Here is a 72,089-nt window from a genome sequence, read left to right on the forward strand (position 1 = left end):
GACATACTCCTGGAGTTTATAAAACGATTGCTATAGTTCGGCCATTCAGAGAATGCGTTCCTGACACGTCGCGATTGAACTGACGACGTAACTACATTCATTGATTATTGATATAATAATGTTGTTTTAATGCTCCTCAATTGTTAAAACGGTAAACAACCAGCAAAAATATTTTTATCGTAACTGCAACGCCATTGCAAAGTTACGTCGTCAGTTCAATCGCGACGTGTCAGGAACGCATTCTCTGAATGGCCGAACTATAATAGCTCGCTGCACTATATTTCTGTCTTGATTTATACTCGTTCGACGTGGACGACCAAATGAAACATGGTTTTGCAATGCACCATCACTTTGCCATCTCTCTAGCCAACGGTATACGGTGTTTCTCTAAATAAAAGAAAGAAAAAAAACTGAAGAGATGCGAATAATTCAATTCGATTCGATATAACTCATCTAAAGCGATACTTACGGATATTCCCAATTCATTTGAAATATCTGTTACGGAAACACCTTCCTCTCTCAAATATATAATTCGGTGTTTTGTGGTCTCACTAATGCGATAAGTAGCCATATTTAAGCATGAAAAACTTATTTCTAGCTTGCTTTAGTAGTGAACTTGACATTGATATGACTGATAGATAATATAATGACATGCAAACAATACTAGATTGCCTAAAGAGGTTTTCTTGTTTGGGAAACCGTTTACTTCTAAAAGGGCGGCCGCACACTTCAGATTTTTGCGTCGGGTTCCCGATGCGGTTATCAAATCAAGGTACCCGAAGCCGTCAATTCCATAGAAAATATTCTTAAGCCGCACACGCACGATTCTGCCCGAATGATTAAAAAATCTAACGTCCGACCAGGATGCACGAGCAGTGCATCGGATCGACTCGACGACCGTTCAAGTAACCGAATCGGGTACCTGAAGGCGCACTCGCAGTACAATTTCTATGTAGCGGTGCACACATTCGGTTCGTTCGTACGGGTTTGTCTCCAGATGTCCAGGTCGCCTTGGCCATCGTGCGGTGCGGACGTACGTGGTGCTAATTAACTGTCAAAAAGTATCCCGTATGTTTATGGAACATACGTCATGACGACTTAAACGATAGAATTAATCTCTGTGTATTCCCAATAGCATCGCTTTCTTTTCTTTCATTCTTACATTCTTTTGACATTAGTTGCTAATAGAAATTCGTAATCTCCATTTTTAGTTAAAAAAAAAAAAAAAAAAATTATAAGCGTTCTTTGATACAATCGCCAATACAATCAATCGCCTGTATGTGGGACTCCTCCGATCGGGTTTCCAATTGGAGAATCAAATCAGGTACCTGACATGTGCGGCCGTCCTTACATGCTAGTTTATTTTTCTAATGTGTTCCATATTTTTGAACATTTATAATGCTTGGATACCATTGGCGGGATGACTGTAACCATATTTATGGCGGTTTGACCGATCTATATGACATTTTAAACGTTTCGACCTTTTGAGCGAATATATTGTTGACAACAATATGGAAACTTTGTTTGTACCGATATTATTGACTTTTTGGTTGCGTCTATTTATTTGAATACCCTGAGTGTCACTAACTATTTGACGCTGACCACGGCCAAAAAGCATGCTCATTACACAAATGTCAATCGAACCGGGAATCGAACCATGGAGGTCCTCATTATAAGTATAGGCTTACTTAACGTTTTTCCGCGATTGTACACTCATCCAGTGGGAACTACTACCCGTACCGGGATAAAATATCACCTATACTACTCTGGAAGACAAACAAAAAAAATCCTCTTTATTTTATTAGTGTAATTTTTCTTGCTCATATGGACTTCATTTTACACTACACTTATTAGTCCCAAAGTAGAAACAAGTGCATGTTGTTTTTCCAATTAGCACCTGTATATCTGATTAGCAAATTGTTAAAGGCAAATCTCTGTGCGGCATTTCTATGCTAATGCATCGCGATGTACAGGGGAACTGATGACTCTACTCCAGTAATTGTGTTAAGGCGACGTTTCTGCCTTTGTGACATTATTATTTTTTTTAATTTTAATGTACTGTATTTTTTGTGAATGTGCTGTTTTGTTACATTCAATGCAAATAAATAAAAAAGACATAGATGCTTTTGTGTAAATGTAATGTTTTAAATTGTTTCTGACTATTCGACACATATTGTTGAACGGTTTTATAATTATTTTATTTCTGCTATTGCCCTAGTTCAATTGTCAGCTGTAGGGTTAGGCAGTACAAAGTATATAATTTTGTCAACTTTGAAAAAAAAAAACAACTTTGACATTAACGAAATATAAATTACTTATTAATTACTAATTAGTTTTATATTGTAATTATATTTAATTAACACTATTAACATTATTACATTATTGTAACAATAGCAATCAAAATATCTTTCTTGATATTTAACAAATTGCATGCATTTTAACCACTAAACATCTGAAAGCTACATTAGTATCTACAACTGAAATGAAACTAGATATATATTTAGAAATAGTTTCGTGTGACAAGTCTTCTGCATTAGTGAGATCAGAACCAGTCGTTATTAAAGTTCTGCATTTAGAAACTGCCTGATTTAAATGGTCACACAAAATTCTAACATTTGACTTATTAAAATGTATTCAAGTTTGAAAGTTAATCCTTTATTTTTAGAAAGTAAAGTAAAAATATTTTGCTTTTTAAATTGTAAGCAATATTTTTTTTTTTTTTTCTGTGAAAATTAAAATGGAGCTCAATTATACTTGGATATGATATGATTTGAATTTTTGATGAATGCTGTACATATTATAACTGCCTAAAATTCTCTAATATACATACATATATGATGAAATGTTTGACGATAATTTCTGAACCATTAAGCAATAATTTAACGGTTACAATTAACTTCCTTTATTATTTTCTTAATTAAGGTTTAAGGCAAAAAATAAAAATTCCACTCTAAAACAAAAATTAAAACCACGTTGGCCCCAAGTGTACTTTTAAATGCAGGTACAGGCGCGCACAAAACGCTTCTCTCAACATTTTCTCACATAATTATTTTTTACTTCACAAGACTACATCTGCTAAATTAAAATAAACTCTCCTTCATATTACGGTATGCTAGAATTTTTTTGTTAAAGTATTTTTTAAATTTTTCGACTGTGCCGTGCACCCTTAAAAAGGACTCAGATGTATGATTTGCTAGAAGTGACAATTCAATTTTGTTCCCGGAGCTGGTGGAAAAATCTCGACTCGGTAGAAAATTAATCAAGACATGTTTGAGATGTCGAGGTGTAGGGAGTGAAAGCCTTGCTGTAAATGTGCATATACTGAAGTACTAAGACACCAACTTAGCATAGTTGATGGAGTTCATTGTTTGCGCTCTGTAATCTACTTTTACTTGGCTATGGTAAACATTTACCCGCTCACGCTATGTAAGGAGTAGTCCCCATGCAGTTAAGATCGGTGAAATAAATTAGTAGGATCGCACGACTAGATTACGAACAAAGATTTAGTGTGGTATTATTTACCTACGGCATAATATGTCCTGATGGTAATGTAAATAAGTTGTATTACATTGAAGAGCAACAAATTTTCAAAATGACTTAAGAAGGAGATTCTTAATTCTAATTTTAACCCTGAAAAGCTTTGACAGAAATTAATTACATACTCCTTCAGCCAAAATATTGTTTTATCAATTTGACTTTAATTTAATGAATCTATCGTATGAAGCCACTTCTAGTCATCACGCACCATTGTGCACAACTAATTCCCTGTGTACAGAGTGTCGGAAATTAAATTAGAATAAACATAATTAAACAGTTGGCCCCATTCGCTTCGACTTTCAAAATTACCGTATTTAGGGGATTAAATGCCGCCCCCAGTGTTAATAATACTGGATTTTGGGGGCCCAAAAAGTGTATTGTGCTTTTTGTATGCCATTGGTGATTACATTAATTATATCACTTGCATAAAATTATATTTCTTCTGCTGCTCATAGGGGTCGTTTGTGTCGTGTTCTTAAATCAAAATTAAATATTTTTGGTAGGTAAATGAAAAAAAAGTAACCGCTAACATTTTATATTTACAAATTAGGATTTACATAATTAAGGCGCTCTCGGTTTACCTATCCTAATGTAATGAGCATTTAAGTATTATTATTTTAAATTCAACAGTATAAAAATGCGATCACCAATTACCCTTTATGGCTTTACAAACCCCTAATGGGACACCGAAGCATGGTAACCCTTTTAGATACTTCAAAATTTCCAAAGTTTAATTAAACCGCCAATTTATAAGTAACACCTATATACACCACCAAAGTTTGTAAGCCCACCACGTCGATACAACATATTTTTGGAATATTTATCTTTCTTCCGTTTGAACATAATATTTTGTACGCCACACAATAAGAAATATATGAAAGAACATTCCTCCCAATAGCACAAACGGACGCTGACAAAGAAAATCTTTTGACTCAAAATTCACGTCGAATATTGCTAAACAAGGCGAAAAATTATTTTTCCAAATGTCATAATCTTCATGTGAATATTCGAAGTGTCGTATACATTGCAGTGTTTGTTTGAGTGTACGAAGTTTCAGTTGTTAGCCGTGCGGCAATGTTTAACTAGTGAGGCGGTTTGCACAAGTTCGCTTTGCGCATGTATAGAACATAGTGCAACAGATAATTTTCACGAGAGCCTCAAATTCAGTAGACTCTGTGCCGCCGTGGGGGTAGTACGCGCCTCGTTGTGGCTCTATGTGAAGTTTCCTTCGCTTATCGGTGTTACGAAATTTGAAAATCGAACGCTTTTGTTTTTAAGTGGCAGTTTGTTTATGGACGAATTATTTTGGGTTGTTTTTGAGGTGAGTGATTTTGAAATCTTTTTATTTACCTACTTCAAAGGAGTTTTTATTTGTGTCATAAATAAAATTGCGTAACAGATTAAGCTATAGTCGTTTAGAAAGTGCAATTTTAAACTAGTGCCGTAATTGCAGCCTTTATGATTTTGGACTACATGGTTTTTAAACATAGCTACGAATATGATATACATATAATTAGAGGTATAAGTATTATTAGTTTATATAGTATCCACGAATAGATACTTTTAAATCTATCAGTCTCCTGGAAAAAAGTGCACATTTTTGATTTTTTAAAATAACGGTCTCAACATTTTAGCTATAATTTACAAAAAAAAAAATAACAATATCCATTCACCATCTTCTTTTAAACCACAAAAAAAAACGATCTTTAATTCAAACTCGAAAACCTGAAACAGTCGATTTAACCTGAAAACGGAATCGTATCGGTAATCCGCGGCTTAAGCCTTAGAGACATTAAGAGCCCTGGATTTATTATATAAGTAATTCCACGGGGTCGTTTCGGTCGACGCTTGATCTTAGCTCGGTTCCCGGAAAGGGGAGAATGGTGCTAAATGGAGAAGACTACGTAGTAAGTCTATTGTGTAAGATGCTAGGCAGTATTATCACGCACTGGGATTGCTAATGCAGCTATTGGCATATAGCTATATTTGTTAACATATAGGGCCAGTTTCTACATGTTCTAATTGCACGTTTAAGGAGTTTCAAAATCATCATCATCATCTGCCTAGACTTTTCCCATCTATGTTGGGGTTGACTTCCAGTCTAACCGAATGCAGCTGTGCACCAGTGTTTTAGAAGGATCGACTGCTTTTCAACCCGGGCAATCCAGGCAAACGAAGGGGCTACAAAATGAAGTGGGAATTTATATTTTGATGTGTAATCAATGATCGAGTATTCTTTTCATCTTGATTGATGTCGTATAGTTAAGTCCATTGTTAGTAAGGTGATGATAAAAGACAGTTGTCATAGTTTCTGAACAATGCAGTAATGGTTTACATGTTATCACTTACGAAGGTTGACAATATAAGAGATCGATATGTTGGAGTTCTTGTAGTTACTAGAATAGAAAGACAGACCGAACATATGATTATTTAGGAGATCATGACATATCATCGTCTCCCGAGCCTTTTTCCAACTATATTTGGGTCGGCTTAAAGTCCAACCTGATGTAGCCAGACGAACTCAACCAGTTACCCCAATACCTTGGGAGATCACGATAGGTGGACCATATAAAAGTAGGAATAAGAGATTTGACCGAAGAGAAGAGATAAAGGGAAAATTTGCGTTGGCCACATCGTAGCATAATGCTGTGACCCTATTATGAGGCAGAGTCCCGGCGCTGATTTATATCTTAAGTGAAATCATTAAGGTTGGTCCATCCTTAGATATACAGACGCAATAGGTTGATGTGCGGTATATTGTTATTTCATTTTTATACAATGGAAGGGAGAGCCAATATAGGTTTCCCGGGAATCTGGGTTGTGAAAATCAAGCAGTTGCTCAACATTACACTTGGCATCATTAGTTAGACTAAAAGCGGATCTCAACATTTGTTGGGAATAAGCTAAGCAGATAGTGTAAAAGAAAATGTGTTCTGTAGAAAATTATGTAGCTTGGCTATGACTATACATATATGAGACTTCATGCTCGCGTTACGGTATCGTAGACAAATGATCACTACATAGTATATTTGTCATTGTAATCGAATCTACGTGCGTACAAACACAATCGTGAGTGATACAATCAAAACAATAAGACAAAACAAAGAATGATGTTACCTTATTCTTCACACTTATTATGTAATATTTAAATGATGCCTTTGTTTGAAGTCTTTATTATATGAATGCTATGTTTCATTTACTTGAAGTATTATGTCGGTATTGTCGTGAACAAAAGTTACATCGTCATTCATCATCAGCCCTTGCATTGTTATACTGCAGGATACAGGTCTTTTCTCATACAGAGATGGATTAAGTGTTAATCTCAACGCTTGCTCAAGGCGGATTGGTGATTTTAGACTTTGAGACCAGGTTCACTCAAAAAGCTATATTAGAAAGTACATATTACTTAAAAATAAAAAAAAGCTACATTAGTACTTACTTGATTTGGAATCAAACCCACATACTTGTACTTGAGATTTGAGACTGATGTTTTCAGAACGAGGGTATCAAACATAATGGTTATCTTTGTATTAATTAAGAGTATCTAACATTTCATGAAAGCAAAATTATGATTAATTTGCTTGTCAATTATAACAGATATTCAGCAAATACCAGAATATTAATTCAAAAAAATATATGTATAATAAAAAATGTCCTTACCTCTGTCAGAATGTAAATAATGAAGGTGGGCACAGGATGCGAGCGACAATTTGTTTTAGTTCAATCTCCGCCTACTTACGGCTTATCAAGATGAACTGATGCTCTTGTTAGTCATCGGTGCTAACGCCCGTGTGATGTTCGTTCTTTTATACATAGTTTATGTTCTCATAAATTATAGTGAAGGTGTCGGAAATAATGGTGATAATGTATTTGGTTTTTACATGCAGTACCTAAACTATAGTTACGGGCTGTCATTTGAGCATTTTTGGCAGTTGTTACGGCTAGTCAGAAGCCAGTAAGTCTGGCAACCAGTTTTACCAGGGGGTTGCTACGCCTGGAAGGAATAAGCAGTCGCTCCTTGTAAAATACTGGTCCTCAGCTGTATTCAGTTAGATTGCAAGCCGACCCCAACATAGTTGGGAAAGGACTAGGCTGATGACGAAACAGTGTTGGTGTCAGTAATAACTGTGACTATGTACAGTCATGGACACATAATTAAAGACACCCCCGACTCGAAGTGAAATAAATAGTTATGGTACTGAGATGAGCTTAAGCACGGTATAAAATGTAATGTAATTATTATTAAAACAAATATTACATTGTGTTCTTTAAATTAAGGACAAAAAATATTTACTGTCTTTAATACTTTAGATAAAACGCTTTATGGGAACTGAACACTAACTTTTGTAGCGGATACTTGGCTGGTCAGCTAATTAAAGACAGTAAATGCTTAGTTAAGAAAAAAAAATGGAAGATATAGAAATAGTCGCCATACCTTTTTTTAAGTGAGTAAAATATTTATGAGAACTCAAATTAGGTAATAATTTAGGTTCCCTTCATTAACATTTTTCATTTAAGTCCAATCAATACGACTAAAACAAAATTTCTGGTAAGTAAAATGTTTTAGGCTTTTTTAAATAAAGTTTTATCATGCGGATTCATTCATACCACTTGAACTGTTATAAGAACATGGTAATAAAATTATTATTAAAGATGCCTTGTTAATGCACTAAAAAAGTCGAGGTTTGAGAACAACTGAAAACCGCCGTCAAGGAAAACTTATCCGCATTATAGTTCGGCCATTCAGAGAATGCGTTCCTGACACGTCGCGATTGAACTGACGACGTAATAACATTCATTGATTATTGATATAATAATGTTGTTTTAATGCTCCTCAATTGTTAAAACGGTAAACAACCAGCAAAAATATTTTTATCGTAACTGCAACGCCATTGCAAAGTTACGTCGTCAGTTCAATCGCGACGTGTCAGGAACGCATTCTCTGAATGGCCGAACTATAACAGACTTCACGGTGGTGTTATAACGAAAATAGAGAACCATTAATATTATTCGGTACTGTTTTTTCGGAGTCATTTGATGCTAAAAGGACGAAAATTGTGTCTGCAGAACTTTAGGATAACACTCGGGCCGGGAAAACCTGTAATGCAAAGTGTTTCGGAAGATGTTACTTTTGGAAAAGCACCGCACGTCCATACTGTAGTTGGCGTTTTTTAGCAAAGATGAAAGTTGCTCTGAACAAGTATTGAAAAATGACTTTTTTATTTGATAAAACAAAGGGATTTGAAGAATTCTAAAAAAAATAATTGATTTTAGTCACTTCCAAAACATGTGATGTAACCAAGGTACACCAAGAAAGTTTTCAAACGTAGGAGGCGAAAATGTTATAGTGTGGGGCTAGTCACCACTGTTTAGTGAAACACCCTTCAGAGAGGTATTATTAAAAATAGGCGAATTCAAATACTATAATATTTCATAAACGAGCATATCGTTATAAGCTAAGCATAATTTACCGGTCATTAGGCCTTTCCAAATTAGAAAAGCTCTGAAAAACACTGCAAGGGTAGTAAAAATGACTGTTTAATCGGGCAACTTAAGGGCGGCTTTGGTTTGGCCTATTGCAAATCCAATGAAATAAAAACTGTTTATAGGCGAAAAATACTATGGCAATAAGTTGTACATGGAACATCGATCAATTTTACACAGATTTTAATTAAGCATGGAAGAAAATTCCCTCAGCGACTTCTACAAAACGGACCGCTTGCTCGTTCAGGGATGTCGTACTGTTACTGAGGTAAAATGAAATAAACTAAATTATAATACTTATTGAAATGTTTAATTATAGTGTAGGGAATGTTGTTGTAGAAAGGTAACTCCTATTTCTCGTACTCCTAACTATTTCTTCCTCTGAGCAAATGAAGTGTCTTTAATTAGATGGCCAGGCTTCGTTATGGATCATACCGCCCGGGATTCGGATAAAGCGAAAAAAAAACTAGGGGCGGGGGATTATTAAATATAGTCATTAGTTTTAACATTTCACAATGCCTTCTTAAATATTTTAAAATAGAAAAGAAAGTTCCCACGGCAATGTAAAAAAAGAAATACAGATGAAATGCCCCGGTAAGTTAAGATTCCAACAGTGTCTTTAATTACGTGTCCATGACTGTATTTATTTTTTGAAGACGAGAACTTGTGTCAACAGTTTGCGGGTTAGATATCTGGATATGAGAGCAATTGTCTTGAGAACTTGTTTGCAAGTGTTTTGTTAAAATTCCAGAAGTACTACATTATTACCTATTTAACCAATAAGATCAATAATAATTTAAAATGTTTGAGATCATGTTGACGCTAATGACATACAATATATATTAACATCGGCCCTTTTTTGTTACATTAGCTTTTGTTCATAACTTTCGTAACGACTTCAAGGATATTTTAGTACTCTAGGTTCAACGTGTTCATAGATTGGTTATTTTATAAAACTAAAGCTATATCCAGTACTAGAAAATAATCCCAGATAATAGCCTCTTATTTCCCAAGATCAAATGCTAGAAATGACCGAATACTCGTACAATCGGCATCAAATACAAAAATATGATATCAAAGGCTTATAACCTAAATGTCATCGTCCTATTCTTAACCCAATTTATTTATATCTTATTATTCCACACAACACTATAAGCTTAGCTTAGTATTTATTCCCTTTCGGGGCTAATCCTCTTTCATACAGTCTACCCACCGTTTTCTTAGTGGCTCTCTATTGTTGTACGAACATTTGTACTCAAAACCTTTTCGGTGGCATGTCCTTCATTCCTTCGCCTTACATACCATGACAAACAATTTCTATAGAAATGTTGTCACTGACACCATTTTCAAACTGCTACTTACGTGTATACTTGTTTATAATTTTTGATTTTGTTAATTATTTTCAACTTCTGAATCATCATGGGAACTCTCATGAGGAAGTACACGTGCAGGTAGTAAAGTCATTCTTTGGCATTATAGCAAAACAAAAGTGTTTACAATCCTATATTATTATTTTTTTACCTCTATCTTCTGCGCTTGTAGTGTAACAGAATCCGAACAAATGTTTGAACGAGCATATCAGTATGCATACCGCGAGCATGGACGGTAGACATTTGTGTTATGGCGTCCAAAACATGACGCGCAAAGGGATGTGTTTCAAGCAATTATAGAATTTAAACGCTCCCGTACGAAATGTTTCGGATAATCAAAACCGCATCAGCACAAGCTGTGAGAATTTTGTTTTAATTACGGGTTGCTTGTTTCGAAATAACACGGAATAATGATGCAGCATTTACTAAATAACATTGGCAAAGGAATGCTGAAATAAATGCAGTTCATTTGTTTGATGGAATTTTATTGATATTCGTACTAGTGAGTATCGGTATTCGAGCAATATGTTCACATATTTGTGCAAATATTAATTGGTTATTTATCGTGAGGAAGCTCTTTCACATTCTGATATGAGACAAATCTGTTACCTTGCCTGTCTTTATGAACCCTTACCTTGAAAGGGTCTCAACAAAACTAAATTCTGATAAATAATGTTCACCTAAAGAGACTTAGCAACATCAAAGAGAGACTTAGCATCCAAACCCTACATTTGATCCTTCCATCAAATCCTTAGGTCTTCTATTACTATTTTACCAATACTATCTCAGTCGCCCAATTCTCTCCCAATCATACGACGATTAACTTCAAGAGACACAACTAATACTTCATAAAAAGGACTACTGGTATCGTATACACCTCATAGGATCCTCGTTCATTCACTCGAGTGAACGTAAGTACTATCTTCACCGTAACTTAATGAAGATGGACCGTGGTCCACAAGCCAACGGTTTGGAAAAACTTGGGTAAAAAAGAGGGAATTTATACATATCTAACATACGCTTTTCTAGGATTTATTTGTGATTCCCTTTCAAATAAATTAAAGGAAAAATATTTTGAGATTTATGGTAAAGATGATCCAATGGATGTTTTCTGAGCACCTATTTTTATGGGCAGCTTATAGCATTTTTTACATTTCAAGAAGCTCATTCCCTTTTATGAATCAAAGAAAGTTACATCTATGATGAGCTGAAATCGTAATCAAACTCTTCTTTTCCTGCTGTATTTCGTTGTATGTATTTTACAATCAAGATCGCAACACCTGATCAATCCCTCCTTTCAATATCTGCAGTACCAAAGGCATAGACGAAGCAATGGCAGTTTCAAAACAAAGCTGAAATACTCCATGTATCTGTGATTAAACCAACAGATATACCCTTGCTATACCTAGGTACCCGATGATAGAAGTACCCAATATCCAGCCAAGATTGATACTTGTTGGTGTTGGTACATAGAATTTTGTTAAAAGAATCGTATTTAGAATGAGTGATACTTGTACTAAGTTTAAATCCTATCAATGCAGTGAAATTAAGTGTATATAATGACCAGCTACTGATCGATTTAAGGATCCTTTATCTCAAACTGCAACTAAAGTTTACTTGTACAAGTTAATATCGATTATTGTCGATTTGTTGACGATTAAGTACTTTATTACTGCATTATTACTTTATTTAGCAGGCTGCGCATCCGCCCTCCGGATGCAGAAGCCAGGGAAGCAGAGCTGTACGAGGGTTACAGAGCTGCGAAGACCGCCCTCCAATTGGCCATCGTCCAGGCCAAGGAGGTGGCCAATGCGGAGCTGCTGGGGTCTCTGGACAGGGACCCGTGGGGGCGCCCGTACAAAATGGTGCGGGGCAAGCTCCGCCCATGGGCCCCCCCGCTGACCCAGAGTCTTCGGCCTCAGCTGGTGGAGGAGGTGGTGAGCGCTCTGTTCCCTTCGCGCGGGGAACACTCTCCCCCGCCCATGTCTCTGCAACCCGCGGTGTCAAGTACGGACCACACTTCCGACGACGACGATGTCCCCGAGGTGACTGGGGTGGACCTGAGAGTGGCGGTGGCTAGGCTGAAAGCCAAAAACACCGCCCCAGGGCCTGATGGCCTGCCTGGCAAGGCCTGGGTCCTGGCCCTTGAGGCTCTCGGGCCTCGACTTAGGGGGCTTCTCAGCGCATGTTTGGAGAGGGGCCAGTTCCCACTTCGTTGGAAGACAGGGAAACTGGTCCTCATACGGAAGCCGGGGCGCCCTGCGGACTCTCCGTCCGCATACCGGCCTATCGTGTTGCTCGACGAGGTGGGCAAGCTCTTTGAGCGAGTTGTCGCACACCGCCTCGTCGCGCACCTTGGGGGGATAGGGCCGGACCTTGCGGACCACCAGTTCGGTTTCCGCAAGGGGCGCTCAACGGTGGACGCCATCATGCGCGTGAGAGCTCTCACGACGGGGGATGCTGTGTCCCGGGGGGGGGTCGTCTTGGCGGTGTCTCTTGACATCGCCAACGCCTTCAACACCCTTCCCTGGAGTTGCATCAGGGAGGCACTCCGGTATCACCGGGTGCCGACCTACCTTCGTCGCGTGGTCGAGGCCTATCTGTCGGATAGGTCCATCATTTACCCTGGTCACAACGGGGAATGGAACCGGCGAGAGATGTCGTGCGGTGTTCCGCAGGGGTCGGTACTGGGGCCGCTCTTGTGGAACATCGGCTACGACTGGGTGCTGCGCGCCGACCTCCCTAGCGGCGTCAGCGTGGTCTGCTACGCTGACGACACGCTGGTTCTGGCACAAGGGAGGTCGCACCAGGAGGCGGCCGACATAATGACGCGCGGGGTTGCGATAGTCATCGAGAGGATCCAGCTGCTGGGACTGGAGGTGGCCTTGCACAAATCCGAGGCCATGTGCTTTCATGGGCTTCGGAACGCGCCACCTTCAGGCTCCCAAGTCACGGTGGGGGGGGCTACCATCGGCGTCGAGAGGGCGATGAAGTACCTGGGACTCGTCCTCGACGGCCGGTGGAGCTTCGTCGAGCACTTCCGACGTTTGGGCCCCAAACTGGAGAAGGCAGGTGCTGCATTCAAGCGGCTCCTGCCCAACCTGGGAGGCCCAAACGCCCCCTGCCGTAAACTCTACGCGGGGGTCATGCGGTCCATGGCCCTTTACGGGGCCCCGGTATGGGCACGTTCGGCACGGCCGCGGGCTGTGCACTACCTGAACGTGCCCCAAAGGGTGATAGCCATTAGGCTAATCCGGGGGTACCGGACGATCTCCCGCGAAGCAGCTGGCCTACTCGCTGGACTGCCACCGTGGGATCTGGAGGCGAGGGTCTTCTTGCGCCTGTACGACTGGCGCGAGGAGGCTCAGCGCCGGGGAGAAACCCCGTTGCCGCGGCAAGTTGTCGCGCAGCGGGCGGAGCTCCGGCGCGATCTCACGGTGGCCTGGAGGGAGCGACTATCGCAACCCAGTGCAGGGCACGCCACCATCGTGGCGGTAAGTCCCCTCTTTGAGGAGTGGCTCGGGAGGAGTCACGGCGCCCTCACGTACCGCATGACGCAGGTCCTCACCGGACACGGTTGTTTCGGGAGGTACCTGCACCGCATCGGTCGTGAGGAGGCGCCCGGGTGTCACCATTGTGCGGACAGCCCCGAGGACACGGTGGACCACACAGTCCAGGTGTGCCCCGCATGGGAAGGGCACCGCCGGGTCCTCGTCGAGGCTTTGGGCGGCGGCGACCTCTCGCGTCCGGCCCTGGTTCAGGCCATGGTCCGGGGCGAGAGGGAATGGGATGCCGTCGCCTCCTTCTGCGAAGCGGTCATGCTCGAGAAGGAGGAGGCGGAACGCCAGAGAGTTCGCACCTCTCATCCCGGCCGCCGCGCTGGACCAGGTAGACACCATGGGCGCCGGGTGTCGCGAGATGACTCCCGGCCACCGTAGGCGTGGGTCTGTGGGCGGTGAGTTCGGGTGGCTCATCGTCCCTCTGTCTTCCTAGACGACAGACCCGTGTCGACGGCGCGCGTTGTTCCACGCGCTCCTCAAAGAGACGTCAGCAACCCCAGCGGGGCCCAGCAGGGCCAAGGCCTGCCGGGGCTGCGGGTTGTTCGAAAGAGATACCGCGGCCCTGGTACATAAAAGGCCTATGACGGAACACGACGATTTTAGTCAGTAAGAGTCTGACACTCCCTCACCGCTGCTAACCCACAGCGGGAGGGGTCATTTGATGATTTTACGTCGATAAAAAAAAAAAAAAAAGTACTTTATTTAATACTTGTAGCAATAAACAAATGTTTTCGATTAGACATTGATGGATTCGATGCCTGGATTCACGTATCTAAAATTATAATTGAAAGTTAAATTTTGAAGCAAAACTTAATACCTAATATTAGTATAGTCCCTTTTACGTCCACTGGTCAGTTGGTACACAAAAGCTCCATTAAATTTGTTACCAATCCATCAATGGACAGCGTGTGCCTTTGTGCAAAATCTATTCATAAAATATATTACGTTGTCCATAACGTACTTTAAAATATTAGACCTAATGTGGTCATGTATAAACTAAATACCTTTTTGACTTCACCACTTTAAATGTTGAAAATTATGATGAGATTTTTTTAGTAATCTGCATATAAAAAAGTGTTTTTCGTCTGGGTTTTTTGCTTTTATAATCTGGCATGTGGGAAAATGTGTTGGCTCCTATAATGGCTAGGTATTATAGAATCAAAATTTTGCATTACGAACGCTTTTCATTTCTTTTTTTAACCATTTGTCAGCCTCATTAAATATTATCACTCTGAAAGTATTAAGCTATTGCATAGCTTCTAACGCAGGCCTTGAGCGCGGGGACCAAATCCAGAAATTCCGTAACGAAAAAACCTCACGCTCCCCACTCCGACGGGCACGGAGGTGTGGCTTGAAGGCCGTGCATCGTCTAACGTCGTGTCAGTTCGGCAGTCTTCGACACGGCGCTGTGTGTCGTGCGATTAGACGTATTGTACGACTTTACGGAACTCGCCCGAATCGAGACGAGCTGCTCCGAAATCGGACGAATACATAATCAGCTGTTTGTGAAAAATAAATAATTTTAATTGCATAAGTTGATACAGAATGCTATGCAATAGCTTTACCGCGGCAGTCCCCGAGTGTCACACGTATTTTTATGTATCTACATTCACATATCTATTTTTGGTTTCCATTATATCTCCAGTCATCTTATTTTTTTTTTAATCTATGGTAGACTACAAACAGTCACGAGGAGTGCCTACGTTATTTATGTATATAAGAAGGCATCTTCATACTTATAAAAAGCCACAAGGATATTATGACATCAGAGATTATGAAATTAAATCTAAAAATATCAAAGGCCTCGTGTACGTAGGCCTAATATTATAACTACGTGCTTATGTATATAAATCTGTCAAAATACTTTGTTTATTACAAGCGTTCACATATCATCTTTTAGAATTTTAATTCATAGGGCATTAGAGTACCCTACAGGCCGGAAATTTAATTTCCTTTACGGTGACTTACATAAAGATACACATATTTATATTATGCTCAAACCAATATATTAATTTGGTCAGGTATCTAAGGGAATTTCTAATTTTCTAGTGGGCTAGAATGGCTATCTTTTCAATTAAAGGGTTGGTCTAGTCTCGAGGAATACGTAATTTTGGTGCTTAAATGAAATTATTGGTTCAATGTGTTCGATGGTGCATAAAATTAAATATGTAGGTACGTTATTTTAAGGAGGAATGAAATAGTGATAATTTGTTATTAAAAGTCAGGTATGGAGTTTTATATAGGTATGAAAAATTTACAGTATTTATTATGTTTCTATATGTCGGTATGTGTGTTGCCTTTTTTTATAAATATTACATAAAATAAAAAACAAAAAGCAAGAGTAGATATCAAAATGTTCGTATGCGTCAACAATACAAAATACTACTGTATCGTGTGTTACAGTTTATAAATTATTGTTTTCGAACTCCGCTTTTAATATTTCCACATTTTCTGTGTTATTTGAACTTTTGTTTTGCATATTACACATGACTCGTAGCTCGTAGTTACGTCATCATAACCCTGTAGTGACCGCTTTGTATTGCTTCGCATGCAAAGCACTCCTTATTTTATTTTTGCTTTTCCCAATTTTAAACAACCAAAGGCCAGTGTTTGCAAAGAAGTCCCCAATTTCACCAACAGTATAAAGAGAACGCTGTGTTACCAAACGAAGAAAAAAATGTTCCAAATAGCTTTACTATCAAAAACGTGCCAAGTTAGTCATCTCTTTTCAACCCTTGCCAAGAGAGAGATAGCTTTTTATGTGCAGACAACCACAAGCCTTAGTGGGAGGGTTGAAATAAATAATTCTGTACAATTTGCCTCACAACCGACCCCTGGTCCAAATCATTAACTCCAAAGGGTCCCGAATCTTAAAGACGTCTTTAGTACCACTGATTTGAATATTCCTTGTTATTCATTATGTCCTTGGTTTGGATATTTACAAGACGCATCAGTCGTTAGGAGTGGGTGAGCTTGAAGGGTGCTTATAATTCTTGACGCCTCAAGATTACCCTCAATTTCGTAAACAAATCCTGGGGTGCAAGTATGTCTTTAATGAGCACCATTTATATTGAGAATCTGATGATAAGATTCTGTTATTTTGTTAAATGATTTTATGTGTTATAGTTATTTTATGCACGAAACCTAGAATGAAGTACCTAAGCTATCTATTTCACAGTTAACAGTTTACCTCACCAGAAGAAAGATTATCATCATCAACTTTTTATCATTGCTATGTTGGGTACAAGCCTCCTCGCACATATACATAGAAGGACCACACAATGTGGGTTGATCAGAAAGCAAGATTACAAAGAGTTAAAGAGTATCAATGCCGACATGTTTTTAAACCCAATCTCAACAGTTTTTCTTAATATCTATTTTCACCAAAACATTCCGAACAAGGAACAGTGTTATAACACTTCGAATCGAGAAATATATACACAGAGTTCTTAAAACAAAACCCAAGCTAGCGGAACGTAAATCTGGGGTGTCCTAAGCATAAAATTTGTTGTATCCTTAATCATTAATCTTGTAGGCAATTGTGTCTAATTCTCGGAGCTTCCTTTAATGTAATAAATCAACTTAGTAAGTACGACTGGTGTTGTGGGTAGGGCTGTTCGTTTCAGTTTCGTTAACAACGGCTTATATTTAGTGTAGATGTTGCAAGAAATTTTGTTCTCATGGATTTAGGTACTGTATTTGTGTGTGAGTACAAGTTTTCGTACTGAGAATCTAAGAATAGGTATTTTTGAGTAACGAATTGTGCAAGAACCGTTTTTGGCCTTTTTTATTTCAATAATTTTATTTATATTTTATTGATGCTAGGCAAGCTTTTCACCAGTATCTCCCCTGATGGCAATCGAAACTGATTGAAAATGGATCACATTTGTTTTTATTTTTATCTTACATACACACATACGTTTTTTTTGCAATATAGAGGTCACACAATATATATAGGCACATTTGAATAAAACTTTTATGTAAACGCGACCTTTATTAAATAGCAACGTAACATGAATCGATATATTTTTTTAGATTACTAGGTAGGTAATATTTTATATTCGTTTATCGAGATCAGCGGGCTTAGTTCATAAAAAATATAATAACGTGTAGAACGTTGAAAATAATGAATTTCAGCTGAACAAGAAGAAAGCGTGATAAAGAGAAAGTAGCTTTAACATTTATTTTCTAGCTTATGCCTGTGATTTCGCCTGCGTCCTGAGGGACTTATGAATAAAAATTAGCCGTTTTGATATATAACCTATATTACTGCTAAGTATTATCTAAATCCATCCATGTGTTTTAAAGTGAAAGAGGTACAAACATCAAAAAAGACAAAATTTCGCGTAAACAATATAAATGACTAAGGATAATCTATGTAGCTACCAGGCTAGCATAGAAACCGAAGAGGTCTACCAGCAACGTTATTCTCACAAATAACTTGACCTCCCCTTTGTTTGCGTTCCTATACAAAGCAGGGGTCATGATAGATTGGAAGGTACACAATGTGGTTTTCCGAATTTCGCCCATTATAGTTGATAATTGATTGTATGATAATTGGCTGGTGACAGGTGATTGGCGAAGTGTTGATTGATTTTCACACAGGTGAAGTCACGGGCATAGTTTGTGTGCTGTGAATGAACTGCCAGTAAAGTGCTTGAGGTGCTGTAGTGTTCTATAGTGGGTAGCGGAGCTAGTGGTCTGATATTGTGCTATTAGTCTGATGTTGGGTTAATAGTCTAACATAATGTGAGAAGTTTGACGTTTCTCTATGAAAAAATGTTTTTAATACGGTCTGATTCGATTGATGTCAATTCGTACAACATCAATTTGTAGTTTATGTTGCTGGCGTGAAGCCATTACAAAAGACTACATTTATTTTGAACGTGTTGATTTCTTAAAATGTCTAACATAAACTTCGTTGTTTTTTCTTTTAATAATGCGATCTCATTTAACATTACTCTGGCAAATTGCATTAATAAAGAGTCTTAAATGAATTAGGCACTTAAATTAATGGCAGCGATCAATTAAACTTTAATTGCAACTAAAAGCTTTATACTTGGTAAATATAAAAGCTAAGTAACATCAATAGTTATTCAGCGAGATTATTTACGCACTGTTACCCCTTAGCGAAAATACCTTTTGACGAATTAATATTCGTATTCGCGTATACATAATATATGAGTAACATCTCTATGGACCTATAGTCCCCAGCTCTGTCGGACTACAAAAGGATTTGTCAAAACAATTGTTTAAACTTCGTATTATGTTTTCGGCGTAAACATGACGCATCGTGCGTAATGGTCCTAATCCCTAAATAATAGTAATGTATAGCACTAAATTAAACGGGCTTTTAACTACTATTATACATTTATTATGCCATTGTGAGTGTAGTAACGATAATGTATTGATGTAGCTTAAGATGAACTATCACTCGCGAAAATAGCGCCATTTTACGGTTAATGGCGGCGCTCCGCTCGGATCATTTAACTAAAATCTTTTGAAGAAATATGTATACGCTGAAAGTGCTTAACTTTCCTTATGTTTTCTTAATATTATTTCTGTAAGCAGAAGTAATTTTCAACTCGATTAACTTGCTTCTTAAGAGCTAAATTAATGCTCAAATACTTCAAACATGGCTTGTATTTATTGCTGTATAACAATATTCAGCCATATTCTTGGAACTATTTCTGATGTTGTTTTGTTTCCTGTGATTTATTTCTGTTGTTGTGGTTAACATCGAAAGGAGGTCACAAACAATATTGCCTCATTTCTGTGTCAGTTAATTGAGTGAAATATCTGTATAAATCATTTGTGGGGGCGTTGGAAAAACAATTGAATCAGCTGCTTACTTCCCACGCCTCGGAATAATATTAAAGGGTATAATAACGTAATATTTCTTGAAGGTACCTACAGTCGGGAGCAATGAAATCGGGTCTTGTTACAAAAATCTTGGAAACCATGAATCTTAGCTTTCTGAGGAGAATGGAAGTATTGGAGTACGATGTAACATTTTTTAATAAACGTACATAGGTGCTAGTGATTGAGAACGTTTAAGTAAATAATGTATTCTTGGTAAGGGTTTCAATTCTTTTGCTAAAGCAAACTAAAGCTTGATTGATGGCCTCCGAGTGTAACAGCGTAATAAAGCGTATTATTATTAAATTGGATCATACGTTTGAGTTACTATATACGATCTTCTTTTAGGTATTGAATACTTATACATACATAGTTTGATAACCGATTTTTCTGTGATTTTAGATTACCGTTATAATTTGTGTGATAAACTATACAAGCGCTTTTTTTTTCGAATTAGATACTTGAACACTAAAGCTTTCCAACTAAGTTCCATTAGAATCACATTAAATCTTTAGAATCACATTAAAAATTATATTGAAATGACACTTACGAGTAAGTAATTTTTCTTTAATTTTAATATCAAGACGTAAAATCTCAAATTAAGTCTCTTTCGCTACGGCCAGATTTCTTCCCAAATAAAACGCAGCCCGTGTCTACAATGCCGTACAATTTCCCTTCGTTATGAAAATCTAAGGGTCGAACATTATAACATAATGATTATAAGAGGCAAACAGAAAATGGCTTACAACAGTAAATTGGAATGACGGCCATAAAACTGTTTATAGCCTTGTTAGCTTAGTTTATTATTACTTAGTACATTGTGCATGTTGTCCTGTAAGGTAATTTACTTAGACTAGATACATGACTACAGTTTCCTTGGAGATAATAATTAAGTCAAATGGTCTTCTAGTTTTGTTGGAGTTCTATAAAATTACTTGTTTTTATTTAAATAAATCTTTCGCGTAATCTGTCTTTGCTATTAGGCACTGAAAAAAATCATCTTTACGATGAACGTCAAGTTGGATCTGAAATATATCCATGTAAAATCAGTGCCGATAGTTTATTTTTCAGTCAATAACATTCACGCCAAAAAGTTTGCAAAACCAAGACAAGTAACTAGTTCGTAAAAGTAAATAGAGTAGATAGTACCACTAACATCAACGTCAGAAAATTTTAATTTACAATATACAACTTTAATAAAAATAAAGGTCAGAACATACAATAAAATTCATAAACAACACAAGACAAACAATGGACATTTCACAAAGGCGAGCGCACACTACATGATAACTTGATCCTCAGCGTAAAAGCTAGAGTAAGAACACATACATTTTCTATCCTGTCACTTTAAGCTCGTGACGTCACCGCTTCCTTATGACCACGGAGAAAGGAAAGATAACGGAGATGCCCTGAGGAAGGTAGGTCAAGTACATTCCTGTAGGTCAAGTGGGCGTGATTATTAACAGAACTATAGTTCGGCCATTCAGAGAATGCGTTCCTGACACGTCGCGATTGAACTGACGACGTAACTTTGCAATGGCGTTGCAGTTACGATAAAAATATTTTTGCTGGTTGTTTACCGTTTTAACAATTGAGGAGCATTAAAACAACATTATTATATCAATAATCAATGAATGTTATTACGTCGTCAGTTCAATCGCGACGTGTCAGGAACGCATTCTCTGAATGGCCGAACTATAACGCTCGATTGATTTGGGGTTTTTTTTTGAAAGTAAATCAGGATTCCTTCCACTCGAAGGAGGAGGAAGGCGTGCAAGGACAGAGCAAGTAAGGTTAGGGACATCTCCGTTATTCGTTTTGTTCTCCATGCTTACGACCATTTAACCTGACCTCGGCTGTATAACTAGCCATAAAAGTAGTAATAGCCCATTGTGGTTACTTCAAGGGCCTTTTATTGTAATTGCAGGCTAGCTTAGCAAGTTAGTAAGTAGAGCTTTAACTACCGCCTCGAATGTCTGCGTACCTAGTACTCGTGATTTGCTAGGTAGTGGGAAAAGTTTGTTAATATATAGAAAGAAACAAAATCTGCTGCATTATTTTCGATAAGTTTACATAAATTGCGTTGGTATATACCACACGCACAAAAATGAAAGGAGCCGAGTAAAGCTCTTTTTGCAAAGTATTTAAAGTAAACATTTATAAGTCACAAACAAAGTCACAAATCTCAAAAATAAAATAATAATACCACTCAAACTCAGGACACATTTAAAGAAAATCATAAACATCATAAAGTATCATAGAAATAAAAAATAAGCCATCCAGGATCCATCTAGAAGTGGCACCATTTGCTCTGAACCACGAGTGAAAGATTAACTAGAAGAATTTATAGCTTCGTCGTAACTGGAAGCGGTACGTCCGACAGGACACCCCAGAGACACACTCGCTGTTAATGACGTCCTTCATACAATTTAGTGCGTAACACCAACTCAAGGGTGACGTGAATTACAGATTAAATGGACAGGTATATTGGCCGGTTAGATTTCTTTTGGTAATCTTTATTATTTGCGAAAGTATGCTGGTGTCAATTTGAGTGAGATTTTTGAACAGTAAGCAGTTGTTGAAAGTAGCTGTCAGAAACGCAGGGCAGATTATTCAATAAAGCTTAAATTGAGATTGCTGTGCACTTACGCTTAGATTCGATGTAAACTAGATAGAGCTTGATAATGTATGATACATATTTATGTAAGCTGTTGCCCCTCCATTAATGTAACAGCCTGTAGATTCATAACAACCTAAGCTACTTTAAAAAAAAGGATATCTTTGTAGCACTTACTAACAGAGGTTTTATAGTTATCCAAAATAGCGAGTTCCATTATACAATAGTTCCGAATAAAAGGAAAATAAATCTCATTCCCACTGAACTGCTGATAATCTAAAAGACAATTTGTGACCAAATTATGGTATAATTGAAATAAATATACCAAAGCATTAACAGAATAAACATTTTCGAGCGGAAAATCGACAAATAAACGACAAACAATACATCAACTTCAGGCCATAATTACTGAAGCGCAACTTTGGTAAATTATGGACATTAGCTATCGAAATGCTGAGCAATGCCCATGGCGGTTCGTGTCGTGTGTACCTACCAACCGTAATATGTAAAGTAGACCCTGCCATTAAATATTTAACGCACACTGTGAGAGGACGTCTTAAGAATTTACACAGGCCACACGAGAGGCTTAAGTTTTTACGTAGCGTCTGCAAGACTAGTGCGTAACTCGGAACGTTGTATTTTATCTTGATTTGTCGGTTATGAAAGGAATATAAAGTAATATATAGCCGGAGAAAATGACGCTCCGCATTTTCTTTTCAAAAAAGTTAATGCTTTTGACGTATACAATTTTTGGTTACTAAAATAGGTATCATTTATCAAACCATGACCTAAAATAATCACGAACTGAATATAGAAATAATAATCTACAGGTGTAACAAAAACCAACAAAAATCATTGTATGTGTGTATAATTAATATTTTAATATTGTCACCACGATATTAGTTTACGATCAAATCATTTGATAACAGATATTGGTACGACACGTAACTCGAATAATTTAAATCCAATTAGTGTTCGATACATTGAATAATTTAATAGAATTACTATAATGTTTGTTTTGTTAGAGATAGGTATTAAACCTCAAGGTTCATAATACTAATCTTGCATTTACCTTCAAAGGTTTACTTTTAATTTCATTCTAACGCATTAGAGTCCGTTTTAAACCATTAAACTAAGTAATTGTTTCAGCGAGCAATTTCAGTTAAAAGCAACATTTGAAAAAGTAACGTAGAATTTGCTTTATCATGGATATTGCAGATTTAGCTTTTAAATACATATTTTATACTCTTTAATAAATTACCCCAATTCCACCACAAACTGGCCGTTTTTATATATTGGTATTTGAAAAAAGAACACGAATTTATTTTTGCATGTGAAAGTGACTGTGACCTCGTGTTCGTTTTATTTTTAATCTTAGAACAATGCTTTGTTTATTCAAAAAATTGTAATCTGGGTTGTCAAAACTTTTTTATTTATATAGCCATGGCACATTTTTAATTAGCCCAAAAAAAACAAGGGTCGGAGCGGCTGTGTGTAAAGTCACGTAGAATATCGTCAACAGCTGTCAAGAATAGAGTTTATAATAAACGGAGTATGGCTTAGGGTCGCCATGCCTTATTTTAATTAAGTTCTCAAGTAATGTAATATAATTAAAGCAGTAAACAAACAAGTACAGTTCACGAACAATATATGAGTAGTTTGGATATAAACATAAGGAGGCTATGTTACCTTCATCCCTCGCGAAACTTTCATTCAATTTTGGCTAAACCGCGCGATGACAGAATACAGATTTGCAAAAACAGTTTTTGTTCTTTACATTTAATCAATCTGTCTGCCTAAATAAATATTTATGCGGACGACGATATGGTTTATGAAGATTTATTATGAATTTAACGGAAAATAATCGTCTTTTTAAAGCAGCTTTTTATTTTGTGCCGGTTGGCTTACGTTCTTGGCCTACATAAAGTCAGCTAGAGTAAATATTTCGCACGAAATTAATATTTTACTCATTCTGATTTGTCCAAACACAAATATTATGAAATTACTTTTTAGTAGAGAGATGAAACTACATAAGTGACGTTGATATAAATACGAGAGCTATTCAGATTAACTTGAATGTAAATATTTTTTAATTACGTTAAAGCTGCGAATTTTTCATGAAAATTTTTAATGAAATTCATGTCCTACATTTTTGACAAATATTTTATTTTAGCGAGCTTTTGTATGCCAGTAGAATACAATGCATATTATTTTTTATGTTTGATTAGTTGAATAATAATTGTTGAAATAACCACAATTATGTTTTATTGTGCTAACTAATATCAAATTACCAGTACCTACGCATATTTATGAAAACATTATTTGTGTACATACGAGAGTACTTTTATCGATAAAAATATTTGAAACATACTTTAACATGTTACGGTATAGATTGATTCGCTTATCTTTGCGTGCAGCCTGTGTGTGAAGGCATGTCAATATCCAATTTTCCTTTACGGGACATGCTTCTTCCCCTTACACATACACATGTAGTATCAATAAAAATACATTGGCATTTTTATACTGAATATTTTGATACTAACATACCAATATCCAGAATATTATTTTGGACGTACTTATTCGATTTAGATACTGAAATGCCATGATGTCTATTTCTTTGTGATATAGTCGTTCGCATTACAAACGCTTTGACATAAGGTTCGAAATTCAAATGTACCATAAAACTCAAAGCAGGTTTAGAGGAAAGTTTTACTGGCCATAAACAGAAGGCTGGCAACCCGACAAAGTATTCGTTATTTAAAATAAAATGTCGCACTCATGTGCATTAGCTGAGTGGTGGCCAGTGTTTATTTATGCACTGTTGCTAATTTGGTGTTGAAGGAGTATTTAGCTAAAATATCTGGCTTTCCATGGTCCACACTATACAGTTTGCGTTCATAAAAACAGGATTGGTTAAAAATGTTATAAGGCTTTCATAACGTGTGTGTATGACGTTTCTACTCACAAAGTTCAATAAAATAATTTGACGTAAGTCTTACATTTTGCTTTCCGATGATATGTCTGTTCTCAAAAGATAAATAATAAATAGCACTAGATATGATTGCTAGAAGATCGATCTAACCTATATAAAAATTCAGGTCACGGGGGAAATTGATTTCTTGGGAAAACCCTTTCGATATTCCAAGAACGCATCGACTAATTTAATAAATTGTATTGTTTTGATTTCAATCTTGTTTTTGTTTTCGCACGACTTCATAAAACGAGTGAATTATGAATGGGGCGAGTTTGAAAATAATTTCGTTTTACGAAAACATTCGCAAACAAACGCATTGTTTTTCAAGTCGACAAAAACTACACAAAACTTAATTAAAGACACCGACTTTCGAAACAATGTATACGAGCTTTTTAGGGAATGTTGAGGATAAAAATATTTTTCATTTTGTGTGTCACAATTTTTTCGAGATACAATTTTCATCCTATATAAATTATGCTTTTGTTTTCTTTGTACCAGCCTAAGTTTAAGATCCTTTCAAAACCTAGTAAACGAGGTAACATTTTATACAAAAAAAGTCTCAAGGGAGCCTTAAAGGGAAAGATCATCCTCCTAAACCTAGTTATCCTTGAGATAAGCGAAGAAATCTTGGGAGTTAGTAAATAAAACAGCGTGATAAGTTATATAGAGGATAAGGTGCTAATAATGTTGGCGGGAGGGCTCAGCGTCCGGGGCTGCGGGTTGTTCGAAAGAGATACCGCGGCCCTGGTACATAAAAGGCCTATGACGGAACACGACGATTTTAGTCAGTAAGAGTCTGACACTCCCTCACCGCTGCTAACCCACAGCGGGAGGGGACATTTGATGATTTTACGTCGATAAAAAAAAAAAGGGCTCAGCGTGACGTCATCAGGCTTTATCTCCAGGGATAGCACTCGGCAGATGCCGACTGGCTACACGTTGCAGAAATGTGGCCTGCGGGCTGCAGAGTGAACGAATAGCGGATTGGGACTCACAACTATTGGATAGTTTTATTACTAAAGATGAGTTTCTAGAAGAGAATTCCGTAGAACTTTATTGTTATTATTACCATATTAAAGCAATTCTAGAAGTTCTGCAATGTATTTTATAATTTACTTGTTAGATTCAACGCGGTTCCGTCTTTGTAAGATTTCGTTAAAAAGCTGAAGACGAATAGCTAGTTCAGTTAGATATTCTGAGAACATTTTAATGCTGTTGTTTCAACAGAGTTAGAGTTATTTTAAAGTTCCAACTGAAGTCAAAATACAAGTCATGAAATCGGCAGCAAGTTTCCAATCCAACTTGTTTCAAACTCCTGGTAGGTACTACAAACGTCAACTGCATATGACACGACTCAGGATGCCCCATGAATTTTTAATGACCAATCAAACTTTCTCATAGTATTGATTGAGCCAACTTTTGAGCCAATGTTTGACCAAACTTCCCCTTTCCGTTCACAACTTGTACCGTGGTCCATCATGTCTGTTCTCAGTGCGGACCGTTTATTCATTATTCACTTCGTCGACGTTCCGTTAAACGCGTTACTCGTTTGCGACGCTGCCGTTTGGCCGCCACTGCTAAATAGGTTAGACAGAAGGCCTATTAGTGAACACATCGTTTTGGGCACAGCACTTCGTTTCTTACATTTGGTCAACATAGCATTTGAGCTCAATTTTAACACTCAGTGTGTCCATGCACTTACAAAAAGTTGCTTAATGACTACAGAAGACTTAATAATACGTCCACGGCCGATTTCGGCCACGGCGGCTATTCTCATATAAGGGGATCAGCCAGCTGCGCAGGACATATTATAATGCACAGACATTCGTCCAGACACAGGTGCACTCTCTATTCCTTCACTCTCATAGCAAAACAGAAGATTACTGAATACATGTTTAAAGCTTGTTTATCAATGTTTTTGGGATATGGATTCTGAATTAGAAAATTAGTCAGTATTTATGAAAATGTCAAAACTTTCTCAACATCAGCCTCAGATCATGAAACTTCTAGACTAACCGCTTTAGTAACACGTCCCGTGTCACGGTGGCAACTTATTGCTCTGCGACGTCAGATGTCATTGAGAAAAATGGCGGCAGCTGGGCAAGATATTGCGGATGCAAGTGACACCGGGCTTGCATGCAAATGAGCATAGTTTGTCTAGTCACTCTTCTGAGTAAGTACTAAGTTGCTTCTTTGTGGTGTTTGTAACAAAGTATACTAAAAGAACTTTTTATAATAAAATAACATTATAAAAAATGAACATTTCATACGTTAACTAAAACAGGTGGCAAACTAACAGGTAGGTATAAAGCTCGTTAATTACCTACCCCTATGACGTTGCTAGTATTTGCCCTTCCTTAGTTATTTTTTAAAGTTACTTTGTTATTACTTTATGCTATGTTGCAACCAAAACATTTCCAAAAATGTCAAATCATTAAAAGCCGTAGTCTATGAAGTACCTAAAAGAACTGTCTTTGTTAATACATCTTTGGCCAGCAATAAAAAAATATGCTCAAGCTGTTAAACATATCCACCATCAAAACCTCTCGAAATGAGTAAAGTAACACTTGACATAATCACCATTCAAAAATAAATTCTGCAAAAGTTCTATTTTCAAATTGATAAATACAGCTCTCTACACACAGTTCTATATATATACTTCCCTGCCGATTTCGGCTATGGTGACTGCTTTCAGTTATCATTGAGAGAAGAACTAGGATGATCAGCTCTTCTATGCGCCCTTTGATGGCTGCAGTACCCTATTTTATGTGTAAACGTGCGCGAGCATTGGCTGCACGTTAGGATACCGTCCACGTAGTTATAATGAATGGCTACTGGTGTTTTAGCCTTAAGAGCATCACGCTTCGCATCCAGTGCGGATATCCTTTGCTCTTCGAAATCTTTGATCGCATTTTTAAGTAGGCCTCTCCATTCAGGGCGGCAAATGGCTTTTGTCTCCCAGTTCTGAGGATCAATGTTGCACCTTTTCATGTGTCTTTTCTGAACATCCTTGAAGCGTAAGAACTGGCCACCTTGTTCACACACACACACACAGTTCTATTGTTACTCAATCTACAGTGTTTTACTGAAGCGAGAACGACGACATCGGCAATCTAGTGTGAATTGAGCCTAATTGAAATACAATACTCTGTTACTAGGAACAGATTCTAGCAACGTATGTACTTAGACATTTGCACGGAGGAAGGAAATATAGTGGAGATGGCATAAGGAAGGAAGGGTTGGCGCATTCTTGTAGGTCAAGCAACGTATGGCAGGCCAGATCTGTGGTGTGATTCTGTAAGACTTCATTCTTAACTTCGCATCTGAATCCGCCGTGAGTTTCGTTGGCATTCTCAAACTACACTAGCACTACTCTTACGAGCGTGTTTGCGAGTTGAACTAAATTAAACTCGAGATTTTGACAGATAAAGTATGAGATGACTTTTAGAACGTTTTGAACCGAATGCGAAGTGAGAGTGAATAGCGAAGTGAAATGCGAGTTGTTGTCTGAATTTTATAGAATCGACGTACAGTTACAAGAACAAACGAGGCGTTCGTGTTCCTTTTCTAATCAAAACCAATCTGTCAAAGTTTGGTCTTGCTTGATTGGTTCCATAGAAAATGCAGGTGTTCGATAGACGAGGAACGTTAATTTCCTCGTCTATCGAACACCTGCATTTTGACGCGCTACTTTCTTAGGAGATTTTGCGTTAAGACACCTCCGCTTATCATTTTGTTCTCCATGGACATTTGTATGTACTACAAAGTAACGTAGAACTCGCAAGGGACTCGCCCTGAAATCTCGAAGAGAAAAGTGAGTTATCGAGACTGACATTGATAACTAATTCAGTCTGTCTTTCTTTCTTGCGGAGTGAAATTATGTGGTCGTGTGAATAGGATTTATTGTAGTACGTATTGTATTGAGAAATCTCTCTAGAGTACCTTCGTATATTAACTAAGGATACCTTTTTCAAAGAAGTTCTGCACGTTGTGATAATACTGCCGTGCTTGTTTAATGGTCCTATAAAAAGTACACAAGAGTATTTTAGTTGGATGAAAAGACAATATCTTGCTCTCAAAGATATCCCTAAGTTATTCTTTTATCTAAAAAAAAATATGAGACCCCATTCTGTTCTGTCAAAGACGTCGATCAAAAATTCCAATTTCTATCTTGTTATTGTCATTTATTACCCCTAAAACATGGACATTTCTATCACCACATTGACGCTAGACTTTAAGAGAAAATTCCGCTCCAATATTTTTCTTTATTATCAAAATAAAAAGCAAAACAATCCATAACTTCAAAACAGAATGATGGATCGTTCTCTTTATAACCTCAAAGTTTAGATAGTCGCCCTCGGACGCAGTAAAGGCCCCGGAGGAAATTTCATTTCAATTTTTGCGAACATTCCCTATTCCTACACAATTTAATAACCAATGAGGGCGTAGTTCGGAGATGACGTCACAATACATGCTCTTAACTAACAAGGTTTGGTCTGAAAGCAAAGACAAGCGCGGCACCCCCCAAGCGAAATAAGTTATCGATAACTCGCTCTGTGAGCGGGCGTAATATCGATACATTATCGATGGAACAGGTTCGCGTACTTTGCATTAATTTGTTAATATTTGGCAATGGCTGTAATTAGTTTCTTGCTCTCGATATTCGGGTATCGACTGCAAATGTAGGTTAATTAATTGCGTTTGTTTCTAATTACTTTACGGTGTGTTTTTAACAGAGAGTTGTTAATTAAGTCAAATATATATATAATATAATATATTATTAAGGGTTACATGATTTTGTGTATACCTTACTGTACATATACTTAAATAGTATAACAGAACTCCGACACTGTAGACTCCAAATCGATGGTTACATCATCGATAAACTCAACTGCACCGCACATCGGAGACAATTTCGAGTAGATTGGCAAATCGGTCACGTTCACAATATAATAGCTTTTAATGCATGACAAGGAGTAATGAAGCGTTGAAGCAATCTCTAGCTCGTACAGCATCTTCTATTGATCATTATCCCCTTTACAAGATGGATTTACTCGAACGAAGTATGCTAATGCTGTGATAAATAATCGCTTGCTTAGAATTGGAAAACGCTTTAAGTACTTTGAGCCTCTAAGACGATTTCGATAAATCGAGTTCGATTAATCGAATGGAAAATCGAATAAATAAATTCGAGTGATAATTATGTTGGTTGGATGAATTGTAATTAACGTTCCAAGTAAATAAGGTGACTTCTTTGACAGCAATTTTTAAGGTTTAAATAAGATTGAAGACGAAGTTTGAGATTATCCTAGGATTTAGTAGAAAGCTTTTTGATTGAATTCTATCTAAACATTTTATTTGAATATCAAAAGACATTAAATAAATCTAAAATATACAGTGCTTAGTTACATCTAAAAGAAAGAAGCCTTTCATAAAAACAATGTATTTTAAGCGAACATGACAGAATGTCTGATACTGCTATTTATTTTCTGATTTATTCTGTCCTAGGTCATGTTGATATTGAATAAGTTGTTTGACATAAATTCTTGTTGAGCGTTTCACCGAAAAAATATTAATAAGAAAAAAATACGATGCCCAAAAAAGTTGTCAGATACCTATATGAAATATATGAAGAAAGTTTGTGATACCGAACAGAAATTTATAGCGGGCGCCTTAAAAACTCCGAAGTGATAAATTGAGAAAATATTGCTTTTCATATACAAATAAGTGAGGGGACCTTAGCTTGGGTTCACTTAACGAGATTCTTGTACCTGAATATTTATAAAATGAAATGTATGTCGAGCGAGTTTATTGGGAAATTTTGTCCTTGTAGAGGGCGCATTTCTTATTATGAAAGATTTTCAAAAGTTTTTTTTGACGCTTTTACTGATGTGTATATAGCTTATTGGGTGTTATTAAAAAATGTCGTAGTAGATAAGCATTTCATTCTCTTTAAAAAAAAAATTGAAATATTTTTGTTGTTAATATCTAGTGGACAGACGGTTCTTTATTTTGGTAGTGTTGATTTAAAGAAGTTACGATCACCTAATCGACTAATGATTTTTAAAAAATATCACTAGACTTCAACAAATAATAATAGCGCACAAATAAATGTTACAAGCCAAACTACAAACATTGCGGGTCTGTTACGCCGACAACAGCGGCATAACTACTAAAATATACAGCAATTTGGATCGCACTAATTAAAACAACACATTACATATTCTAATCGCCGTACGAATGTTAAATACTAATACTAATAGACACTGGATAATAAGGGTTGTTAGAATTACCAATATTAATTACGAACAAACCTTCGGCTAGGAATGTTTGTTTCAAATTATCTTAATAGCTTTTTGCTATTCTCATATACCTTTGTTTTCTTTCACGCGAGTACTACTGTTATGAGACGATTTTAAAATTTTGAGGAAAAATTTTCAGCACCTTATGTAGTATAATAACAAATAGATTACTTTTATCCATGTGTGGTAAATAGGATTATTACTTTTGGTGTAAAAATGCGATGAAGACAGTTGGACAGATGCCGCTAGCGGCAAAGTTTTTTGACAAGACCTGTAATTGTGCCTTTCGTGTTTGTCTTTGTAATGTGCGCACTACCAATCATGACCATACTGATTTATGAGCCCAAACAAACTATCGACCGACTAAAAGTTTGCAGTGTGCGGGTACGCTAAAAGTCTCACATGTCATCGCATTTTTACATTTACTGAATATATTTTTTTTATAAATAAACAAACATTATCATATTCATATGAAACTCATAGATCTGGTATATTGAACTTCGGCGCCTGTCGTAAGTTCGCCCTCAAGTTGGCATGTCTACCAACAAACTAACTAGATGCCACTGAATATTCATGCTTCGAACTTATACCACAGACATCTTATCACTGTGCTGTGTTATAAAAATACTATATATTCCACGCGGTATTAAAATAGTCTGTTTTTGTATTGCAGGCTCTAAAATATCTTTATACTAAATTCATTTAAATCTTTTCAAGACTTTTTCGTGAAAACGGGACAGTCTTATACACTAGAAATAAAATCATAGGCTACTTTTTAAAGCGATGCGTGCAAAACCGCATGCGAAAATCAGTACATATTTTTACAGACGTGAAGTTTTGGATGTGTGTTGTTCTATATAGCAACACTGATTAAACGAATTTTGATGAAACTCCGCAGTAATTTAGCTTATACAAAGGCTTTTTATCAGAAGACAGAATAAAGGGAGACACCAAGCGCCAAAGCTAGTCCTAAATAATGTATATGTTACCGTAAGATTACAAACATCGTTAGATTACAATCTATCTCGAGAGATTGTAAACTGTCGAATTATTGTGAACCGTAACATCTGATTGCAATTTAACGCATTATTTTTCGCTATATTATAATCTATCGATGAGAAATTGTCAAATTGTCAACTGTCCGAAAGCTCTCTCTGATTGGTCAGTCTTTTTGTAAGATCGACCAATCACGACCAGCCGTTCTGTTCCCATGGAGTTCCCGTAGAGTTAGGAATGAAATAGAGGTGTCAGTTAAATAAAATAAATGCTCTTCAAAAATTCTTCAAGTATTAAATTTATATAAAAATAACTCTTATAAAAATACAGTTAGGTATTTTGTCTTCAAATACAAACTAATATTTAAAAATAAAATAAAAGGGGTGCTAATTAAACAGGCTTCTTTTTAATATCATTATTCGCCCCCAAAAATGTATGTTGCCTTCTAAATTACTAAGTCAGCCACAATTAATAAAGCGTCGAGCATCTAAATAATACTATCTTAGCCACGAGTTATCTTCCACTCTAAATACAACTCAGCTTGATGGTTATTTTTTTGCATCTAAATTTGTAGCATGCATTCTAACAGTAATCTTCTTAAATACTATTAAATGACATCATAAAAATATTTATTTAACTTCTAATTTTTTAACTCGTACCTACTGAGTTTTTTGTTTAAAATATAACACATCCCATATTAATTGACCCAGCATGGAAGTAAGCATGCAACATGCAGCAAGCATAACTTCTGTCACGGCTCCGGCGCTGCGGGGCTCCGGCGGTCCCATGCGAGCTTATCGTCGCAGATGGTTTTCACGCTCACCACCGCAGCTTCGGCTTGCTGGCCGGCAGAGCCGGCCAGCCTCAGCCGCGGCGGCGAGCGCTGAAACTACCTGCGCCTCAGCTCGCAGGCCGCCTCGCCCCTCCGCGCCTACTCGGTTTTGAATTGCACTCTAGGGGTAGGGCAGACAAGACTACGTGGAGTCGGTTTTGCAGCGATTCGTTTTCGTAACTAACTTCAATTTTTAATACAATTTTTAATTGTGTGTAATTTGAGTCTTAAAAATTAAGTACAATTTTTGATTTTATAAAAAATTAAACCGTCACTTATTTTTGCACGTCAAAGAGCTGTGACACCGGGAGTTGCAAAGAACATTGTCTTTTTTGACGTTCTACCAATCAGCGCGCAAGATGCATTCCGTTCTACGCCAGTTGACAATTTGACCGCTCTACATCGCTCTCGATCTTACAAAAAGACTGACCAATCAGGGAGAGCTTTCGGACAGTTGACAATTTGACAATTTCTCATCGATAGATTATAATATAGCGAAAAATAATGCGTTAAATTGCAATCAGGTGTTACGGTTTACAATAATTCGACAGTTTACAATCTCTCGAGATAGATTGTAATCTAACGATGTTTGTAATCTTACGGTGACATATATAAACATCTGCCTTCACTCATAACACGTATAAGTTCGCTTCGTCGCTTTAACGGAGGGGACTAAAGGCTTACGTCCGGAGACGGCCAGCATTCGCCTATTAACTAATAACATTACATGCGGTCACCACACAGCCTGTCAAGCGTACGGAATATGCCAGCATTTTCCCGCCAATATACGTCGCCATCTTGTCTCCTTATAATTAATTCCATAAAGCTATTTTTGCGTAAGTAGCTCGTGTATTACCAACGCTTTGGTGAAAATGTTTTATTTACTCCAAAGAAATTAATCGAAGCAGAACTAATATTTGTTGTTATACCAATGTTTAATCACGTATAAAATATGTTGGGAAAGTTTAATCACTACTGTCTAGTTCGTTGCCCATTCAAAGTCAAATACTTTGTTCAAATAAGCTTTAGATCAGTCTTCGAACTTATGAAAGGTCATATACCTGGCCACTACACAGTTTAAAGCTAATTAAAAGTCAAGGACATCAGGAAAAGGTTTTTCCAAGAGCCGTCTAAAAAGTATGTACAAACCTATGTAATGTACGAGGCTTTAGAAAATCTGGACTTATAAGTCCAAAATCCAAAATCAAAGTCCAAAATTACTAAAATACTTTGAGCAAGTGTGGTGATTAACGCTTTACATGGCGAGAAGTCTGTACAATGAGACGGTTAGTTAGAAGGTTGCTGATGATGATACACAACTCCCTTTAAAACACCACACCGAAGTCCACATTCTTTAGTTAATTGAGAAAAATATTACTAAATCAAGTCTACACATACTAATTACTTGAACTAAATTAGATATCGGATAAGTAATTTAATTTGCATCAAGGATACATTAACTCGTTTATATACGCAGTAGAAACCTGCTAAAGCGGGAATTCAATTCCATTATGTAATTTTAAAGTACTAATATATTTCCGAATAAGTCGAGCGTAGGAAAAAACCCTTTTTTCAATCAATTTGTTTCATTTGGGTTGGTCTATATTTGGATTGGTAATGTGAGCGTTAGTAGAAGTTTCTACGTAACGACAGTGTAGATAGGTACTATTAATAAGATTTGTTTGGTCAATGACGTGTGGAACTTAAATAAATTAGGGTTAATCGTGTGTTTAAAACTAAAAAGTGAAAAGTGTAGAGATTGAGGTGACTTTGTAGGTAAATATATCAAAATAAAATAAAATAAAGTACAGGAAATAATTAAAGGGGAATGGAATCATTAGAATCATTGTAGTTACATCATGACTGTTGTTCAGTTGTTTTTTTTTTTAGATTATAACAAAAGATGATTACTGATGAATCTTAAAACGTAAATACTTAAAATTAACCAACTTCTGTTTAAAAACTGGTATATTTTCCAAGTTGAGACAATAACCAAATAAAACTTTAAAGTTTTCTCCAGAAACTTAATATTTATCATAAAAATATACTTGTAGCAAGAGTTATATTTAAGGTAATCTTAAAATTTTACTTGTAATATTATAACACATTATACAACTCCAAAGCTTCGAAGCAAAGCTGTAACATTTAGATATTTTTGGTCCATTTCTCTGAAATTCGTTTCAACTGTAATCTAGATTGGCTCGAAACCTACATTTTGAACATTAAGTCGGAGTTAAAAACACTTTTGTCCAAAACGAGGTTCTAGTTTAGAACGCTATTTAGTAAAGTAAATACCTACCCACATTATTTTTGATTGATTAGCTTTAGGGTAGGTATAAAGAGTCGAAACTGTGATAAACAGAAACATAGGAAAAAAATTGAACACATTTTTAAATCTAAACTATCTCTTGAAATCTGAAACTGTGATAAACAGAAACATAGGAAAAAAACTGAACAATTTTTTTAAATCTAAACTATCTCTTGAAATCTGAAACTGTGATAAACAGAAACACAGGAAAAAAAATGAACAATTTTTTAAATCTAAACTATCTCTTGAAATCTGAAACTGTGATAAACAGAAACATAGGAAAAAAATTGAACAAATTTTTAAATCTAAACTATCTCTTGAAATCCTAAGACATGTTTAACGCATTTTATATAAAAGGTCAATATAATTCAGATGAACAAGGCAGGTTGATACGGGTACCCCTGGTTGCCCAAAGCGACAGGTTGACGGCGGGCCACGTTCACCAACCACTGGGGAACGATTACGTGTCTCTCCGTACATAATCGTTTATTTTATAACCGCTCACTCTTTATCTTTGGGGAATCAGCCTTTTGGGCAATTTGCCTTAATATTAATGATAATTACATGGCAGGAATTATGCTTAATGCTGTCGTAATTTTCAATGTTCATGGGATAGGTGTACGGAATTTCAATTAAAAATTATTTATGTAGCTTAAACCAATTTCAAAGTTCTGAGGCTTTATAACCTCGACAACAATAACTGAAAGAGCGAATTCAGAAAGAGTGCTGCCCGACAACAAGCCTTACCAAGGGGGTATTGGGTTGCCCGAGTAACTGGGTTGAGAAGGTCAGATAGGCAGTCGCTCCTAACACACTGGTAGTCAGCTGCATCTGGTTAGACTAAAAGCCTAACATACTTGGGAAAGGTATAGGCAGACGATGATGACTGAGTACAATCAGAAGAATACAAAAACAAATAGAAGAAAGCAGAGAAAAACATTTAAGTCACGCCGTAAGCTCGTGACTGTTACATAAGCCTCCTTATGTATCAAAGATATCATCAAACACCTAATTAAAACACGCCAACAAAACAAGATATACACATCAACCTTCTCGTCTAAACAGGCAAGCTATTTCTCACACAGAATTAGGTAGCATAGAATGAGCAAGCGTAGCTGTAGCTAATTTGCGAGCGTACTGATTAGATACCCACCGTGCTCATTCAGCGCCGCAGGATTACAAGTTGTACCTAGATGCGTTGCGGAATCAAATTACGGACAGAAATAAGGGCTTCATTAAACATTTTTGATAGAAGATCTTTGCATTGTATTGTTCATTTTACACACATGTGCCTAAAAGTAGGGTGTATGAAATAAATTTTTATTTATTTTATTTTTTTATTTATTTGCATCAGGAATCTGAGGCCCATAGAAAATACAATACTTAAATATAATAACATTAAATTATAATACACTAATACATAATATATAAATAACTTAAAAACTAATAATAATACCGAAGATTAAAAAGTGACACTTGAATAGGTCGACAAGTTAAGATATCAATATAAAACTCATTTTCAAGCTTTTGAAGATTGATTAATGTAAGAATTGAAAATTATGTGTGTAGATAACAAGTACGCATTCGAATAATTCAAACTTCTCCATTTTCGTAAACTTTATGACTCATTTATACGATTTACCAGTCAGAAGTCACTCTATCAGCTTTGTTTGATAACAAAATATTTTTATGATTATTCTCTACAACATAGTTTGCTGCCTCAACAACTGTTCTCACATGTCTTCTCTTTCATTCCTTTCCAAAACAAAACTGCGCGTTTTCATCAAGAAATTGGGAACTGGCATCGAATGCCAGTGTTCTGATTGAGCTAGTCGTTCACAATCACCAGTCTTCCTTTTGTATCGAAACTTCGCGTTCTACAGTTCGACTATGCATATTGGAATGTTTCACATTTCTGCAGAAGTTCGATAAGGTCGCCCAGTTTGTACACAAAAGAATCAATGTAGCAATATCAACTATTGTTCTCAGAACTAGTAAGGTCTTTACCCTTCTGTATCCGATTAACGGATATTTACTTAGGAGCCCTTTAGTATGTCCCATGTGGGAACCGAAACTACAACTATTTTCGATACACAAATAAAAAGATTTCTTATTAATTCGCTTGTAAGAAACTGTTTGATTGTAGGTATTTTCTTTTATTCAGAACATAGGAAATTAGGTAGGAAACTTTCTTTCGCCATACCGCTGTTGTCAAAAGTAAACATGACTCATATGTTCCTCCAAAAGAATCGTTTGTAAGAACAATTTGAAAAACTCTTTTTAATAGCCGGTTTATCGAGGAAGTTAAGCAAGAAGAAGCAATTCCCATGGGACGCGGGTGAAACCGCAGTTAGAAGCTAGTAACTTCATCATTAAAAATTCGTAAACTGAACACAACAGTATCGTATAACATTCTGCCTAAACAATAACTATACAAGGCGAAACACATGAAACAAAGGACGGTCCACTATACTGTACGTACGTACATAGGAATTGTACACAATCACGTTCTCTATGATTTCACTGGAATATAATTATGGTGTTTACAGTCACGGAAATAGTGTACTTACTATGTGTACCAGTACATATAGCAGGCACATTTTATCCTATTTAAAAAAATATGATTGTAGTCTGCCTATTTTTGAGTTAGCAGTTGCTGTCAGTCAAACTGACAGCTGTCAACAGCACCCGGTGGCACTATAAGGTTTTTTTAGTGTCGGGTTTGGATTGCCAAAAAGTATTTATTCCCTATACTATTTATATTGTTTCGAAGTTATAGACAGAAGTCGTTAATAGAACTATTCAATTTATTCATGACAAGATTGAAATAGAAATACTGAAATAGAAAACTATGACACTATTTCCAAAGTCTGGAACTTAAAAACAAGTGGAATTGCGTTTCAGAATCTCGAATAGATCTTGTATAATAATAGCTGTCAGCCACATTCTAGGCGAACGAGCTAAAACTGAAATACAGACGCTGAAGGGAAAATTGGAGCGAATATTTCATCAATACCTAAAGATATTCTTATCCATTGTCTAACACATTTGACTCTAAGAAAAGCAGAACTAAGGCATGAAATTTTCTTTACGGAGCGAAATTAAAATTAATAAAAGTATCTTCTCGTAACGCCTTTAACCTAGATCTTTTTCTAAGTCTGTTTAGTGTCTTGAAAATCTTGTTACTTAAAACTTTAGTCTGGAATATTTTAATTTTGGAACAAAAAGGAGTATTGGTAACATTGTTAACAGTTTGATTTACTACTTATAACAAGGGTGGTTCTCAATTTGATCGCACGTTTTTTTTGTAAGCATCACATCTTCTAGATTGTAAGATAATTTAAACACTACATACGTCTAGCCAGCACCAAGAAATATGTGAAATATCAAAACAAAACTATGACCAGCACATTACATCCTAAATTCGCTATAGCAAAATGTACCCTAAAATAACGCAGCAAATGGCTAGATTTGATTACCCACAGACCATTGTATAGCTAAAACCATCCACTAAACTAATTCCTCTATACATAATGCCATTACGTTCCAAGTCTTAAACAGGAAGAAAGGCCATCCGTCTGATGTTATATCTATCCCTTTAATAACGTTATCCGTATTAATTTTATTACTGTGAGTAAACCTTGTTTCTGTGGCCGCACTTTTACTTATATCCTCAAGGATGAGCCAATGATTTTAACGCAATTTTCGCCGCTCAAAGTGAGTCGCTAATGTTACAATCTATTTTAGTTTCGTGAAACGTGACGGAGATGTGACTATTGTGTGACGTACCAGGATGTTTTGTCCCTTCGATATCCCAAATTATTCACGTATTGTATTTCTATTTGGCAGTAGTATTTCCTGCATTTTTATATGAACTATTAAGTTCGGAAAAACTGTCAAGTAGTATCTAGTCTCGTTAGTGAAAAAAAACAAATTCTAAGTAAATTATTTTACTGTTTCCAATCAGTCTTTTTTTCCTTTTTCTATTTTTTTCCGTTCTAATTCAGGTCTCCTCTTAAACATAGAAGGAAAACTCAAAATAGATCATACAACAAACAGTTATTAATTGACGCATCAAATAATAATTAATTGCGCCACAAAATCAAACAAACTTTCAAATAAGCTTGTTTAAGCATATTTGTTGCATATCGACCGGCCTCATTAGCTCAAATTTGAAACTAATACAACTTTATGCTATCGTTGTAATAAGATTACAAAATCTGAACTCGGGAACGCGTTCCGTTGATATTAATTTGTGCAAGTTGGCTACATCACCTGGTGCCTAATTACTTATACGTAATACTTGTATGTAAGACATTTTCAGCAAATTTTGGTTCATGCTTTATAGCTTTATTGGCTTTGAACATCTAGCTAAAGGTTCTATGATCACAAATAGGAAGAGGCTGTGTTCAGAGAGACTAATATAATTTTACTAGGAGACTTAATATCAAACTAACATTGTAAATGTGAAGCTTACTCTGTGTATCTGTCGCTTTTTTACAAGCCAAAATTGCATCAAAATCAATCCCGTAGTTTTAGCGAGTCCGTCCACCGTCCACCGAGCCTTTTTCCAAATTATGTTGAGGTCGGCTTCTAGTCTGACCGGATTCAGCTGAGTACCAGTGCTTTACAAGAAGCGACTGCCTATCTGACCTCCTCAACCCAGTTACCCGGGCAATCCGGTACCCCTTGGTTAGATTGGTGTCAGACTTACTGGCTTCTGACTACCCGTAACGACTGCCAATGATGGTCAATGACAGCCGCGCGATTTAGCGAGTAAGTAACTACAATAATTATAACCTATACATAAACATATTCATCGTTCTAAACTTCCTCATTTTCAAAATTTAAGGAAGATATTAAAAATATTCTATCTTATCTCAGTCTCACAAAACTTAAAGCAGCGATATCACTTAAAACAATTTCAAAGGCTCAACTTCATGGAGTGAGGTTCGGCTCAAATAATTTTCTTTAATCCTACTTCAATCTTTTTTCATGGCCACGTTTCTTGGCCGGTCGCCAAGGCTTTACTGAAGAAACTGTTCGTGCGACTATTGACAAGCACAGAATCCTTTCATCCATGTTATTATGGTAAATGTTCCTGATTTTACGGAAAATAGCTGCAGGATTTGATGAATTCGGCAAATCTGGTAGAATACCTAATAGGTATGTTAGAGATTTAGATTTGTGTAGGAGATCTTTTAAAGAAGGATAAATCAGAACGCACGCGAATAAAATTACTACAGAGTATAGGACATAACGAGGTTCATAACATTAGCTATCACGGCATAAAAGTCAGGCTTTCTCTCAAGACGTTAGTAAATATGCCGCATAGCAACATCGCCTCAAGCAATAAAATGAGAAAGCGAAAATATTCTGTTACGTCAAACCAAACACGTCTCAAATGAACACCCAGAAAGACAAATTGACATATTCCTAACTTTTCACTTTATTCTGAAGAATTTTAGTACCCTTCCGCGTTATATAACCCCCTAGTCGCCGGTTTATGATACCCGCGTGCAAACAGACTCTACCGGTTACCGCAAACAGAAAGTTTTCTATCCAGTTCGACAATACAAACAAAAAAACAACAGCTGCCTTGTCACAACGAGAATTATGGCCACCACAAATTAATGCCTTCCGATTTCTATAAATTAATAACGCGCTGTAGAAACATAAATCAACAATGAAGAAACACGCAGAATAGAGAAACTGATACCAATATTACTGTCATAATAATGTATGTACCTACCAGTGATAAGACCTTATAAATGTGTATGAAAGGAACTACATGAATACCAAATTCTCACATATTATGGACTTTGTACTTGTCTTTTAAGATAATTAGAAGAAAACCTTTCAAACAAAGATAATGTAAGTGATATTTTTATTTGACTTCGCTCTCATGATTCAATGAAAAAGATAAATAAGGTTTGCTGAATCAATCGCTTTAGTGATGGAAGTATTTATACTAAGGTTAAGACAAATAAATAACGGGAATACGCACTACGCACGTATAAATAAATATTTGATTCGTGATATAAGAAGGTGCTACCGACATCATACTCAACTTTGGCAATTTCATTCAAAATTCCATCTAAAATTTCGAAAGCGATGACATATTTTTGCAGAGTTTGTGCAAAGTTGTGCAAAAATATGTCATCCCATCTCCTACGATTATCCAAGTTCCCTTGTTAGTATTCAGTACGTGTTTCATTCGGAATCAACTTTTAAAGTATTCTTAGCGGGATCTAAAATCCCGGTCACACAAATCCGATTTTAACGAAACACAAAAATAGTTGATAAAAACTTTTATCCGCGTTAAAAATGCATTTTAAAACCCCGGGAGCACTACTTTTAATCCGCTTGCGAAACTTTAACCAAAAGCAACTTTATAGTTTCAAAATCCTAAAAGCCGAAGGCTGACAAAACTGGTCGCGAAATCTAATACTCCGTATTATATAACATTATTAGCTGCCTTCGTTTTAATTAGGTTAAAACTTGTTAATCAATTGTTAATCAACTTGTTAATGGAAGATATTTTTTGCCGTGTCGTGACCTGGCAATGTGTGAAACCGAATATTTAGGGTTATTTATGAGGGTAATATATCAAAGGGTGACCTGGCCCTTCGTGGGATGCCTGTGCTGCTATGAAAAAGAATATTTTGTGTTTATCTGTAGCACGCCTCCCGTACGTGTAATTACACTGTATCGCAATATATCGTATTTAGGGGCCCCGGACGACAGTATTGGAACCGAATCGATATTAATACGAGTCGTGTTTATTACCTTCCATTTTATTCGTTTGGCACATGTTTTTATTTGGAGCAACGAACAAACAATGAGATTGTCTCCATTTAAATTCACATTGTTATCTTTGATGATACCAATATAACATTTTCACAAACCTGTGTTTTTACTTTAGTATATTTCACGCTCGTGTTTTCATACCCTATTCTAGTTTTATGTCCTTTTTGTTTCGCACGCAGACTTAAATAACTTTTCCCGGCTGCTAAACATAAAAATGGCCTGTAAATCTTAGTCTACTTGTGTTATTATTTTAGCCCATTTCCTTAGGCTTACAGATTTATGTGCAAAGATTACCGATAAGATTTTTTCTTTAACATTTTGTTACAGTATGGAAGTAACTTAAGCTAGTACCAAATTAGTTATAGACTATCATTTCTTATCTGAACCTATTAAACTAAAGCACTTAAGAAAGCGTTTAGATCACTGTTATTACCTTCATATTATCGTATCTTAGAAATTTATAAATTTATAAAGGCCGACTCTTCTAATAACGTCTGAAGAATAGTTGGCTATTTTAACTTCTATAAATCGAAAGTTGTGACTTTATATTATATCCAAACGAGTTCGAAATACAAATATTCAAATTCTCTTTCTTTTGTTTCAGATATTTTGGTTTGAAGAAGAATGGAGCAAATTACGAAATATTTGGTCATCATCGCGTCACTAATGACCGTCAAGTTCACAGTGACGGGCAGTACGAATGAAGACACACAGCCAAAAATGGAAAGGCTGTATTATTCGCCGATGTTTATCAACGTTTGTGACATCGTCGACCGGCGGTCCAAAGTGCATTGCTATTGTGACAGTAACAAACCAAAAATGGCCACAAGAGCGGACTGCTGGGTATTTAGCGGAGGTATTACTGAGGAAGACCTCATCTGGCCCAGTTTTTCATCGCAGTCCGAAATAGAACACCTGATGTTCAATGTCAGGTCAGACGACGCGCTAACATTCATACCAGCGAAAGCTATAGTAAGACTAGACAAACTTAAACATATCTCTATACAATTTGGAACCATCAAAAGGATCCCACCTTACGCTTTCACAAATTCTTCAACAGTCAGACAAATCGTACTGAAATCGAATAAGATTGCAACACTAGAGAAGCACTCATTTTCACAGATGATGATGCTATCGAACTTAAGTTTGGACGAAAATCAAATTTCGGAATTAAAGAGGGACGTGTTTATTGGTTTACCTAACCTTCACGTTCTACACTTATCGAATAACAATCTAAGTTTGATACACGAAGGTTGTTTTAAACACTTGAATAATTTAATAGAACTCAATTTGGACTATAATTACATATCAGTAGTGACTAGGGAAATGTTGGAGGGACTGGAGAACCTTTCTCGGTTATATTTGAGGAATAATAAACTGACGATGGTTGGCAATTTGGCTTTTAGTGAGCTGTGGGGCTTGAAGGAGCTCATGTTAGACAACAATGCCATAGAGTATATATCAGAAAGGGCTTTCGGTGGCCTCGCTCAGCTGAGAAAATTGTCGTTGTCTGGTAATAAACTAAAAACGTTCTACGAAGATATATTGGAGGACATAAGGAGCCTGGTCGTATTAGACCTGAGGTACAATATGTTGGAAGTGATTACGTACGAGACTGTACGTCCCGTGGTGGAGAATGACAAATCTGCTTCAACTGCAGTTTATTTGGAAGGTGAGTTAGAACTTTTCTTATTTATTACCCTAATACCGACTATTAAACCGAATATATGAGCGGTTGACTCACGTGACTTTCCACCCGTGAACACCCGGTGCGTATGGGGTTTTGAATATTTTATTCTCAGTATACCGTCTAATGCAAAATCCGATTACTTCGGTACCATTCTCTTTGTTTTTGCTCAAATCTCCTTGTGAATACGAAAATATAGGAGTAGATTTTTGTATTATTTATGATGTGGTTTTCATGTAGTAAAATATTATGAGCATCCTGTTGGTGAGATACGAATATATCACACGCGGGTAACATTTATTGTCACGTTGAAACACACACCGTTGTCACGTATTGTGTAAATATTTCATGAATAATAGAACTGATCATTAGTCACGTAATTGCTCCGTGACGGAAAATCAACTGTTTGTTTGACGAAAATAGGAAAAAAACTAAAACAATCATTACACCACTTGCGTGCCCATTACGTGACACTATCTAAACAAATAAAAAAGCTGAGAATACCAAATTGTATTATATTGAAGGCCTTCCAAAGGCGATTAGATACCTGGCCGTGGTTTACCTACGTTTATTTTGGCAGTTCCGAGGGATTCCGTTGCGGGTACGATATTACAATTCTCGTTTCAAACAAAGAAACGGAATTTGGTTTAGACTAAAAATAAACACGTATTCAAGTCGAAATTCTATCGTATATCGGAGGATAAATGGTTGAGAAAATGGGAAATCATTGTAGCTATAAATTTAAGTGTCGCAAAATGGAGTAAAATCAATACGAATACTTTGATCCTTGCTAACGTGACTTTATAGAGGATAGTTTTAGTTATTTTTGAACGATTTTGTACAAGTCACAGCGAAGTGGCCTGTTTTCATCGATTTCGATTAATTGGGGACGTTGAATCAATTTATCAAAGCTAGATAGAGTGTACACCCTATTCAATACCTACTTTACTTTTTGTGAAAGCAAAGTCGCTTTTAGCGTCACATTTCGTTTAGTATACAAAGACTACGTAGTATGTAGGTAAAAATGTCAGACAAGCAAATATATTCAGTCATTTACATGAGTGTTCCTTACGAATAATGTAAAAGCTTAGATAGTATAAAAAGTAAAATGGTATTTTTGGCAAAAAATAAAAAAAGTAATGTGAGAATCTATTTTCTTTGTTCACAAAAAACTGAGCTTAATATTAACGCGTATAAAATACGGCTCTTTAATAGAAGAAAATATTTAAGTATTTTTTAAAACGACTTCACATAATATATCTTGGTGCTGTCATGGCCATTGACCAGCTTAAGATTGATCGAACAGAAGCTTTAAGCGCTACAGTAGAACGTAAAAATAGTACATTAGAAAGGGCTTCTCTAGACTGCGAAGTTGAGCCAGAAATAAACTTTAATCTTTATTCAAAGAATCTATTTCTTAGCTTTCCTAATAGTGATGGATGTTCCAAATTGAAACGGTTGATATGATAAAGGCGTCTAGCTGCGAATATAGAGCAATACCTTTGTTCTTTGACCGATATTCTATATATTTAGTGTAGCTACGTGTGCTCCCGGTAACTTATAACTACCAATTCAATTTCGTAAGGGTCGACTTGATATGCGTGGTCATCGAAATCGTGTGAGCTCTCGCAAACGATTTGAATCGATTATTGATTCAATAGAATATTGCTAAATGCGGGATTTGAAAGAAATATAAATAGAGGGCTCCTTTGGGCGTTCGATAAAATTTAAATAACCAATAGCGATGCCCAAAATCGTTCTAGTATTAGTTTTGTTTTTTTAGACCACTTTTGCTAGACCTAAAACTAAATTGTGGTCGTAAACAAGGGATTTAGGTGTTAAAGTGGTACCTACGTGTTTTTGCCAAGTACCTGTAGGCCTCGGTAAATTAAGACTTCGCATTTACACGAGGGCTATTGAGACCTCTCTAAGTTTCAGAAACAGAAAAAACTTTACATTACCCGAACCCACATTACTTTAAGTGCTGCTAAAACGAACGATTGGTCAAAAGCTCTTCACTTTGAGCATAATAGTGTTGTTACGAAAATAGCATAGCAAAGAGTATCAATGTGGGTAACAATGTGTGCACAACACTTGAAGCGTCAGCGGCGCCAAATATATAGTCGCGTGACATTTGCAAACGACACTTATATCTCAATCGCATTTGATACACAATTTCGGCTCCGGAAGATACACAAATCCTTTTATTTCTTGCGTTTCATAGACATCGCGTACGTAAATCACCTTTCCACCGTTGGCAGGATTGCACCTATATTTTGCGGAGCGACCCGATAAATTTGGCCCGTCCCACCATCGGGAAATAGCTTTTTATTCGCAAACCCGTTTGTTTATTACGTGTTTTGTGTGTTGTATCGGATACAGGTCGCTTATTTTATTATTCACGAGTGGCTTTTGTGACTTATTTGTTTATTTTTTATATTATTACTTTTCTCGTTACGCTAGCGAGCTTTATTCTTCTTACTGTGAATAACAAGTTGAGAACGGTACATTAAGATTTTCGTGACTTACACCGTCATAAAGAAGGAAAGTTTTCATGGATGTTGTCTTTCTTTTGTAATAATAAGAAGGTTTTATTCGACGCGAAAATTCTTAATTTTATTTTACTGTTTCACTATAATACAATATAACGAAAATATTTCGCATTCAGAAATCTCGAAAGTTGTTTTCTTTTATAGCTTATTGCCTTTTAACATAAAATACAGAAAAAGTTTTTTAGTTTCGCCGAACCACTAACATTTTAGAAGTTTACTCGAAGGCTGTTAGAGGGAGAATATTTTTATTAATTCAATTAAGTTCCTAATGGTTGACCTTACAGGGAATTTGATTCAATTAACTGCATCAAAGAAAGTCTTAATACTAATAACTCACCTTCCAAACAATTTTATAATTTAACTTCCAAGAGAACGATCGTCCGTCGAGTTTCATTTTGTCGATTTAATTTTGGGAATTAGAGGAACGCAAGTTGGGCATTTCTTAAATAACTGTGGAATAGGAGGCTAACTCGTTTGCCGGCTGAGCTCAGCGTTTGTTTGAGGGATTAGGTACCTACAGCTGATAAGGTTCTTCAAAAATATATTGGAAATACCTAGGTACTTACACATTTTACTAAGATCGTGATGTTTCTTCAAAATATTTCTGTCTGCTTGTAAATTCCGGCTAATCTTGTCAATGGCTAGACATATTTTTGCTGACAGATAGTTAGTGTAACATGGATTAATTAGGTATGTAATTAGCTAATGTAATTAGGTAAAACATAGGCTACTTTAGCCACGTTTGAAAAGTAGTTATCTTTGGACACAATTGAAACCGCGGGAAAAACAACCAACCATTTTCATAAGTCTACATTTTCTTATTGACTTTAATATAATATTCAGTCCAGCTATCGCACTAAAGTTTGAGTCATGTAGGTTAGACAAGAATTAATTGTTGTAAAACTGGGTCAGATATCTATCTGGTACAAATTGAATCAAATCAATACAAACTGTTTCAAACGGATTTCAGTTCTAACCTTACAGTGCTTGGAAATAAATCTGCTAGCGATTTAATAGATCGCTTTTAATAAGCAAATTCGTTACTTCTTGGATATAAAACTATGAAGAGCATATTATTTAAAATTGCTTAAATATTATTATGTACATACCTATGATCAAGTTTAGGTTCAAGAAATTAAATTACAACGTTGACATCAACAACCAAATAGCAAATTTTTGTTTTGTGCAATATATCCTTAGTAATGTAAATATGAAAGTCAATCTGTCTTCTGCGTTTTCATGCCAAAACTACTAAACCGATTAAAATAAAAGGCACACAGATAGTCTAAAGTCTGAGAATGGACAAAGGATACCTTTCATCCTTGAGCGGGAAGAAGTTAGCTGGGACCTTGAGCAAGTTCCAGTTTCAAACCAGTTCTATATAAACTTATAAACAAACTTCCCTGATGAAATTATTGGTAGATATAATATTCCTGTACAGTGTTCGTCAAACCCAAAATCTAGTCGCCTCTCGTCCCCCATTAAGATTCATGTCTTGGCGAGAACCAAGGGTAATGATAGCACGTCACTTTGATAAACTAATTTTAGTTAATTGTACACGTATCGTGTAAGATACTAGTTTAGTTAGTAAGTTGTGCTAATCTGAACATACTGTATCGAGAATAAATCATAGAATAGATAGTTATTGTAGACATCTCATTTGTCATTCCATAGATCAATAAGTTTCGTAAAACTAGCAATTTCTTCTCGTCAAAGATACTAGTGTAGCGGTACTACAACTGTCAACACCACCATCTACACATTCGTCGACGCAACTTTCAACAACTATCCTACATCGCACATGCAGTGTTCGCGCGCACATTGAATACGCATAGATCACCCCGACAACAACTGTCGGGCAGTAGCCCACCGGACAAAAACACCTGTCCGGTCGGAGGATCCTCCCTTTACTGCGAGGTATGATGAGCTTTACTCTCTGCTCTCATACCTCCACACTAGAACATTGAAAAGAAAATTGACGGATAAGTTACTCAAAGTAACCTAAGAAGGCTTTCATCTAATAAACTCGTAAATACAGGGTTGGATATTGCAAGTATGAAATTCGTTCAGTGAATACTACAATTTTTGAATTCCGATAATAAAATAAAAGAAATACTAAATTTGAAGAGTTGTTTCTTACTTTTTTATTGTTTCTCCATACTCCATATTATGTTTTATTTATTATGTACCTCTGTAAATGTACGTAACTGAACACAATTCTTCTGTTAGCGATTCAGTAACTCCACGCATTGAATTTGTCGGCCACTATTTGTTCAGAATAGCGGCTTCGGGGCGTGCCATACCGATCGCCATTTTTCTTCTGCCAGCTATCTGGCGGAGGCAGGACGCTGCGTCGGCAACTCTGATAAATCCTCTACAGAATGCAAATAAAATAGATCACAGACACAAATAAAATTATTCTCCCAAAAAGGTTCCAATAATTATTTTTTGTTTTCCGTCTGTACCTGTTCTTTTTTTAAAACGTTTTTTGGTGTGTGTTGTATTGTGAATTTAATACTGGCAACCGGGCGAGGTGCTAATTGGGAATTATGGAGCTTGAAGTTACGGGGACAATATAAATTAGAAACTTTTTCGTTTTTTGTTCCGACGTGGCTTGTTCGTTTGTTACCTCTGTGAATTCCATGAGGCGTAAACCATAATGTTAGCGAGTAGCATTTTTAACAGGTTGGATATTTTTACGAGGATAGGATAATTAACGAAAACCTTTGTGCTCGAAAAGTCTCGCTGATAACATAATCATAAATTCAATGTGTATGTATGCTTGTAGGCTTTGTATAGGGCGTTATTTAAGCTGAAAGAGATTCCTGTAATAACATGTCTATTACTCTATATATTTTTTTAATCTTTAATCTTTAAATTTTTAATATTTAAATCTACCGTTGTTCAACTTATCAGCATTAAGCTGTTCCACTTTTTTGACATCTGATAAACATTAAATAAAAAAACTCAATTGAAAACATGTGACGTATGAAAAACTATTGGTAGCGTTTTCAATTTTTTTTATCTGTTATTTTTGAACATCCTTCAAAAAATTTTATTTTCTATACCAACTGTCAGTTTCAACCCTATCAATGTGAGGTTTTAAATTGCTCGTTACTCAATAAAGGTTTTGCGAATTCACGTTTTATAAAAAAAATAGGATTGAAATAACTTCCATACGACAGCTTGTTATTAAAACACTCTCCTACATATTCAAATGTTTCGTTAAAATTGCAATTTGATTGATACATTTATTACTCAGAACTAAATTGCACTGTCAATTTTTGATTGATTTCAAATGACATAGAATATCGTCCAGTACATTTTAGACCGAGTGTTTATCATCATCAGCCTATCGCAGTCCACTGCTGGACATAGGCCTCTCCAAGTGCACGCCACTGAGATCGATTTTCGGCTACTCGCATCCAGCTCCTGCCAGCCGTCTTGCGCAAGTCATCACTCCACCGTGCCTGAGGACGTCCTACACTACGCTTGCCGAGGCGTGGTCTCCACTCTAGAACTCGTTTACCCCAACGGTTATCGGTTCTTCGGCTAATATGGCCAGCCCACTGCCACTTCAGCTTGCTGATTCGGTGGGCTATGTCGATGACCTTGGTTCTCTGACGGATTACCTCATTTCTGATGCGATCCCTCAGAGAAATGCCAAGCATAGCCCTTTCCATAGCCCGCTGAGCGACTTTAAACTTGTGGACCAGCCGTACCGTCAGTGTCCACGTTTCGGCTCCGTAAGTCATGACAGGTAGGACGCACTGATTGAAGACTTTCGTCTTTAGGCACTGTGGGATCGACGATGTTAGGACTCGACGTAGCTTCCCAAATGCAGCCCAACCCAACTGAATTCTCCTATTCACCTCGTCCTCAAAGTTGTTTCTACCTAACTGCAATGTATGCCCGAGGTATACATATTTCCGAACAACTTCGAGAACGGCACCGTGTATCGCAATCGGTTCCGGTAGAACATGTTCATTGAACATGACCTTGGTTTTGTCCAAGTTCATCCGTAGGCCGATGCGTAGAGAAGATTCAGCCAGGTCGTTCAGCATTTGTTGTAGGTCCTGCAGCGTTTCTGCCATGATGACGATATCGTCAGCAAATCGCAAGTGAGAGATGTGTTCGCCATTGATGTTGATGCCACGTCCTTTCCAGTTCAGCGTCTTGAACATATCCTCCATTGCATTAGTGAACAGTTTCGGGGAAATAACATCCCCTTGTCTCACTCCTCGATGCAACGGTATGGGCCTTGTTTGCTGATTTTGTTTATGTTTCCATTTATTTATAGGTAATTGTGTCTAGTTTAAACGACGAGGAAAGCTTTATAAAGAAAATGTTATTCAAATGTGTTTCAACCTCTTACTTGACACGTGTAACCACAGATTCACGAGGTATACGCAATTAGCCAGTTTCAAATTTAGAATCAGTTCTTAGTAAATAAATTAATATAGTTAGGAAAAAATACGCATTTTGAAAAGAGAACAGTCAATAAAATATAAGCATTAGTCGCTTCAAACCTCCTTGGCCTGCAAACTTTTTGTCTGCTTATAGTTTGATACCTAAGAGGCTTTTAATACCTAATTATGGAGATGTATTCTAGTGTACCATACGCGCTAAAAAGATCAGGTATCGGCTTAAGAAGTTTGTTAGGATTCATGAATACTTATGTAGGTATAGTTATAGTAAAAAGTCGTGGTGGCCTAGTGGGTAAAGGACCAACCTCTCAAGTATGAGGGCGCGGGTTCGATCCCAGGTCAGGCAAGTACCAATGCAACTTTTCTAAGTTTGTATGTACTTTCTAAGTATATCTTAGACACCATGGACTGTGTTTCGGATGGCACGTTAAACTGTAGGTCCCGGCTGTCATTGAACATCCTTGGCAGTCGTTACGGGTAGTCAGAAGCCAGTAAGTCTGACACCAGTCTAACCAAGGGGTATCGGGTTGCCCGGGTAACTGGGTTGAGGAGGTCAGATAGGCAGTCGCTTCTTGTAAAGCACTGGTACTCAGCTGAATCCGGTTAGACTGGAAGCCGACCCCAACATGATTGGGAAAAGGCTCGGAGGAGGAGGTATAGTTATAGTAATGGCCGACAATTTAGTCTGAAGTCTGCCAGAGCTTCCATTTGAAAAACTGACCGTAAGTGCTTATGTATAGCTCAGTCATTTCGACAATAGGTAAATACAACTTCGTCCAAACGCTAGAATGCTCTAGACTTTTAATGCAAAGGTTCACTAAACCTCTTAGTTTGGGCTGTAGGTATAGAAATAACACATAAGTACTGTACTTGTGTTCAATGTAAGCTAGGGTATGTGTCCTATCGTGTCTCTGCAGTTGGCTAAATACAGGCTTAAGTAAGATTTGTGGGGACCATTCGCGTATCTATCGCTGTTTAGCAGTTACGGGTGAAAGCTTGCTTTAACGTGTTACTATTGTTTAGAAAATTGACATGCCGAAAGATTTATAGGTACTTTTTAAAGAAATAATAAATGTTAAAAAAAACTGAATTGCTAATTTTCTTTTTTTAAACTAGTCGTGAAAAATGTTACGTTAATGTGGTACATTTGATTCAAGCTACAATTTATTTACATAAGCCCACATAATATTATTACCAGTACCCTTTGTGCCAACGAGTAGACCACAGCCCACCACACAGCCCAATACACTGCGCTCAGTTGTTACACAACGATGCCAGCATAACCGAAACTTATTTATAATAGCTATTCCTATTAAAATAGAGCAAACAAACTAAGCTTTAAACAAACTGCGCAATAATCCATTCATTGGCGAAAACAAACACCGGTTTATTGTAACTACATCCAGGTTGAAATATTTAAAGTACCGTCCCTGTTACCACAGACAAAATTAACAATTACGAAATTGCGTTCCCACGCCAAAAGGTAAAATTAAAGAATATAGCATAACCGTAAGCAATTAACATTAAAATTGTTATTATACCTCAAACTGTTACCATAATGGTCAAAAAATTGTTTTAATATTTTTCGTTACTTACAGACTCTCTTAATATCGCTATGATCGAGATATTTTGTTACAAATTGGCTTGAACTCCTCCTACACTAGAGTTGATTACTAAAATAAAATTTAAGTAGTACAAAACTGCGTCGTAAAGGTTTACGTGGCTAAGAGCCCAGCCCTTGAAATTGAGCCGCTTCCACTAGCCGTGAAAGGGGTGGCTAAATGGCTACCTACAACGGGCTGCCTCTGGTATTAAGTGACGAGGCTTATAAGTATGGTGTATATTTTTATGATGGGTAGAAAATAGCTGGTTCCTGTGATGGTAAGTGGTTACGCCACTTATTGAAATCTGCTTTAGCAAAAGCACTGTTAATAGAATATTACAATACCTGTGACTTAATCATTACGTTTACGCTCTTACGAGCCATTTCTTCGTTCATTATTCGTCATTTTTGAACAAATTGCCATTTTTGCCAGTTGTCAGTTTTAACTTTTACTGTAGTGTGGTTTATCGAATTACCCGTCACTCAAAATTTTTTACCTGTACCTGAGAAAACCTGCCTTGAATTTAAATTAAAAATACTTAACTAAATAAAACTTAGCCATGGTTTTCATTAGACAGAACTAATTAATTAGAGCTTAAAAAATCATGCCCTAAAAAACTATTTATAAACTTTTATGCAAATTAAAACTACCTAGAAGGAAAGTCCTAGTTAGTAACCTAATTAATTCCACAAAATTTGGGCGTGTAATACCTAAGGAAAGTGTGGAGTCACGCTAAGCGAATGACTTGTGTATTTTGGCTTAGCTGCGAAAAGGTTCAGAAGTCGACGACCACAACGATTAATCGACCACCTAGTTCGATAGCTAAGTTTGCGAACAGGTTATTTTTCCGCAGGATTTTCTCGGATTTCTAAAAACAAAAACGATGTTTCAGTTATTCATTACTTTATTAAAAATCACACTGGAACCTGCTTAATTATCTAAAAAAAAATCACGCGTGACCTATCCATGACCACGTTTGAGTAACATCTCATGCAACGCGCAACGTCCTTCATAAAACGACCAAAACCAAGCAACAAAGAGTGCAACTAAACCACATATTATGTAACAGCCTGTACACAGCTCTATTCTGTTGCCCGCGGCTCAGCTCAGCTTGTCTCACAAGTTAACTTGATTGTAACAAGCTCGCAACCGTCCCGTGAAACATTGTAACGTGTTATATAACATGGACTTTTGTAATCAATTGAAGTACGGGCAGTGAATGGGATAAGTACGCTCACGATACGGAACATATTGCTGATATTGTTTCGTGTTCTTAGAAGTTTAGTTAAGTTTGGTTTATGAAGTAGTGGAAGTTAAAGTGCGGTTTTATATTTAGTTAGAATGATTTTACACGACCGACGTGTTTGACGATAATCTAATGGCATGTTTTGATCATCATACTTACCAGATGTTTAATGAGTGACTAGGTTTATACAGGCTGTTCCCCACGATTTCATCCATGTCAACAGAAAACTATTTTTCGTACATAGATAAAAAATAGACTAGACTATCCTGTGTACTAAACTATTAAATCGGCTAATAAGATTTTTTCATAAATTAAATAGTTTTTATTTGGCCCTTATAAATTATTGCATTAGATTGTATTCTTGATCAAATTATTATCCATTTTTCACAAAGTATTGTGCTCACCAAACCGGCAAAATAACATAATCCATGACATTTCCTCGGCCTTGGTACAGTTTTCTGAATGGGACTGTCCCTTCGACACAAATGTACCACACTTCCTTAACCTTCAACAATCTTATAGAAACTAGATTTATTTGCGGTTTTTTCAACGGTTGAATGCTATAGTGATTTAAACTCATATCTGAAATCTTCAACCGCGAGAAGAGGGTCGCCTTTTGTTCGGCAAAAACCATACGTTATGATGATTAATTGATGATGACAATTTTGATAATAGGCAGGATTTTATCATTGTTATTGTCATTTCAAAAGACCATACTTTTGTACAGCTTTTAAAAAAATGCGATCAAAATAGCAAAAGCAAACTATGAAATCGTAGTCAAGGGAAATTAATTTAAAGTTGGGATGTATTAGCTTTAAGTGATACTCAACCGTTATTAGTTCCTCAATAATGCCATAACTTTTTATAGGTCAATTTTAATGAACTTTAATCATGCCAATATGCCAAATATTCGGCTTAAACATACTTCTGTGTATTTTAAGCGTATTTGCCTTTTACCAATAATAGATCCTTTTATCAATACCAGCCTACGGCATATCACATTTATTTTGAGAGAAATACTCCCATTATTGAATGTGTAATAAAATATCGGGGAGAGAATAAACCTTTTTCTAAAACAAGCACGTTAACAGGCTCTCTGTTTACAGGTAACCCACTCAGCTGTAATTGTCGTCTCTCGTGGATATACGCGTTACGCAATGAGACCAGAGACAACACGCTGAGGCAAGCCCTCGAGAAAGTATCGTGTGTCACCGACCTCACCGCCGACCGACACTTGAACGACCAGGAAGATAACGAAAATGTCAAAGATAATGCCGTACCCGAAGACACTTATGACTATTACGATAAAAACGACGACTACGCTGAGAAGAAATTCACGAAAAAGGCTACAAAACTCACCGATATACCCTTAGAAACTCTCCCGTGCCCTAAGGAGCTCAGGCAAAATGAGGAATATGGACACCCGGTTCAAAACGAGATCAGGCTAAAAGCTTTTTCGCATGCTGATAAAATATCTCCGTATTTAATCTTAATTATATTTATGCTGTTGTGTTAATTATAAGTATGAGACAAAGATATTTGTGATATTAGACGTTAATTAGTGTATTTCTCGTGTACAGATATATATTTGTTTCTGGATGTAGATGTCGTTGTCGCCTATTTTGTGCGGTGGTTGGTAGAGCAATCGTTTCGTTTAATTAATTCGTGTGAGCTGTTATTTTGGAAAGCGTATGCGCTATGACATATCACTGGTACTTTTAATCCATTAACGTTATTAACTGTTTATGAAACGTTGACTGAAAATAAAAATCTGCAGTGGACATAAACATTAATGACATTGTATATATGTAGTTCTAAACAAAAAAAAAAATGGACTTTTTCGATACTACCTAAACCACACAATTATTTGTAGTAGGTACTCCTGTCAATAACAATCAACCAGTAATTGGACGACCACCGCACACTTTTATATTTCAAAAATAAATGTTCTATTTTGTTCGAGTGTGTCAAGTTTCATAAGGTGCACAGGCAAAAAAATTCATCTCGTTAAAGAAGACTCCTAAGGGATTAACCCAATGTGTGATTCAGCTATTCGGGCAAAATTCCGAATGCGAGCATCGTAAGCCCGGACGCTTAAAATTATCTAGCTTTCGGGAATTTTACCAGAGGTTTATCTACTAGGTATATGTTTTAGAGCGAAAACGAAACTCGGCTTTTAATATAAGCCGGATTGATGTAAATAGTTACACAGACTTATTTTATTGTTGATCGAGTATCAGGAACGCGGGAGATTGAGTAATGTTAAATTGTTTTAGATGAAAATGTACTATATTCGTACGTATTTCATTCGCGCAATTAGGGTAAAATTAATGTTCTATAGTGAAGAATGCACACGTAAATACATGCGGCTTTTCATTTGTGAATTAAACTTCATATAGGTGATTAATAAACGTGGAATGTCACAAGTGTATGTTAATATTTTACTAAAAGGACTAAAATATGAATTAATTTTGTTCGATATAGGTAATGAATATTTGAACATAGACTTGAACCTATTTTCAATCTAATTCGGAAGGTTTTAATAGAAGCCTTTTACAACTGTTCTCATTACTCTCATAAACTTATTTGTTCCACTGTCTGACTGTAAAATACTGATATGTTCAAGACGCCATTGCAAGCTGTAACATTTAACCGCAGGCCTGTATATTGTCTTCATGTTCATTCTTTTATAAAAATTATATTTATCATAAGTCTTATGTACGTTTTCTCCATAAACAATATTGCTACAGTTTCTCACAAAGTAAGTAAATGTTTTGTTTTTGGAATTATCATAAGTAAGTATAATTTTAAACACAATTATTAAGCAGATTTGTGCGTGACTTATTAGTTCCTTATGATACCTTAAAAAATAATACCTATTTATACCGCGCATAATAATACTCAGAATACAGCCATCTATTATACTAAACACTAATTGAAAATCTGGCCAATTGAATGTACTAAATATAAAATACAATTAGGCCTAAATGACCATGAAACTTAGCATTCAAGTCTATCAATCTTAAGCCTATTCAAATTAGTACTTCGTCTGTCCTTTCTAAACAATGGACGTCACATAGGCAGGGCTTTTAGCGATAAGACCGCTATTACTATCCATCGCTTAAATTATCTTAGTCTGTGTAGAATCAACAAAGAAATATATACTGCAGCTAACAAGACCGGTTTGTTTGAGCAGCTCAAGTTTAACAAAACAAAGACCGTCTGAACTGAATCAATTGGCTCATGAGATAATTTTACAACAAATGAATGTTGTGTGATGTTAGGTACTTGAATGTTGAATTTTTAAACTGAATAGCTATTTGGTTTGAATATTACCTCATACTTTTGGAAACCTCCAGCTTAGCTTAATGTACTCGTGCCTCGAGTGAATTGCCATCAGTTGTGTAATGGCTGGCGATAGAATTAACAACTTCTCTATTGCTAGTTCACCTCAGCCATAGAACTATCACAGTTTTAATTTCATAATCCAATGTGTAAATTTACGTTATCTATTTTTTCGTCATATCTTTTTAAAAAACCTATGTGTCTCGGCTTAGCTTACGTTCTGATTCAATCAATCAGAAGGCGCGTTACACGTGGTCAAGACAAGACTTATGCTTGAGTGATTATCGATTTGGGAAGGCCGGTGCCTAGAATTTGAACACAGAACTCAATTTGATCGGGACCCATATCTTCGTACCTATTCCTCAGAACTAACACATAGGGTGGTAGTACTATATTTATGAAATATCTTTGTTCAGGTTTACTTTTTTCTACAATTTATTGTTTGAAGATATTTTCACTTTAATTTTGATCATATTTGATACAATTTTCGTGTTTTCAGGACACAGTTTTAATGGATACGTAAACACGAAGTATTGGACCGAGATTATTTATTAAATCTTATACCAAAACCTTCGCCTTTAACTTTAGAAATAATGCGAACCTAAAACTATTGATTTTGAAAATCAGTCTATATAAACCTTACTGAAATGTATCAAGGGCACATAAAAACAAAATTAGTACGTAGCCTTTCATGCCGTTGATAGAGCATAATAGTCCATTACTAGTGCAAGTAATAAAGCATCGTGTAATTGCCACGTATCATGAATAAATAATTAACATCAATTTCGTATCAATTTGATAATTGCATAATAATTTGTTACGTTCCAATTTCAGCGATGGAAAATTATTTTCGGGAAGCACGTGTTTGAAAAGTTTTTGAATTGTGTAGTGACGGAAATTTAAACTTTAAAGAATAAATTGATAAGGAAAGATACTGAATACAAGTAATCACAAAGATACATAAATATTTACAAAACAAAATACAGTAACATTTCCTTCCCCAAATGATATCAGCAACAAAATTATAATTATGCTTCTTGTACAAGCATTTCGAGTCTAATTTAAGTTTGATCCCGCGTAACGATACTACTGCCATCTATATCAAGATTATAGCCCATTTTATCCTTTAATTATACATGAGACCAAAGCCAGTGAAGCAATTCCCGCGGAATTTTATTAAATATCCTGTTAGTAACGTGAACTGATTTTTTATTATAACCTTCCATGCCTGAACGCCTCATATTGTACTTGAATATTTTTTTGCCGGAATGTAAGGCGTGTGAGTTTTTAATAGTCAGGTATTTTTGTTAAATGCGGAATAAATAATAAATCTCTTATCTGGCAACCATGCTATTACGTCTCTATTATGTAGCCAACATCAGAGGAATAAAATGTCCAGTTGGTGAAAAATCTGCCCATATTATAGGACCGAGAAGACGCAATTTGATCTGGCGTTGTTAAGCTGACTTTTCATTTAATGCTATCAGCATTGTTGGCCAACTTTGCGGCTACCAAATCGGAGTGGATTGGAGAAGTTTTTAACAACCAAAAGTATTTCTTTATTCAAACATCTCGTATCTGCCTACTCAGAAGTTTCCCTGAGAGTAGTTCTTTTAGTTTTTTCATGTATTCTCTCTTTGGGCCTTACCGTAAAACTAGCCTAACGCTCCTAAGTGATCCACTTATGCTACAAACTCTTTTAAGGCCGGTTTACACTTTGCGAAGTGTGAAGTTATAAGTGTTAAGCGTAAACTTTACGCGATAAGTCTCAAGTGTTAAGTAGTCTTTTCCATCTCCGTTTACACAGTGTTTAGGAAGAAGCTCATAGTGGTACTGTCCGTTGTGCATAGTGTCTCTAGAAATGGAAGATGAACAGAGCCTAATATTGAGACAAATAATTAAGGAGATTGTATCTGTTGTGGTATCTGATATAGAAAATGAACTCAATTTTGAAATCGGGAATTCCCATCGCTTCACTCAGTTTCAATAGGGCCGCATCTCTCAACTGTTTGTTTTTAAATTCTGCGCACTTTACATTGTATAGGCATTCAAACTTTATGTATTCTTGTACGAATTTTAAAGTATGTTGTTCCGTCCACTTCATTTTCGCTTTGAACTTGACACTGCGCACTTAACACACACGTATTTACACACTGATTAGTATAGGCAAATTGCGAGAGAGGGTAGTAGAAAAGTTGAGAGGGGATAGTCACTTATGCCCGGTTTACACTTTGTTAAGTTAACACTGCAGGTGATTAGTGCAGGTGTTTAGTAATCAAGGTGTGAACGGAAGCGTAAAGTGATTAGTGTTAAGTGATACGTGCGATTAGTACTTATTGATTAGTGCGAGTGAATAGAATCAAGGTCTATTTTTGTTGTTAAGTGACTACCCCCTCTCAACTTTTCTACTACCCTCTCTCGCAATTTGCCTGTACTAATCAGTGTGTAAATACGTGTGTCTTAAGTGCGCAGTGTCAAGTTCAAAGCGAAAATGAAGTGGACGGAACAACATACTTTAAAATTCGTACAAGAATACATAAAGTTTGAATGCCTATACAATGTAAAGTGCGCAGAATTTAAAAACAAACAGTTGAGAGATGCGGCCCTATTGAAACTGAGTGAAGCGATGGGAATTCCCGATTTCAAAATTGAGTTCATTTTCTATATCATATACCACAACAGATACAATCTCCTTAATTATTTGTCTCAATATTAGGCTCTGTTCATCTTCCATTTCTAGAGACACTATGCACAACGGACAGTACCCCTATGAGCTTCTTCCTAAACACTGTGTAAACGGAGATGGAAAAAATTACTTAACACTTGAGACATATCGCGTAAAGTTAACGCTTAACACTTATCACTTCACACTTCGCAAAGTGTAAACCGGCCTTTAACAACAAAAATAGACCTTGATTCTATTCACTCGCACTAATCAATAAGTACTAATCGCACGTATCACTTAACACTAATCACTTTACGCTTCCGTTCATACCTTGATTACTAAACACCTGCACTAATCACCTGCAGTGTTAACTTAATAAAGTGTAAACCGGGCATAACATAAAGATAACTTGAGCACAGTTTGACCGTTTATTTATCAATTCCTTGAAATCCAACGTCAGCTTTGATAATATATTTCTAGTTCATTCATGAGTGTGACGTAGTTCAGCCATACGATTCCATGTGGTAAGTTTCCCGATGCATATTCAATATCATGGTGAGCTGCGAATAGACTGCTCTATGCAAGTCAATATGGTTTGTAAAGCTGAACTGGTGAACTGGAGTTTAGGTTGCGACTATCAAAATACGTGTATGTACTGTCTTTATATTGGGACTGTGTAATCAATGAATGTGTGATTTTGTAAGCATTTAATGTAAATTGTATGATTCAATTACATACTCAGTTGTTGTAACATTCAATGTTTTCTCACTACACTTTGTGTTAAGACAATTCAAGTATCATTCAAAATTTTTAAGCATATAATGAGAAAGAGTAAATAAGGCTTCTACAGTTAAGTTATATTAAACCTTCCGAAATAATTTCACGTATAAATAAGCTTCATCAAACATCTGTACGCAGATCGCAATTTATTATATTGTTCTTACAAATAAAAACAATTGGAAATTGGCCTGTATTTGTAATGTTAATATTAATATTTAAGATCAAATTCATAGATTTTCATCGTTGAAATTATATAATTAATTGTACAAAATGTATTCCTGTTAAAGATATCGTGTATATTATAATTATTAGGTTGTGTATAGTCTTCAATTCTGTTGTAATAAATATTTCTACCCGTGCTTTGTTCGTTTTATTTTTGGGTCAATTAAGTTCTTTACTAGCTGGTAATTTACATCATATCCCATAATATTTGAGGGTAAGTAATTATAGGTAAGTAATTTAGTTGCGGACAGCCGTTTGAAAAACTGTACCAATGTTTGTAAAAATGTAATAAATCTGGTACATACACAGTTCACACAATAGTGATACAGAGATTATAAAACGACGAGCAGAGGAACATAAAAAAATAAACTTTCTGCAATTTTTCAAGTTTATTTGTACATGTTATTGTATCTTTCAATTACTCTTTTATTTACCGCAATAAAATACATTTAGACGTCTAGACGTCCAGAGTGGCAAGTATAAATACCATCCATGTACACTGTACAAAATAATGTACAGAAATGTGCAATAAACGTGTACTGTTCTAAGCACATTATTTATTTAATTACAACAGTTGAACAGAGATTTTTAAAAATAATTCTAAAACTTTAGAATGAAATGACCTTTTATTGAGCAACTAGTTTGTTACGTACCTGTATCAAAGGAAATCCGCTCAAACTTCGTGCATTTAGATAATACAAAGCATCAAGTACTTTTAAACTTATCATTTAAATTGAATAGTGTACACAGATAGTCTACACCCTGATCTGGGATACAGTCAACTTTTTACCCGATTGAAAAACTGGTTCTTCAGAGACGTAGATGAAACGAAGGAAACAACTAGCTTTGAATAGAGATTTTAGTTAATATTTCAAGCTTAATTTAATGATTTCAGTAAAAAACATATCTAATAGACTCTTTAAATCAAGTCTTATATTTATACTTTTTTCAAGAGAAGCCATTTATTCTAATTAGAAAAATAAAAATCATAATTTCAAAAACTGTTTCTAGTGAACTGATGTTCCTCCTTAAATGAGAAATTATTCTGTAATTTCTCTGAAACACTGCTTTTGAAGCTGAAAGTCAACATTAGACAGACTAGCCATAGCTAATTAATTTCTTTAACTAATGGCCTGAAAAACTATGTTGACGTCTGTACAATTTTTTCAAATATACAGAAAATCTACGACATTATAAATACGAAATTGAGTCTGTCGGTTGGTTATGCTTTTGAGGTAAATAAAAAGGTGATCCAATTGTGACGGAATGAGGTAAGAAAGTTCCTAGTTTCTTTAAAACGTAGGTAAAACCTAGTGAGAAAGCTAGTTTAGCCTTAAATTCAATCATACACAATGGTTTTATCAACATATGCTTAATGCCAAAAAATAGTTTTAACAATAGATTGTACTGACTTATGTACAAAATAAACAGAATATTTAAAAGAAAAGAAGATAGATAGTTTCTGTCCTAATAAAAAAGAAAGGAATTGTAAAATCGTATGCTACAACTTTTTTCTTTAATATTTCCACCAAAAAAATATATAATTATTATTCGAGTTCCACGTAAAGAGAATACTTGATTCTTCACTGAAGTTGGAAACGAAATGGTTGTTCTTTGTTAGAATTTTATAATAATACGTCTTCGCTCTTTTTTAATTCCGACTGGGAAATATGAATAATTGTTTTTTTGTTGTTTTATATACATTTTCTGTAGTATGTAGTTTGGTACTGCTCATGCTTTAGAGGCTGATGCCATAACCAATAGACCACCACTACTGCAAGCGCGGACTGTCAAATAGCTAACTCCAGAGTGGCAAAAGTTATATAACAAGATCTGTATATTCAAAACTAGCTTCTGCCAGCGGTTTCACCCGCATCCCGTGGAAACCTCTGCACGAACCCGGATAAAGCCTTCCTCGATAAATGGGCTATCTAACACTGAAAGACTTTTTCAAATCGGACCAGTAGTTCCTGAGATTAGCGCGTTCAAACAAACAAACAAACTCTTCAGCTTTATAATATTAAGTATAGATTATTGTAAAAAAAATAAAAATCGAGGATTGGATGTAAATTCAAAAAGGAGCATTTACATCTAATACTCGACTTCACATACCAGTCATTCAAGCATAATTCTAATTAAGTTAGGTATTTGTTTTCAATTAAAACTTCTCATTCCTTTTCCAATAGACTAGAAATCAGGTTCTGCTACCGTTATCATTGCGAGCTGGCGGCGAAATAACTTCGGCGGTATTATGCTTCGTTTAAACTCATCGAGTTTGAAGGCTAGTGGCTGCTGCGATTGTATTCTTGGACAAAAGATATATTTACATAATCGGTTTAAGAAAAAAGATTTTCATCATAGTGAATATTGTACAAGCGTAAGTATTTAAAGCAGCACCAATTGCTAATAGGTACTAACGCCAAGAATTAAGTTTTAGAATGGCAAGTATTGTATGATGAGTAAAATGAAAAAAAATGGAAAATCAAGTCTTTTGATAAACCTCTATACTTCTAGCAAGCAGACATTCCTTTTTGGTCACAATCTACTTTCAAAATAACCAAGATTAAAATTAAGCTCCGCAAATAACAGTACTATCCCACCATTACTAGTACTTACTGTGCTAAAGTAAACGAGGCTTAAAGCCACTTTGTCCCGACTATCTCGAGTGAGAAGATAAAAAAATATTAGCTTTGAAACTCTAAAACAAAGTCGTAAACTTTAAGAAAGTTGGTAAAAATTTCGCCATTTCATCCTAACCTTGGCCCCTTAGCCTGAAGATGATGGATTCCACAGATTTATTGAGCAGAGATGTATAATCTTGCAAGGAAAAGAAAAAATATTGTCTGATGCCCGCTATCTTTTGTTTTTTCTGAAGAAAAAAATAATGATAATGATAGCATTTACTTTCTCTTGGGATAATAGGCATCCAGTGAAAATGAGCTCTCTCTTTAAAACAGGTTTGTGATTGAGTACTAAGTGGGGCATCACCTGGTGTAGTTATTTTTAGAACTTGCCTATAACATTGATCATAGCCGTCGTCTTCGATTAATGTCCATTACAATTTAGAATAGTGGTTATAAGTAGGCGAATTTTGTGCTAAAATGTTAAGACCTATTAACAATATAATTCCAGTTCAAATATATTTGTTTGCTTTGCCAATAGCATTCCCATAAGTACAAGGACTGCTTGAAATGAAATCATTCAGGTCATGGCGCCCAAGTCTTGTCCAGGAATTTTAGACTTGGTATGCATTTCTTTACGTGTGACCTGATAACTGAACTCTAATTTTTTAATAAAGCTGTACTTTTCTAAGAAGTAATGCAGATTTCTAAGGGCATTAGGTATGTAGGGAGTATGAAGACATCAGTTCAGGAGCGATGGAACGAGCGTGACAAATAAGCGATAAAGTTGATAGTTGAGTCGTTCAGTTTCACACTCAAGACATTGTCAAATGTCATGCTAAAGACTCGACGAGGTATAGTCCGAGAGCCAGTAACTATCAGACCTCTCATGTACATTATAAGGTTTCAGTCTCGATAAAACAATGAAGGTCTGACAGTGGCTGGCTCTTGGGCTATTAAATTACTGTTGACAAAGTGCTATTTAACTAAAAAAGCAATAATAAATGTATAGACATTAAAAAAAAACAACTAAATACTGTAACATAACTACATAGATAGCATCGAACAATAATAAAACAAATTACCCGCAAACAAATCTCCTAACAACAAAAAAGTATAAGTTTTAAACTGAAACTCTAACCAACAGGTATAAAACTGTTATAAAATAAGTTTTAAAGTAAAAACTTATCTGTGGCACATATAAATGTGAACGGAATGAGTGCTTTGATGACGTCGTTAACTGTTCTTTAACATTTCTGCTATAAATTTTGCAGTTTTAGAGACGTTTCGAGAACTAGAAGATAGTGGTGCGGTATTGATATGCTCGACGGGAAACGACATCGTTTTCAGATATGGGGAAATAAAGTTAGGGAAATTTCGGGAATGTTTCTTTGCTTTCACGATAGATTATTTTTAAATCTGTTGATAGAAATAATCTTTTGAAATTTCAGTATTTCCGGCGATCGAATAAACTAAGCACGATAGCTGTGCTTTTAAGGGCACAAAGAAATTCCATAGATCAATTGGTAAACCATCTATGGACCGTCAAACACAAGTCTAGTTCAAAGCTTACCACCATCATCGTAAGCGGCGCCCATATAAATCGTAAAACTGATCCCAAAGAAACCTGAACATCGGTATCAAGACACTCAGACTCTGATTGTATGCAACTAAGCCCGTGTTGAATGTTGAGAAAAAAAATTATTTTTCTTAGTTTGGCAATATACACATGGATGCGTTGGCTAGCTGAGTCTAGTGTTACAGCAGTAACCACACTCCTAGAACGACTCTGGCTTAGCGCCAAACATAGGAAACAGATCAGCTTCATCTCATCAAAGAAAGTTTCCGCTGATATTTCTAAAACAATCTATATTTGAAAACCATCTTGAATATTCATAATAACTCTTCATCTAAATGACGTTGGCCCTTCATATCTGTTATACCGTTACTGTTACAGCCTTTTTATCGTCCCACTGCTGGGCACAGGCCTCCTCTCACTGGGAGAAGGATTGAGCATTAATCACCACGCTTGCTCATTGCGGGTTGGTGATTACAGACTTCATAGTCCAGGATCCTCGAGATGTTTTCCTTCACCTTTTTATCAGCCGTATATCGATTATATTATTAAAATTTGTAAATTACGTACTACCTTTCACGAAATCAATAAAATCCTACCTATGAATACCTAGATTTCATTCAAGTCGATACGATGGATTCTTACAAAGTATCTCTAAGAATGGACTTTATTGGACGTAAAACGTACCTGTATCGGTATTCTAATTTTATCGCGAATCGACGTCTATTTGTAGTCTTTGAATTCAAACGGCATTTACTCTTTAAAGCATTGTACTTTTCACTGTCGCAGTAGAGACAGAGGAGCAGAAAGTAATAACTACGAACATACAAAAAACATACCACGTAATACCATATTTCTCGTATCACAATCATAAAAGTAACGAAAAATGAACACAAACACAAATGATAACCGCACGTTTCCGCCGTAAAAGGAATATTTAACTTCCAAAAATACACCTGAAGGCGATACACACGCTGTATACAACATTTTATTCAGAACATGTCGCAATGACAATTTCAATTTGCAGCAAAACATACTTGTTTATAGATTTCCAAAATACACATTCCCTATTTGATAGTTTCACAGAATATTACAAAGAGGAAACACGAAATAAATAAGCCTTCAAACGTATGAAAGGCCCATACATCTCGCAATGCCAACACGGAAATATTAAAAAATATCTTTTGAATCGAACGCGCTATTTGCAGGTGTAAGGAAATTGGTCCGCGGTATAACGTAATGGCTGTATTTCCTCGACCTTTCATTTATTTCAGTTGAAAAACCCGCCACAGCTGGAGCATATTTGGCCCGCCGAAATTATCTGTAAGGATTCCAACTAAAGCCACATGGCAATAATCCGAACGAGATCCTGATTAGAAATCCGCCTAGGCAGGGGACGACCCTTATTTGAATTGTCATTCGTACCTACAAATTCTTATCTGATCATACTTGATATAATTCGGATGGGTTTATTCATTTTCAATTCAATGAAAACGTCAGCCTATTTTGTGATTGCGAAATCCGATTTTCGAGTATCTCGTCGGTTCTATGGCAGCTATTTATAAAGAGCTATTCGGAATTGATAATTTACTTCCCTATATCAAATCAGCAATTTTATAAAAGCACCGTAAGTGCTGCAGAAAATTTCCCAAGTGGAATTCTTGCCTGTTAAGCTTATTTGAGTTTCGCAATGTACGTTATGGCAAATATTTAAGTTGGTATAGGTCCCCAAAGGCGGCGTATCGTATGCACGCGATATTCTATATTCTATTGCCGTTTGCCACAAAGTATATACAGACATAAAGATTTTTAAGCTGTACCTGGCAGTCTAATAAACAAAGTTAGATTAGAGCTGTTACTAATGTTCGATAAAAAAGTCGAGATCGGCGAGGTATCCAAATTGTCGAATATGCTGCCAAGCTGGAACTGTTCCAAAATCAAGTTTGAACTTCAGCATTAATCTGACACTGTAAATTGGAGGGATTATAGTTTAATACAAAATTATATGGATACACAGGTGCTTTACATAATAAGTACATAGTGAGCAGAAGGGGTTATTACGAAATATAATGCGGACTATTTGTGCGGAATGAGAATTACAAACTTGTAGTTATACGGGACCAGAGTTGTATGAGGATATAAAGGACTTGTCAAATATTGCTAATTGCTTCTGAGATTAACTTGGGACAGCTAATGAAAGAGTTTTCCGGATTCAAAGTGCGTTATTAATAGTTTGGTAAGCTACTATTCGCAGAATTTGGGAAATTTCCTATAATAGGAACACAGCAGTTATGTGGGTCAACAACCCTTCCAAACTATTAGACTGGGTTATAACAATTTGTACAAAAAGTGTATCAGAATGAATTAACATTCATATCTGTGTACCACACACACAGATTACAGAAGAGACTTTCTAAATACGGGGAATAAATTATTACCTTTGAGTTTAAAGACAGACGTAATAAATTGAAACTTAGGTAGAAATGTACTTAATTTTGTAGCATACATTTTACGAATACAACATGAAATAACTCGAAAATTAAATATATTTTATTTTAATTAATTTGTTCTAATGTTTGAGAAAACAAGATGGTTCCGTCATTTCATCAACGTTCGTACTTTGCGCTTGTAATATAATTTTCCCAGGATCTGACATCACTCGGAAAAAGGGTTAAACTCGGTAAAAAGACAGGAAAATTACATTGAATAACGTCAGTTAGAAAGTTTCAGTGAAGTATTTATTTAATGACTACCAAGAAATAAAATGTTAGTGTAGTGTCTAGTAGTTTAGAGCTCAGTATTGTAGTTCTGGATTTGATCATGATTTCTAGCTCATCTATTCTGAGAACCACTGATCATTTATGATGCAAAACTACATCTGTGAAATCGTTGCAAAAAAAATAATATAATTAAAGATTTATAAGGTAACTTTGTTAGGCCTCTACAAGCGGCTTTACCCCCATAACCAAATACATAATATGGATACACATACATATGAACATACAAACTTTCGCGCCTATATTAGGTATCATTAGTTAGTACTTTAAAAGTACAAAGGCCTCCTGACATAACAGCGTAGTATTTAATCTTTATTAAAGGATACCTTAAGCCTAGCCTTTACAGGTACATGACAAATCGATACCTGTAAACAGGTACACAAAGGATCTAAAGGACAGCCTTGCTAATGCCCCTTACGCCCTTTGAGCCCCTAAATGGATGACCTATGAATATTTGTTCCCAGTCTGCATGTTTACATGCCTATGTAAATATTGTATCTGTCATGTCAACCCCGTACGTAAATAGGGCAGGGAAAGCTGCGTTATGATATTTTTAACCGACTTTCCAAAGGAGGTTTTCAATTAGTCGGGATCTTTTTTTTGTGTATGATCACCAATTACTTAAAGACGCCTGAATCGATTGACAAAATCATTTTTTGTTTGATATGGTATACTTCCCAGATAGTCCAGGTAGATTAGGATCTGATGATGAGACCCTGAAAAATCGAGGGCATACAAAGGGTAAAAAACTTGACGCCCAGGTGTATGTCCGATAATACCTACTGTATCTACTGACTTCTAGGCCGATACACCAAAAAAAAACTTTTTTGCTTTTCAGTATTTTTAGATGTCGATCTGAAGGCACATTCCCAAAACATCTGACGCGTGCAACTGAGAATGCATGCATAGTATGGCATTGTTCCTATGTATGCGGAAATCTTTGCATGCGGCCGATAAGGCTCGTGCTGCAATCACTACTATCTATCCCACGCGTTCGATTGCAGCCGCGTGCATCCGTCGCATACTTTGGAAACGTACCTTTAGAGTACCCGCACATACTGCAAGCTTTTAGTCGACCGATAGTTGTTTTGGCTCGTGAATCAGTAAGGAAATGAACAAAGATCGCACACATTGCAAAGATCAAGTATTTACTTAGCTGGTATCAAACATATTGAAAACTTTAACAGCCAACTGTTTAGTCTGCAGTGTGCGATTACCCTTACCCGAATAGAAATACGAAGCGTTTATTAACACCAAAAGAAACAATTAGCATCAAAACCCTTCCAAAGTTAGTATCTCGTCTCCATAAAGAACAGTTTTCAGCTGACTCGTCTCGCTAAACCATTATCTTTACTCCCCTCAATTTTCTGGGCTCAATTTATCTTTTAACCACTCAAAATCCTACTGGCAAGTAGCCAGAGTTCAGCAAGATTTGAACGATAACGTTGCGAAGATTCTGCATTTACATAAAAAAGCTGTTAATGCGGTAGTTACAGCTGCATCGAGCACTGGATGTTATATAGTGGTGATAGTTGCAATGCTGTCAATGGCATGTGACTTTAGAGACAGAGGTATCATAGACTAGCTGTTTACTCTCTTCGTGAGGTTATCACTTCATTTAGCTGTCTGCAAACCTTCATTCACTGAAACCGATTCAGCAGTTTAGCCGTCGAAGTTTTACAAACTAACTCTCACTGGGACATGAAATGATATAGAATATCGAGACTGCTCACAACTAGAATATTTCTAAAGTAAAAATGAAAATAAATATGTATTTTCATTTTACTTGTAGTAAAAAAATATTTCACAAAATCTAGTTTCTACCGTTCCCGACTAAACAAAGCCAAACTAGGTCAAACTATTTCTCATTACAGACTTATTGTCAGTTCAATGAAATTACAAGATTCGTATCTAAGTAAGAGACAAAAGATTTCTTGTCATTATTTAATCTCATTCCGCCATCTTTTATTACATAAAAGATAAATAAATTACGGAGAGACTATTTCCTTTGCGTACTTACTTTATTTGAATCTAAAGATAAAGATAAAGACTGTTTTACTTAGTTATCTGACATTAATAAAGTTAGATACGTTAATTTGATTAAAGAATTAGGTACGTTTCCACGTGTTTTCTTCGAAGCTTCAAATTAACAACATCTATGTAAAAGAAAGATTTGAACACTTCAAGATATTTTTAGAATCGCTTTTAAACATTAATTTTTGTTACTTTTCTAATATTTCCATTGTCATCGTCTGAATATTACCGCTTTTCATTCGTGGGCGTCACAGAAATCATGAGCGGTTCGTATCGGGAAGATGAGAGGCAAATGAATTGTTAGCCTTGTTGTTCCAACATGATACCGTCCTCGAACGAGTACACAGAGATGAATTGATGGTTACGAACAAACGAACAAACTGTAGGCGTGTGCCTACATCTCGCTAATTGATCGTACAGTCAGCCAAGATATGCTACAATTTCGCTACCATCCAAAATATTTGATGTATTCTAAGAAGTCTTTCAGAGGTAGCCTTGAAGCAGCAACTGTTGCAAGAAAAATATATTTAAAAAATTATGTTTAATCTTTCATTGCTGATCGTATAAATTTCCACTTAATAAGTAATAAAAACAAAGATTTCTCTTTAATCATTTGCGTAATTAATTCTCAGAACAATAAAATCTGCAAAAGGCAATTTATTTTTGAGAATAAATTTTCCCTCATATTTGTCGAAATATTTTACTCGCTTGACATAAAATTTAACAAATACATTAATGCCATTACGATGCTCCTTACGTAAATTCCCCGTTTCCCACAATTTGAGCCTACTTGACACACTGACAAGGCGCCAACAAGGACCAATCTTTTACTCGGCCTACATCAAAATTACTGTCCTATTAACCACATTTCATTCTTCACAGCGAAAGTAAAGGAAATGGGTTCCCAATGTTATTTAAAATGTCTTTTAACATAATTTCCTGAGGCGCATTCGGAAGAGGAAGAAGTTAATTTATTTACTCCATCAAATTCAATTTGGATGTTAAATAAACAGCCGGTTTACCTTAGTTATATTTCGCTGCTTCTTACTTTAAATAAACTTGTTATTAATACAGCTAGTTTTGTTTATAAATGTGTTTTCTCAAAATATTTTTGCTGGGTGAGAATTTAAAGCTCTGGTTATTTTAGGATGCTAAAATCTAGATGAAAATTTGGCACAGAGAGGTGACCAAAGGTTTACTGAATGAAAGATATTCAAGGAACCGATAATATTAACTCAATTTTTGAGTATGTAGCAATAAAACCAAAATCAAACGAAACGACAATTTAGAGGTACATTCTCTACGAAAAACTTCCATTTGAAAGTATTAAAATAAAAAGTAGTAAATATTCACATTTTCATCAAAACGTTTGATCTGTCTTTCGAGTCATAATAATTAAGAGAAAGCACTTCATTACGCAATCATTACAAAAAAAATCTTTTTCAAAAAACTTTCTATCTCGTGATTTAATTCGTGGGAATATGAAAAATTTTTATTTCAATTTTAAATAAAGCAGTAGAGAACTGAAAGAAAATTGGGTTGACTTGGGACCCGCAACGAATTTAATGAGAAAAATATTACGAACGTACTTTTTATGTTTCCCTTCACAACTGATCGTAATGACGGATTCTGTGTACTTTCGCTTTCATTATAAACTTAATCTTGTATGATAATATTTCTCGTGTTTTCTATTAAAGCGACTTTGTTTACGAAATTCATGTTTTGTTTGATACAATTATATTTGTTTCATAAAACTATATGTATATTTAGTAACATACCGTTAAATATTCGATTATTTTTTTATTTTTTTCTATACAATTTATTCTGATTATATAAAGATATTTTTGGATACAAAAAATAGGTATACAGATATATAATGATAGGAAGTATATTACAAAGATCAG

The 72,089-nt window shown here is 36.1% G+C and overlaps 1 protein-coding gene across 1 annotated transcript; it reads left to right on the plus strand.

Moving 5' to 3' along the window:
* The first annotated feature begins 4,734 nt into the window (after nt 1–4,734).
* On the plus strand, nt 4,735–59,204 carry LOC124636555 (connectin-like). The gene is made up of 3 exons (XM_047172688.1): nt 4,735–4,858; nt 43,254–44,321; nt 55,272–59,204. Exons 2-3 carry the CDS (start codon nt 43,274–43,276, stop codon nt 55,679–55,681), a joined length of 1,458 nt encoding a protein of 485 aa, XP_047028644.1. The 5' UTR covers nt 4,735–4,858; nt 43,254–43,273; the 3' UTR covers nt 55,682–59,204.
* The last annotated feature ends 12,885 nt before the right edge of the window (nt 59,205–72,089 follow it).

This window comes from Helicoverpa zea, chromosome 14 (assembly GCF_022581195.2).
Source record: "Helicoverpa zea isolate HzStark_Cry1AcR chromosome 14, ilHelZeax1.1, whole genome shotgun sequence".
In the NCBI taxonomy this organism is placed as follows: domain Eukaryota; kingdom Metazoa; phylum Arthropoda; class Insecta; order Lepidoptera; family Noctuidae; genus Helicoverpa; species Helicoverpa zea.

Bases quoted from the DNA above. Each gene is read 5' to 3' on its own strand.
- LOC124636555 (XM_047172688.1), top strand. From the start codon at position 43,274: ATGGAGCAAATTACGAAATATTTGGTCATCATCGCGTCACTAATGACC. The intron at 44,322-55,271 runs GTGAGTTAGAAC...CTCTGTTTACAG, and splicing joins AACTGCAGTTTATTTGGAAG to GTAACCCACTCAGCTGTAAT.